This window comes from Pinus tabuliformis, chromosome 5_2, assembly GCF_031772625.1.
Source record: "Pinus tabuliformis cultivar Carrire ecotype Pingquan chromosome 5_2, CPIR1, whole genome shotgun sequence".
NCBI classification, from domain to species: Eukaryota; Viridiplantae; Streptophyta; class Pinopsida; order Pinales; family Pinaceae; genus Pinus; species Pinus tabuliformis.
In genome coordinates this window covers 296,322,514-296,394,602 of record NC_142306.1, presented here as the reverse complement: position 1 = coordinate 296,394,602, position 72,089 = coordinate 296,322,514, and the positions used below count along the sequence as shown (strand labels likewise).

Sequence of the window (72,089 nt, the reverse complement as noted above, 5' to 3'; positions counted from 1 at the left end):
ATGTGTCCGGATTATAGGGAGCTCAACAAGCTCACTATTAAAGATAAGTTTCCCATTCCTGTCATTGATGAATTACTGGATGAATTGCATGGATCAATTTACTTCACCAAGTTGGATCTTCGTTCGGGATATCATCAAATCAGAATGAAGATTGAAGACATTCCGAAAACAACATTTAGAACTCATGAGGGTCATTATGAATTTTTGGTCATGCCTTTTGGCCTTACCAATGCACCTTCAACATTTCAAGGTTTGATGAATTCAATTTTCAAACCATTCCTTAGAAAATTTGTGTTAGTATTTTTTGATGATATACTAATCTACAGCAAGTCTTGGAAGGATCATGTTGAACATGTTGACAGGGTGTTACAACTATTGGAGGAGAAACAATTATATGCAAAAAGATCCAAATGTTTCTTTGGAGTACAAGAGGTGGAATATCTGGGTCATATTGTATCTCATGAAGGAGTTAAGGTAGACCCTAGCAAAATTAAAGCCATTAAGGAATGGAAAATTCCCACATCCATAAAGCATTTGCGAGGATTTCTCGGGTTGACAGGGTATTATCGCAAGTTTGTTAAGAATTATGGGAGAATAGCAGCACCTCTAACAACATTATTGAAGAAAGATGCATTTTCATGGACCCCAGAAGCAACAAAGGCCTTCGAACATCTTAAAGAGGCAATGTGCCAAGCACCGGTCTTAGCTACACCGGACTTCACAAAAACCTTTATTGTGGAATGTGATGCTTCAGGAAATGGAATTGGTGCTGTTTTAATGCAAGATGAAAGACCCATTGCTTTTGAAAGTCATCCAATCAAGGGAAAGTTTTTACACAAAGCTATTTATGAGAAGAAATGTTGGCAATACTCCATGCACTTAAGAAATGGCGACCCTACCTAATGGGAAGACACTTCAAGGTAAAAACGGATCATGATAGCCTTAAATACTTTTTAGAACAAAGATTATCCTCTGAAGAGCAACAAAAGTGGGTCAAAAAGATGTTGGGTTATGACTTTGAAATCATCTACAAAAAAGGGAAGCAAAATTTGGTGGCAGATGCACTCTCAAGAAAGGATGAGGATGTGGAAGCATTGTTGTGCACCATTTCTATTATCCAACCAGATTGGATAAACGAAGCAAGGGAGGAATGGAAGAATGACGAAGAAGTGTTGGCACTTATTCAAAAGTTACAACAAGATTCCAATATGTCTGATACATTTAGCTGGCAAAATGATTCGTTATGGTACAAAGATCGCTTATACCTCTGTAAGAATTCCTAGCTAAAACAAAAGATTCTTATGGAATTGCACACTTCTCCCTTAGGAGGGCACTCAGGATTTTTAAAAACTTACCACAGGGTTAAGAAGGAATTTTTTTGGGATGGCCTTAAATCAGATATTCAAAAGTTTGTGGCAGAATGTTTGGTTTGCCAACAAAATAAAGTTGAAACAATTAAGACACCAGGTCTATTACAACCTTTATCCATTCCAAGCCAATGTTGGGAGGAGGTTTCAATGGATTTTATCACAGGTTTACCAAAGTCTGAGGGAAAGAGTGTCATCATGGTGGTAGTTGACAGACTTACCAAGTATGCACACTTTTGTGCATTATCACATCCATTTAAAGCCAGTACAGTTTCTACTGCATTTATGGAAACAATTCAAAAGCTACATGGAAACCCAAAGATTATTGTAAGTGACAGAGATCCCATTTTCACTGGAAATTTTTGGACAGAATTATTTTCTTGTCTTGGTACTCAGTTAGCTCATAGCTCATCTTATCATCCTCAATCTGATGGGCAAACTAAGATAGTAAACAAATGTTTGGAAGGATATCTTCGTTGCTTTGTATCTGATAAACAGACACAATGGGTCAAATGGTTGCCTTTGGCTGAATGGTGGTATAACACTTCCTTCCATACAACAACAAAAATGACCCCATTTATGGCACTTTATGGGTATCAACCACCATCCATCACATCATATTTAAGAGAAAATTCTAAGGTTCAGGCAGTGGAACATCACATCGAACATCAACAACAAGTCCTCCAACTCTTAAAGGATAACCTCGTGTTGGCACAAAATAGAATGAGACAACAGGCAGATCAACATTGCAGTGAAAGAAGTTTTGATGTAGGTGATTGGGTATTCCTACGGCTACAACCATATAAGAAAATGTCCCTCAAGCAAGCTAAGAAGGATAATAAATTATCACCAAAGTATTATGGTCCGTACAAGGTGTTGCAAAAGATTGGTACTATGGCATACAAATTGGAGCTTCCTGCAGCTTCTCGATTACACCCAGTTTTCCATGTTTCATGTTTAAAGAAGGTTATAGGCGACAAGCTCCCAGTTCAAACAATATTGCCAGAACTTGACGAGGAAGGAAAAATTATATTGGAACCGGAAGCAGTCACAGAAACAAGAACTCGATAGCTACGAAATCGATCAATTTCAGAGTATCTTATCAAGTGGAAGAACTTATCCGCTGAAGATTCCACATTGGAGGATGAGAATTTTATGCAGAAGTATCCAGAACTACTCAAGCGTTGAGGAAAACACTTTTTTGAAGGACAGGGGCATGTTGGGTCCCTATAATACTAGTGATTACCCCATTACTATTGTAGTTATACCCCTTATTAATATTGTTGTGCCCCTATTGCCCCCATATTGTTATTACTGTGCCCCATAGAATCCCTCTATTGTTATTTTTGTGGCTTTATATTATTATTATTAGGTCGGCTAGATTATATTGTGACTCCTTAGACTCCTATATATAGAAAGGAGGTTTTGTCATTTGTATCATCCAAGAATTGTTCATTTATGTAATGTAAAGGAGGTTGCCCCCTCGAAGAGGCTGAATTCTAAGACGTTGATCTATCTTTTCTATCTTTTCTTGAGCTGGTTTCATAACATATATACACAACTATAAATGATTTCTTTGAAGACATGGCTCCTATAAATATTTACACCCGATCCCATCCAGATCTTAATCCTCCCAAAGTTGTAAATAATCTTGAGAGGTTAATTACAAAAAAGAGCTTTACAAAAAGTCGAACAAGAAATAATCCTTTGCTGAGATCTAATTCAATCCCAAAAAGTTTTATAACAGCTGAGGATATTGAGTTTGATTTACCCTTTGAGCATAGTCTTTTCAGAAACAAATTAGAAAGCTTTGTCCCTGAGACAGTGTTGATGAATCCATTTTTAAACCTCATATCTTAGCACAAAAGCCTGACACTTTAGATTCTGATAAAGATGTTGTACAACAGTTTGAAAAGCTTGAAGATCGGGTAATCCAATTGAATCAATATGCTCATATACCATTTATAGTTCAACAAACATTTCTTCTTCTACCCCGTCATTGACCTCCCCAGTGGTTTCCCTTTTTTCTACTATCCCTATTTCATCTCTCATCTAGACCACTTTTATACCAACTCAACAAGTCACATTTCCACCTCCTTTACCACCCCTAACATCAAGCACAACTACAACTTCTTCCTCCTCTCATATTCTAATCATGGTAGCTCATTATGCCCCTTTGGCTTTACAAGGCCCATTGAATGCTATGCCACAAAATTATGGACAACTGATCTAGATGGATGTTGGTGGCCACCTTCCTATCCCATTTGGACCCCCACAACTGTCTCTTTCAGTTTTTTTGTTTCCTTATTTGTAGCACAATTTACTATTTTTGGAAATTTTTTCGGGTCCTGAACTTCCGGAGCCATTTTGAGGCCCTAAACGATGTTTTTTGGGAAAACTGGGGGGAGGTTAAGTCCTCTGAGCCCCCAACCATTGCGGAACTCATCGTTAAATATAACCCTTCACCCATACATGTTAAGAAACAACTTGCAGGTTCAATGGTAAGTCATTGCATTTGTGAGTGGGAGGTCGTGGGGTCGAACCTCGCCTCTGCCCTGTCTGCCATACAAAATTTTAAAGTGTCATTAGGAGGACACGTGGCAGCCTCAGGCTTAGCCACATGTCACCTCCACATTGGCCCAAAAAAAACACATGGACCAATAGGAAAATGCCAACAAAACAAAATATTCCAATAATATTCCCCTTGCCACCTAGGTGGTATGGATGCCCAGTCAGCATCCCTATCAACCACCTGCAAATTTTTTACCTATTTGACAAAGTGAACAGAACGCGTTTCTGGGAGCATACGGTGTTTGTTTCGCACGAAATGAGTTGCACCAGATTTAGGATGACGAGGGCTATACATTCATTTATGTTCCACATTATTCTTATGACTTTGATTTTTAAGCATAATTTTGAGCACCTGATCACTCCTTTCCATTGGAAGTCTTTTGGATCCCAAAATATCACTTTCAATTGTCCAGCAGGTGAGGGTACAACTCCCTCACCTTTCCAATCTCTATCCATTTGTCTTTTTAAGGATTTGTACCCTTGATCCCCACTTGAAGATAATCAACACTTCCCCTTTTCGATGTCCTTGTTCTTCTGTCAAGTATAGTGCCTTGTTGAAGCTCATCAAGGAATTCTAGAGAAAAGTATTCAATAGATAGAATTTGAACATTCTCTCCTTGATATTCAATCAAAGGAGGCTCATACAACCTTAAATTCTCAACACTAACAACCTAAATTTGCATATATGAAGGCAAATCCAACCTGAAGGCATTGTTACCAATTTTTTCCAAAATTCTGAATGGACCATATGTAATTGGTTTTAGCTTTTTACCTTCTCCTTGGAGCCTCTCTTTGCTAATGTGAAGCCAAACTTCATCACTGAATTGGAACTTGTGATCTTCAGGATGCTTGTCATGCCTTGCTTTGTACATTCCTTGGCTCTTTTCAAGCTGTTATTGAACTTTTTGGTGCACCAATTGGATTTGTTCAATGAACTTTCTTGCTTTGTCTATGTCACTATGACCATCAATAGCAACATTTTTGCCAAAAAAGAAATCCAAAGGAGATTCAAGAAAGTATCCCAAACATGCCTCAAATGGCGATGTTTGAGTTGAAGAGTGCTTGGCCCAGTTGTAAGCATGTTGAATATAGTGCAAATGTTCATCCCACAACTTAGGATGCTTGTTGCAATACCCACGAAGAAGATGTATCATTGTTTTGTTCACCACCTCTGTTTGACCAACTATTTGTGGATGAAAAGATGTACTCTTTTCAATTTTGTGTCCATGAATCCCCACAAGCTTGACCAAAAATTCCCAACAAAGTGAGAATCCCAATCACTAACAATAGATGTGGGCAATCCAAAATGCACCCATACAGTCTGAAAGAATAACTGAGTAGTTTGTTCAGATGAAACTTGCTTTTTACATGGCATCAAAATACACATTTTCCCGAACTTATCCACAACTACATACAAATAATCATGACCACTTTTTGACAATGGAAGATCTCCTACAAAATCCATAGAAACAATATCCCACGGTCATGAAGGAACCAGAAGTGGCATGTAGAATCCTAACTTCCTATTGCTAGGCTTATTGATTTCACATAATGAACATCCTTTAATAAAACAAGACACACTTTACGAGGCCAATAACAATACCTTTGTAGATGTTCCACTGTCTTACTTACACCAAAATGACCAGCAATAAGAGAAGTATGTGCCTCTCTTATGATGTTAACTCTTTCTCCTTGTGGAATACAAAGCTTGCCAAGAAGGTACAACAACTTACCATGCAAATGATAATCCAATTCCTCTACTTGGATACCTTGACTCAAATTTGCATAAACATCTTGAAATTCATTATCTAATGCATATTTCTCAATATACTTTTCATGTAAAATAGAATTATGCTTGAGTAAAGTAGCTGCACTAAAAATAGGCCTAGAAAGCATATCAGCAACTTTATTGTAGATACCTTTCTTATACTTGATTACCATGTGGAATTGTTGAAGGAAACCCATCCATCGGAAGTGCCTTGATTGTTGCAACTTTGATTGAGATTGTAAGTATTGCAATGGTTGATGATCCGTGTGAATGATTGTTTCCTTACTCATCAAGTAGTGTTTCCACTTTTTCACACTTTGCACCAATTCATACAATTCCTTGTCATATGTAGGATAGTTAATCACTGCACCATTAAAAGTTTTTTAATGAAAACATATAGGCTTACCATGTTGCATGAGGACTGCACCCATGGCATAGTCACTAGCATCAGTCTGAATCTCAAATGACTGTCTCAAGTCTAGAAGTGCAAGTACTGGAGTTGAACTGATCTTTTCCTTTAATGCATCAAAGGAATTTTGTTGTTTGCCTCCCCACTGGAAAACTTTTTTCACACTTGTCAATGCATGTAAAGGAGCTGTTATAAGAGAAAAGTTAGCAATGAATTTCCTCCAATATTGGGCTCCTCCCAAAAAAACTTCTTACCTCAATAATTGTCTTGGGCCTTGGCCAATTCAAAATGATGCCAACCTTGGAGGGATCTATTTTCAACTCACCTCCTCTGAAATATGACCCAAGTAAACTAAAGAATTTTTTCCAAACTCACACTTTGACATCTTAACATACAACTGTTGTTTTTTCAAGACATCAAGTACTCTTATTACATGCACGACATGTTCATCACGAGATTTACTGAAAATTAAGATGTCATCTAAGTAGACTATAATAAAATCATCAAGAAATGGCCTCAACACATCATTCATCACATGCATGAATGTAGCAGGAACATTACATAAACCAAAAGGCATAACTAGCCATTCAAACAAACCTTGTTTTGTTTTGAATGTTGTCTTCCAAATGTCTCCTTCAGTAATTCTAATTTGATGGTAGCCACTCCTTAAGTCTAACTTAGTAAAATACTTTGCATCTTTCAATTGATCAAGTAAATCATCTACTCTAGGCAGTGGGTAATGGTTCTTTACTGTAATTTTGTTCAATGCACAGAAGTCCACACACATGCACCATGTTCCATCATTTTTGGGCACCAAGACAATTGATCTGATAATCACCCTATGAGTGACCTCAGTTGAAGATTTGTTAAACAAAAGGTATTACAGACCCATGTGCTGGTGTGTGTATTTTGTGTTATTGGAACAACAGATCGATCAGATTGCCAATACATAGAAAATAAATGGAAAGACAACAGAGAAATACAGTAAGCAACACAAAGACACAAGCAATTTTTAATAAGGAGTTCACCCTATTCTCCAGGGCTGCGTCTCCGGTCCAACTTTAGTGGTGGCCTTGTTTTATTGTGTCTTTCAGCAGAGAAATTACAATACAGGGACTCAATATGAGTTCTCCTGAAGCAGATTTTGCTTGGCAGGGTGGTTCTTGGATTCCCCAAGCCACTCAGAGTACACAGACTCTCGTTCTTCCTACCAGCTCTATGACCCTTGGTCTACAGTGGAAAGAGCCAACTATGGTGCCCAATCCAGACAGATTCCTCTATGGGAAGGCTTGATTCTTCAAGCTTTCTGGTGCTCGATGTTGCCTGTGGTCAGCTCGGCCCTCTGTCTCCTCTACTTGGCTTTACTACTCTCTGTGCTCAGTCCTCCTCTCAGGGTTCACTATTCACTGTCTCTCTTGGTCGCTTGGACTCTTCTCTCTCTCTGAATCTCTATTCCTCTTCTCAATTCATTGTTTTAGCCATGCGATCTCCATGCCTGTTCGGTTCCTCTCCCGCCTACGTCGATTCACCTACCACCTGCATGCTTGGAGTTCCCTATTCGGCGTCAGCATGAACGCTCGGGAAGTAGCCACGCGTCCCCATCGAAACAGCGCCAGCCTGTTCGTCGATTCGTTTCTTTCTCCATCGTGGTGGTAAACGGATTCCAAATCCCAATAAATCGTGTCTTAATTCCCTGTCGATTCCACTTCTATCTATCGGGCGCAATCTCAGCTGTCTGATCTGGGCTCCTCAAGATCCGACGTCATTCGCATGTCGAGCGCGGTTGACTTGCTCGACTGATAACGCGTGATCATGGTGGTTTTTCTCTCACCTCCGCTGCCACGCGTCGATCGCTAAGTGGGATCGCTCCGCTCTCCTCCAAAACCTCTTACCATTCAAGGGTGCCCCGATCAAACCGCCGGTTTCCAGGTCGTGGGTCCCACCATCATACTTTGGCACTTTTCGTTTCTCCGTCCACGGTCCTCTGGCTCCCAACATGACCAAGTGCTTAAGGCTCTTCCATTTCGGCCCTGTTCGCCCAGCGATGCGCTAATCGCACATTGAAAATCAGCTCCTTTTCCCGTTTCGGGGCTCCTAGGGGCTACATCAACCTCCTGCACAGTCTCCATGGGCCTCAGTCAGCGCGCTTTGACCGAGGTCCTCGTTGTTTCGCGCTGGCTACCATGGCCATTGGTTCAGGGTGTTTTCTATTGTTGTTTTGGATTCTTCAAGGATTTGTTTCATCCTTGATACATTCAAGGTTCTTTGATAGTCGTTTATGGATCTGATTTGGATCACGGCCTCCTTACTGAAAAGCTTTTGGACCACCAAAATTTGGTTTTCTTCAAGCATCAACTAAGTGAGGAAACGGTTGTCTCACTTGTCCAATCTCAATCCACTTCACACTACTCGGCTTCGTACCTTTAAGCCCAATCCTGAGGTATTCCACCTGTCCACTTCTTTTCTTCCTTACCTTCCTGTCCAGCACTGTATCTTCTTACAACTCATTAAGATATTCAGGTAGTAGGTCATCAACAGAAGGTAATTGACTCTGCTCTTCAGGGTCCTCAATCATTGAAGGTTCAAACAACCTTAAGCAATCTGCGTTCACGACTGAGTAGATGTGCATGTAAGCTGGAAGATCAAGGCGAAAATCATTTTCACCAATCTTCTCAAGTATCCTGAAGGGTCCATACCTGATAGGTTTTACTTCTTACCTTCACCTTGCATCCTATCCTTGCTGATATACAACCAGACTTGGTCTCCAACTTGAAAATTATGCTCCATATGATGCTTATCATGCCTAGCCTTGTACTTGGCATGGCTCTTTTCGAGTTGTTCCTGTACTGCCTGGTGGATCTCCTGGATCTGTTCAATGAACCTAGTTGCCCTCCACATCACTGTGTCCATCAACCATGGTATCTTTACCAAAGACAAAATCCAAGGGAGACCTTGGTATGAAACCAAAGCAGGTCTCAGAAGGGGATCTCTGGGTAGAAGAGTGTTTGGCTCTATTGTAAGCATGCTGCACATAACACAAGTGTTCATCCCAAAGCTTAGGGTGTTTGCTGCAATATCCTCTCAGTAACTAGATCACAGTCCTGTTAACTACTTCTGTCTGGCCATTTGTTTGTGGATGAAAAGTTGTGCTTTTCTTTAATTTGGTGTCCATTAGTTCCCACAGACTAGACCAAACTTTCCCACAAATCGGGTGTCTCGATCAGATATAATAGAAGTGGGTAACCCAAAATGAACCCATACATGTTCAAAGAATAATTTTGCAGTTTGTTCAGTTGTAATCTGTTTACTACAGGGTATCAAAATACACATTTTGCTAAACCTATCCACAACAACATATATATAATCATGACCTTTCCTAGATTTAGGCAGTCCTCCAACAAAATCCATGGAAATGTTTTCCCAAGGGTGAGAAGGAACTGACAATGGAGTGTACAAGCCTAGTTTTCTGTTGTTGGGCTTGCTTTTAGCACACATAGCACACCCCTTTACATATCTAGAAACTATCTCACTCATTTTTGGCTAATAGCAGAACCTTTGCAGCTGTGCAACTGTTTTACTTACCCTAAAGTGACCTGATATCAGAGAAGTGTGTGCTTCCCTAATTATCTTTGCTCTCTCAGTTTGTGGAATGCAGAGTTTCCCACAATGATATAAGAGTCGGTCTAATAGTCCAATTCTTCTACTCTTTTGCCTTGACTCAAAGTTGCATATACATCTTTAAAGTCCATGTCCTAAGCATATTGTTCTATGTAGATTTCATGCAGCAGAGAATTATGCTTAAGTATGGTAGATGCATTTATAATGGGTCTAGATAACATGTATGCAACCTTGTTATGTATGCCCTTTTTATATATGATGACTAAATGAAACTGTTGTAGAAAACCCATCCATCTGTAATGTCTTGACTGTTGCAACTTAGTTTGGGAGTGTAGATATTGAAGTGGCTGATGATCAGTATGTATTACTGTTTATTTGCCCATTAAGTAATGTTTCCACTTTTTCACACTCTGAACTAATGCATACAATTCTTTATCATAGGTAGGATAGTTAACTACTATAGGATTAAAACTCTCAGAATGATAACATATGGTTTTACCGTGCTGTGTCAACACTGCTCCCATGGCATAGTCACTGGCGTCAGTTTGGATCTCAAATGGTCTTTGTAGATCTGGCAGTGCTAGTACAGGTGCTGTACTAATTTTTTCTTTCAAGGTGTCGAAGGCTTTCTGCTGTTTGCCTCCCCACAGAAACACCTTGTTTAATCCTGTCAGAGCATGTAAGGGAGCTGCAATTAAGGAAAAATTTGAAATGAACTTCCTCCAATACTATGCTGCTCCTAAGAAGCTTCTCACTTCTATAGCAGACTTGGGTTTAGGCCAGTTTACAATGACTGCCACTTTAGAGGGATCTATTTTCAATTCACCTCCCCCTACTATATGACCCAAATAATTTAGAGGTTTTTCCAAATTCACATTTGGAGAGTTTAACATAAAGTTTTTCTCTTCTCAAAACATCTAATGTCTGCTTAACATGCTTTAAATGTTCTTCCCACGTTTTACTAAAAATCAGAATGTCATCCAGATACACAATAACAAAATCATCAAGAAAAGGTCTGAGTACATCATTCATTAATCTCATGAAGTAGCAGGGGCATTGGTAAAGCCATTCATACAATCCCTGCTTTGTTTTGAAAGCAATCTTCCATGCATCTTGCTCTACAACTCTAACCTGATGGTATCCACTATGCAAATCCAGCTTGGTGAAATAAACAGCTTCCTTCAGTTGATCTAAAAGGTCATCTATGCGAGGAAGGGGATAACGATTTTTTATCGTTATCTTATTTATTGCTCAGTAGTCAATGCACATTCTCCATGAGCCATCTTGCTTTCTCACCAAAATGATTGGTGACCCACATGGTGATGTGCTAGGCCTGATGAACACTTTCTCGAGCAACTCCTACATCTGTTTCTTAATTTCAGCATTCTCTAAAGCAGATAACCTGTACATCCCAAAGTTAGGCAAAGGAACATCTTGCTGTAAAACAATATCATGTACCATTCCCTTTTTGGGTGGCAGACTTTGAGGTTCTTGAAACAAGACATCATACTCTGAAACAATCTTTTCTATATCAGCTTGCTGATCAGAATTACAGCCCTCAAATACATTGGTTTTATTAGTTTTCTTTTCCTTTACAACCATTAGTAAGAAATGTTTGCATGAATTTATCATTCTTTTCATCTGTCCTGAGTTTATGAGAGTATAATTATTCTTGAGCTTATGAGCTCTCACAAAGTATTCGATTCCATCTTTAACAAGTAGATACTTGTTCTCAGCTCTATAGAAAATAGCCTTTCTATCATACAAGTAAGGACTTCCTAAAACAATTCCACATATATCCAAAGGAATTACATCTAACTCAATGTCATCTACAAATGCTGACCCAAAAGAAAACTTGAGTTTGCACTGTCTAGTCACTTGTAGTTGTGCTTTATCATTCAACCATCCTAATGGGTATGGATTCTTATGAGGTGTAGTTGCTAATCCCAATTTCTTTACAATTGCTTCAGAAATCAGATTTACTTGTGAGCCACTATCAAACAAAGTATCAATCTTTTGATTTTTGGAAACAACTCGAATATGGAAAAGCTCATGCCTTTTTCTCTCATGTTCTTCATCAATAATAGATTGAGAAAAATTACTAGTAGATGCTTCAGAATTCTTACCTTTTATACCTATGGCTGTAATGATTGTTTCATCTCCCGAGTCTAACCCCAAATCTTTTTGAATAGCTGCAGCAGTCTTCTTCTTCTTGCCCTCGGACTTCTTAGGTCTCAGCTCTGGATGCAGAATCCAACAGTGCTCATCATCATGCCCCTCCTTTTTATAGTGAGTGCATGAAGCTTTGCCTTTCTGTGCAGTGTTAGCCTTCCTTGCTTTCCACTTTTGCTTTCTTTTCTCCTTGCTCTTGCTTACAGTGGGTTGGGATGGTCCCCCAACTTCTGGATTTCCATTCTTTCCTCTAGCTTCTAGATGAGTAGCTTGTACAGATACCTCATCTATACTAGTGGGATTAAACATGAGGATGGTATGCCTCATGTAGCTGTGTAGACCACCAATGTACTTCAAAAGAGTTTCTGGTGAGTCTAATGAAATACCCAACATCAATGCTCTCTTTCTGAACTCTTGAGTATACCCTTGTACACTTTTCCCTTTCAACTGCTGAAGAGTTTGCCAACTCATCATGGCTTGTTGCATGTAGGCCAATGGATAGAACTACTTTTTGATTGCAGTAACAAATTCACTCCAGACAGAGATGGTCTTACCATGCTTCCTCATATCAGCTTGGGTTATGCCTCCCCACCAAACCAAGGCAGTGCCCCCTAGGCGAAGGCTTGCCAGCTGAATCTTGCTCTTGTCTGAGTCTATATTTTGTACTCTGCAATACACATCAATTTGTCTAATCCAATTGTCCAACTTTTCAACATTTAGCTCTCCATCATATATAGGCAAATCAAATTTAACATCTAACTTAATCAAAGATGCCTTCTTGTTATGCACAGGGCTACTAGGAGGTGTAGGGAAGCTTTCTTCTTTTCCCTTTCCTTTGGAGTGGTCATGGAAATGAGATTCATCTTCTTCTTTATCTTGCTTAGAGCCTGATGAATCTTCACCCTTATGCTTTCTAAAGTCCCTATACATTTCTTCTACCATAGACTTTATATCTAGGAAACTTTCTATGAATTAAGGGTCTGGCCCTATAGAACCTTCCTCTGACATTGTCTTCTGAGAATAGACTCTCCCAATTTCAGGGTTAGTTTCCACCAACTCTCCTTCTCCTAATTTGAGCTTTGATCTAGTGAGCATTCACAGCTAACCAACACAAGCTTGTCTAACCTTACAGCCTAGAGCTCTGATACCACTTGATCTGATAATCACCCTATGAGTGACCTCAGTTGAAGATTTCTTAAACAAAAGGTATTACAGACCCATGTGCTGGTGTGTGTATTCTGTGTTATTGGAACAATGGATCGATCATATTGCCAATACGTAGAAAATAAATGGAAATACAACAGAGAAATAAAGTAAGCAACACAAAGACACAAGCAATTTTTAATAAGGAGTTCACCCTATCCTCCAGGGCTACGTCTCCGGTCAAGCTTCAGTGGTGGCCTTGTTTTATTGTGTCTTTCAGTAGAGAAATTACAATACAGGGACTCAATATGATTTCTCCTGAAGCAGATTTTGCTTGGCAGGGTGGTTCTTGGATTCCCCAAGCCACTCGGAGTACACAGACTCTCATTCTTCCTACCAGCTCTGTGACCCTTGGTCTACAGTGGAAAGAGCCAACTATGGTGCCCAATACGGACAGATTTCTCTATGGGAAGGCTTGATTCTTCAAGCTCTCTGGTGCTCGATGCTGCCTGTGGTCAGCTCGGCCCTCTGTCTCCTCTGCTTGGCTTTACTTCTCTCTGTGCTCAGTCCTCCTCTCAGGGTTCACTGTTCACTGTCTCTCTTGGTCGCTTGGACTCTTCTCTCTCTCTGAATCTCTATTCCTCTTCTCAGTTCATGGTTTTAGCCATGCGATCTCCATGCCTGTTTGGTTCCTCTCCCATCTATGTCGATTCGCCTACCGCCTGCGTGCTTGGAGTTCCCTGTTCGGCATCAGCATGAACACTCGGGAAGTAGCCACGCGTCCCCATCGAAACAACGCCAACCTGTTCATCGATTCGTTTCTTTCTCCACCGTGGCAGTCAACAGATTCCAAATCCCCTTAAATCGAGGCTTAATTCCCTGTCGATTTCGCTTCTATCTATCGGGTGCAATCTCAGCTGTCTGATCTGGGCTCCTCAAGATCCGACGTCATTCGCACGTCGAGCACGGTTGACTTGCTCGACTGATAATGCACGATCACGACGGTTTTTCTCTCACCTTCGATGCCATGCGTCAATCGCTGAGTGGGATCACTCTGCTCTCCTCCAAAACCTCTTACCATTCAAGGGCGCCCCGATTAAACCGCCAGTTTCCAGGTCGTGGGTCCCACCGTCATACATTGGCACTTTTCGTTTCTCCGCCCATGGTCCTCTGGCTCCCAACATGACCGAGTGCTTAAGGCTCTTCCATTTCGGCCCTGTTCGCCCAGCGATGCGCTAATCGCGCATCGAAAATCAGCGCCTTTTCCCGTTCCAGGGATCCTAGGGGCTACATTGACCTCCTACGCAGTCTCCATGGGCCTCGGTCAGGACGCTTTGACTGAGGTCCTCGTCATTTCGCGCTAGCTGCCATGGCCACTGGTTCAGGGTGTTTTCAATTGCTGTTTTGGATTCTTCAAGGATTTGTTTTGACCCGATACGGTCAGGGTTCTTTGATAGTTGTTTATGGATCCGATTCGGATCAACAATAGGTGAACCACATGGTGAGGAAGATGGCTTGATGATCCCTTTATCCAACAACTCTTGAATTTTCTTCTTAATTTATGCACTTTCCGTCACTGATATCATGTGCATGCCAATGTTAGGAAGAGGACAATCTTGTTGCAACTGTATCTCATGTTGGATTCCTCTCTTGGGAGGTAATCCCTTTGGTTCCTGAAACATATCATCATATTGGTTAACTACATCAACCAATTCAGATTTCAATTTTGAATCACAACCTTTAAAGGCTTCATTATCAACATCATTCTTGGGTTTGATCATTAGAAGCACAAAATTCTTGCTTGAATTCACTAGTCTTTTCATCTACCCCGCATTAATAAGTGAAATATTTAGTTTCTCGTTTTGAGCTCTCACAATATATTCTAATCCATATTTGAACAAATTATATTTGTTTTCATGTCTATGGAAGATATCTTTTGTGTCATAAAGGTATGGGCTGCCCAAAACTATGCCACATATATCTAATGGCACAACATCAAGCTCCACTTCATCTATGAAATTTTCAGTAATGGCAAATTTTAGTTTACACTTTCTAGTAACTTGCAATTGTGCATTGTCACACACCCATCCAAGTGGATATGGTTTATGATGTGGAATGGTTTCCATGTTTAAACTTTTGACAATGTTTTTAGAGATAAGATTGGCTTGAGAGCCACTGTCGAAAAGTGTATCAATCTTGTTATGTTTTTAGATCACCCTTATATGAAAAAGTTATATTCTCCTCTTTTCATTTGGAGATTCATTTTGTGAATTTGACGAACTAGTGCTAGCAATGGGTTCTTTTCCTTTTTTACCCATGGCTATGATTTTAGTTTCATTGCCCGAATCGGATCCCAAATCCTGTTGAGTGGTCGCAGTTGTCTTTTGCTTTCCCTTGTTGTTGAATTTTTTTGGTTTCATTTCGAGATGAAGCTTCCAACAATGAGATTCACTGTGACCCTCTATGGAACAATGTTTACATGTTAATTTCTCTCCTTCTTTTTTGATAGATGCATTTTTCTTTCCCTTCCCTTTGAAACCCTTTTCTTTTCCTTTACTCTTAAATGGATCTTTACCACCTTCTTCTGGAGTGTTTTTCCCTCTTGCCTCAAGATGAGTGGCTTTCACACACACATCATCTATATTATTTGGATTAAACATTAAGATAATATGCCTAAGGTAACTGTGTAAACCCCCTATGTACTTCAACAATGTGTCCTATAACTACAAATCTACATCTAACATTAAAGACCTTTTTCTAAATTCTTGGGTGTAATCTTGCACATTTTGACCTTTAAGTTGTCTAAAGTTCTGCCAATTCATGATGGCTTTCTTCATATAAGCAAGAGGGTAGAATTTTTTTTTAATTCCAGCAATGAAATCAATCTAAGAAATTGAGATCTTGCCATGTTTTTTTATCTCCTATTGTGTCTTTGATTCACACCATAGTGTTGCACCCTCCATTCTCAAGGAAGCTAATTGAATCTTTATGTCATCCTCTTGAAGGTTTTGAATTCTGCAATAGACCTCCAACTGATGAATCCGATTATGAAGCTTCTCTGCATTCACTTCACCATTATACATGGACAGCTCAAATTTAACATCAAGTTTTAAAAAAGGTGATTTACCAATTCCTTTTGAAGTATGATGATGAGTATGAGTAAGGGTTGTGTTAGTGGAAGATGATGAAGATTCTTGTGAAGAATAAGATGAAGAAGATGGTGGAGAGGGTGGAGGTTTATCTCCATTTCCATTACCTCATTTTCCATTACCTCCTTCTAAAGAACCTTCTCCCTTGGGAGGTTTGGAACTTTCACCTTGCAACCTGGTATTCCTCTCTTCATAGACGACCTTCACCATCTCTGTCATATCAAAGAAAGCCTTCCTGAAGACCTTCTCATATTTTGTCATTTTTGTAGGTTCTCCTTCATGAGACATGCTCTTTGGAGTCTCAACTGCAACTTGAGGATGAACTGATGTTGGAGATTCTAGCAACCTTGCCCTCCTTCCCCTTTACCCAACTTCAGGGCTTCCAACCAGCATCCCTTATCCTTTTTTGAGTTTTAACCTTGTAAGCATGACATAAAATTGCAAACAGTTAAATCCTTCTTTCACAAAGCAAATCTATAGCTCTTATACCAAAATGATCTGATTTAGAATATTAAATTGTTGTGCTAAGATCCTCCTCAGGTTAGAAACAAAATACTTTCATTGTGCTTAAGGATTCATGAGTTTTGTAAGTATAAAATGAGTTTTTATGTTAATTTTATGAGAAAATTTAACATAAATAAGAGATTTAACAACAGCATAAAAATGTACAAAACATCACCAAAAACACATCACAATAGGAACATGATGAAGGATTTCACCCCTCTTGGGCTACGTCTCCTTGGTCCAACTTCTAATGGCTTAGGCCTCTCTATTATGCTCAAAAGTGTAAAAAGATGTGTTTACAATGCTCAAATGCTTTTGAAACCTGCTCCAATGAGTCCAGAATGTGCAAAAATGGCTACCCAACCTCTTTTTGCATCCAATTTGGTCGAAAACTGGAGAAGTTATGACCTCTCCTAGTTTCTCCACTATTCACTCTACAAATTGCACAAAATTCAGCATCATCCTACAAATTCGCCCCATTTTCCGCTAACGGAGCAATAAATTCCCTGGATTTTTGGTGGATTTGTAGGACCATTAATTTTTCCGCTAAGGCCTTAAAATCAAAAGCTTGGTCATATGGGGGTCCATGCACCCAAGGGATAGCCCCTGGCGCTTGCCCCCTCCCTTTAGTGGTCACAATAACCGTTTGCAGGACATGTTCACATGTGGATGCTTGGTCCGGCGATTAGGCGGTGGTAATGACCTTGGAGGTCACAACAAACAGTTAATCACTAGCAGTTTTCGGTGTTTACATGGGGGTAAGTTAAGTCCATCGACTCCCCAACCATTGTGGCACTCATTGTTAAATATAACCCTTCACCCATACATGTTAAGAAACAACTTGTAGGTTCAAAGGTAAGTCATTACGTTTGTGAATGGGAGCTCGTGGGGTTGAGCCTAACCTCTGCCCTATCTGCCATACAAAATTTTAAAGTTCCATTAGGAGGACACATGGCGGCCTCAGGCTTAGCCACGTGTCACCTCCTCATTGGCCCAAACAAAAACACATGGACCAATAGGACGATGCCAACGAAATGAAATATTCCAAGTATATTCCCCTTGCCACCTACATGGTACAGATGCCAAGTCAGCATCCCTATCATCCACCTGCAAATTTTTTACCTGTTTGACAAAGTGAAAAGATTGTATTTCTACGAGGATACGGTGTTCGTTTCGTGCAAAACGAGTTGTGTCGGATTCAAGATGACGAGCACTACGCGGTCATTCAAGTTCCACACCATTTTTATGACTTTGATATTTGAGCATAATTTTGAGCACCTAATCACAGATCTACGACAATTTCACCAAATCTTCCTTTCAAGAGGGGAAGTGAAAAAGAATCCCCTTTAGATCCTTGTATAATATGAAAATTTAACAAGAGATCTAGGTGAAATAGTTCAGGATTATTGCAATAGATTTAACAATATTTATAATTCTATTCCAGTGACAATAAAACCTCCACGAGGCACACGTGGAAGGGACTAGGCTGAAGGGTACCCAGTGTCGACTGCAGAATCAACGCGGCTAGGGTTTTTTACCATTCTCGCTCTGTTTTTACCATCGTGGTCACAGCTCGGGGTTTTACTGCTACAGCATCTCCATCGGATTCTCCACCAGTCGTTATCGGTCGCCGTTCAAGAGACAGTTATGGCTGACATGGAGATAGAGGCGGTGGACTACACGGAGGATCCTTCGCCGGACAAGGCTATTTTCGGGAACCCTAGCTTTGCATCTCGCTCACAGTTCGCGCCCTCATCATCTTCGACTGCTCTGGATCTGCCACAGCATTTGCCCTCCGTCTCGTTGGCCGTTCATCACCCTCCTCTGACCTCTGCGAGAACATGCCCTATCGATTCACCGCCATTTGAGGTCCCCCCACTCTCACCGGGCTCTCTGCATTTCTTGGCTACACATACGCCTCCTTTGCCCTCTTTTGATCCGCTGGCCCCTCCCCTCCTATCGGTGCCCTCCCCCTCTCCGCCGGTGCCCCCTGCATCTCATCCCTCTTCTTCGGGAGTTCGTCCCTCCGGCTGCTTCGAAACCCCTACAGTCAAAGTTAGGCCAGCAAAGCCCCCATCTCTGGATGGTATTACCAACCCTCTGGTCGACCATCTGTCGGCTCCCCGCACCTGCAAAAAGAAGATCAAGTGCATAAAGGCTACGACAAAGGACATTTCCATCAAGTTCGACGAATCGAAGCCTCTTGGAGACCTCATGGATATTGCCAACACTATGTTGGTAGGGCATGTTAGGGGAAGGACATACTCGGTGAAGTGGCTCACTCAATGGGTAAAGGAGATCTGGGGAGGTGTTCTATTCGACCTACCTGTGGTCCATGTCCTCCCCAGAGGATGGTTTTCCCTTCATTTCTCCAAGGAAAGTCACACAAATCTGGTCTTGGGCAGATACTGGCATATCGAAATGGCCCCGGTCCTCCTCAAGAGATGGAGCCCCCTCTTCGACCCAGAACGTGAACAGAACGGAGCCGGACCAATTTGGGTGCGCCTGCCAGGCCTACCACTGCTATTTTGGGCTGAAGAAGTATTCATTAGGATCGAAAATGCCCTGGGGACATACCTGGACTACGATCGAACATATGTCGAATCTGGGAACCGAACCCTAGCGCGGATATTGGTCCATCTTGACACTCGTGAAGGACTTGAGGAACAGATCACCCTATAATGGGGAAGGTGTATCAGAGTGCAGATATTGGACTATGAAGGAGTCCCCTTCCATTGCAGGCGATGTCACAAAGTGGGACACCTTGCGAAGGACTGCCCACTCAACAAGAAAGCAGAAGATACTCCGAGAGGTACCCCGGCTCCAACCAGGACGGCATCTCCCATTACCTCTCGCCCTACCTCTTCGGGACCGCCACCTCCGTCTACCTCTCCTGTGGCCGATCCGGGACTACGGAAACCCTCGCCGCCAAGGACCAGGGCTCGCTCGGCAGTAGAAGCTGGTATGGTCTCGGGTACCTTTTCCCCTCCCTTGCATTCTTCTCTTGATGTTATGCATGAGTTTAGATCCTCCTCTCAGACTTCCATGGTTCACTGTGCTTTATCATCTCCCCCACTTATCTGCACCACTGATCCCATCATATCCACCTCCTCCCCCGTGGCTAGCCCCTCCCTGTCCCCCTCAGATCCCTCCCCACCCCACTCATATTTTCTCCGGTCCAGCACTATAGCCAAAGAGCCTCCGATCAGACATTCGGGTCTGGGCATTGCGGTACCTGAGGGTGGTCCCATGAACACCAGAGGAAGAAAATCCCATCTCTCAAAGGCTATTAAACAAGCCGGGGCAGAGGTTGTATCGGGCCGGCAATCGACCATTGACGGGGTCCTTAGAGCAGGACACACCCCGAGAGGTGTTCCCCCATGAAGTGCCTTTCCTTTAACTACAGAGGATTGGCTAGTTCCTCCAAGAAACTAGCCATGAAGCGGCTCATTGAATCAGAGCCTATCGATATCATCATGCTCCAAGAGACCCTCTGTTCTGCAGATCAGATTACTCGAGCCATGCAAGCTTTGACCCCTGGCTGGATCTTCTCTGCCATTGATGTCGTAGGCCGATCTGGGGGTCTGGCCATTGGTATCAACCCTCGTTCCATTAAGGTGGACTCGACTTGGGGAGGATCGGGTTTTTTAGGGCTTGATATTTACTCTGCTGAACTTGGTATGAACCTTCGAATTGTCAATGTTTATGCCCCCTGCACCCAGAGAGAATCGTTCTGGCAGCATCTTCTACATCTCACTATGATAAATGAAGACCGGGTTGTTATTGGAGGAGACCTTAATTTCTCTCTGGGATTCAGGGAGTCATGGGGCTCGGCAGTTCAGTTTGACCCCATTACCGACTACATGACCAACCTACTTGAGCAAACAAATTTTATGGATATGCCCATGCAGAGAATTCTTCCCACATGGAGGAACAGGAGGGTAGGAGAGGTTGCACTTGCCCGCAGACTTGACAGATTCCTCATGAAGGAAACACTCCTTCAGCGTTTGCAACACTACAAACAATGGGTTGGCTCAGGGGGTTTGTCGGATCACTCTCCAATATACATGGAGATTCAGGGCCCATTCAGAAAGCCAAAGGCACCTTTCAAATTTAATCATACCTGGCTGAAGGATCCATCATACGTCAAGATGATTTCGGACTACTGGTCCTCACACCCTATCAATGACACAGAATCTCTTGCTAAAGGGTTCTGCAGGAATCTCTCCGAAATTAAACATATATCTATTGTATGGGCAAAGGAGAAACAGGCCCGAGACACTGCTCAGCTTACCCATATTGAAGCTGAATTATGCTCTCTCACCGACGAAAGGGGGCTGGGGTTCATAACAGCAGCAGACAAATGCAGGCTGATTGAATTGGAGAATCAAAAAGCAAAGATCCTCAAAGAGAGAGAGGAATCCATTAGACTGAGAAGTAGGGCATTATGGATTCAGGCTGGTGATGAAAACTCGAAGTTCTTTCATAGTTTTTCCAAGAGCAGGAAAGTATCAAATACTATCTGGAAGCTCCCTACCCCGGTTGGAGATATCGCAGATACTTTTAACAAGCTCGCTCATCTGGGCACCAATCACTTCAGGGAACTTTACAAGTGTCCCCGTGAAGTAAATCTGCCTGAAATCATTAATGTGGCAAATCACTTCCCGATATTTGTGGAGGAAGAAGATGTGGAGGCTCTAAATGACCCAGTCTCGACAGAGGAGCTGGAAGGAGTGCTGAAATGGTTCAAAAAAGACAAGAGCCCTGGCCCGGATGGATGGACCATTGAATTTTATTTAGCCTTCTATGAGGTCCTGGGACAGGATCTGCTGGGCGTGGTCGAGGAGAGCCGGACTTCAGGATCCATCTATCATGCCATCAATTCTACTTTCATTGCTCTTATACCTAAATCTGACTCCCCTGAATCCTTCGATGATTATAGGCCTATCTCCTTGTGCAATTGCCTCTATAAAATTATCTCTAAGACCATTGCAAATCGACTTAGACCTATCCTCTCCAGATCCATTGCCCCGCAACAATTCGCTTTCCTTGAATCTAGGCAGATACATGAGGCCATAGGTCTAGCCCAAGAAGCTATACACTCCATATGGTCTAGGCATCTTAAAGCCATCCTCCTCAAAATTGACCTCTCAAAAGCCTTCGACCAGGTCAGCTGGCTCTATATTAAAATGATCCTTATCCACCTGGGATTTCCTCATGCCTACATCTCATGGATCATGGCATGTATATCCTCCCCTACCTTCAGCATCCTCATTAATGGCTCGGCCTCCCCCTTTTTTCATTCTGAAAGAGGGCTGAGACAGGGCTGCCCCCTATCTCCCCTACTCTTCCTTCTGGTCATGGAAGGACTTAGCTGCCTCATGGACTCTGCAAAGAGAGCTGGAGATGTTCGAGGCCTCCGCATATCCGACCTATGCGCTCTCACTCATCTGCTTTTCATGGACGATGTTCTCATTCTACTTGATGGCAATGTTCGAGACACTCGGACTTTCTCAAAGATCCTACATCTTTTCTCTGCTGCTACAGGTATGTTACCAAATCAGTTGAAATCAACCATCACTTGCACTGGCACTTCGGTACAGGAATCCAGGCTAGCCCATCAGGTATTCCCCTACAATGCTTTCCCACTGGATAGAGGTCTCAAATATCTGGGGTTCAAACTGAAGCCTACTTGCCAAAGAATAGCTGATTGGGTCTGGTTGGTGGCCAAATTGGAAAAAAGACTCTTAGGCTGGAGCTTCAGATTCCTCTCTAGGGTTGGCAGATTGGTGCTCATTAAATCTGTTTTAGAGGCTACCCCGGTATTCTGGATGGCACTGGCATGGATACCGAGGAATATCCTTGGATGACTTCAGCAGCTGTGCAACCGATACCTCTGGAATGGGAATCAGGATAAAAGAATATTTGCTTGGATTAGCTGGAAGAAAATATCTTTGCCCAAAAAATGGGGTGGATGGGGTCTCAAAGACCTTCCTGACTTCGCTATGGCTCTTGCTGCTAAGATGGGATGGACCCTATTAACTAGTCAAAACCTATGGGCTCATGTATCCTATCACAAATACATCTGGCCCCAGAATATCATGGATTGGGCTAGATTACCATCCTAGTCATCGAAGGGCTGCTCATCAATCTGGAAGGCCCTGATTCATTCCCTTCCCCTCATCCGAGATAATCTTGCATGGAGAATAAATGATGGTTTGTCGGGCAGGATTGGCCTGGATCCGTGGAACAACAGTGGGGGCAGACACATACTCAATCGTGACCTCATTACTCACCTACATAATCGAGACATTCGGCATTTTGCCCAAATCGCCAATCCTCTGCGCACAGACATTTTTTCCCAAGCTTGGAAATCGGCCCAGCAACTCGATCTCCCCCCGCAATGGCATCAGGAATGGAGTGACTATATTATTGCATTAACTGAATCCCATATCCGCATCAAACAAGGACCTGACGAACTCATTTGGTGTAAGGCGGATCATGGTTTATACGCACCAAAGTTTGGATACAGAGCACTCATCACTCACAGAATACCTGATCCAATACCTTCGTGGTGGCATGTCATATGGAAGTTAAAGGCTCCACCTCGCTCCAGATTATTTTTTTGGTGTGCCCTCAAAGGCATCGTCCCCTCGGGCGAACATCTTACTCGCAGATCCATCTACGGCCCCTCCTGGTGTTCATTTTGCAAAGCGGCATCTGAGACCACGGATCACATCTTTCTCCATTGCCCGACTGTACACACACTATGGAACAACATATGCACACAATTGGGCATAGCGGGGAATTGGAAGGGGGATGATCTCTCGGGTGCATGGACTGCATGGACGCACAGCCACCCGGGCTCCAAACTCTTAAACCTTCCCCTCGTGGCAACATGGTATACTTGGCTAGCGCGGAATCGTGTCATATTCGAGGACCAAGCTGTATGTTGGCCCCGGACAGAAGCTACCATCATCGCTGCGTATCAAGAATTACCCGACCCTCCCCCCCCTCGAACCAGGTCGATACAGGCACTGCCCACTATTGACAAATCGACCCCGTGGGCCTTTTTCGATGGGGCAGCAAATCAAACGGGTTGTGGAGGTGGATTCGTACTGCATATAAATGAACACCACAGATACCTCGTAAAAATGGGATTCGGCAGAGGATCTAATAATTTTGCTGAGCTCTCTGCCATTCGAAATCTATTGCATTTCGCTTTAACACATCAGCATACAAATCTTAACATATTTGGGGATTCAATGTTGGTTGTAAACTGGATCAATAATGTCTCTACATGTCAAACACACACTCTCAGCAATATATTATATGATGCTCTCACTCTCAAAGCAGCATTTAATCATTTCTCTTGTTTACACATTTACAAAGAACATAACAACGAGGCTGACCAATTATCCAAAGAGGCCTCGATACTACCCAGAGGTGAATGGCTAATTGTGGAGCAGAATGGGACTGAAGAACACAGGTTTTATCATAGGCCATACATAGACCAGAGAGAACAGCGGGACAACAGTCCCGATAGCTGACAGTAATGATAGTATTTTTTTGTCATGATGGAATGTACATAACTATGGTTATATTTTGTGTGCAAATGGATCCTATGAGATCTCGAACAGGCTAAAACAACCAGAAATATGCATGTATCTAGCTCTTTTTTGTAATATGCTCTGATATAACACCCTGCGAGGTGAATTTTGTATGAACATCACAGCAATGCCAAAGGCATCTACTATATGTAATTTTCTAAACTTAATGAAAATTACTGATTTTTCCAGTGGAAAAAAAAAAAAAAAAAACCTCCACGAGGACTAGATTTAATTCAATTTCCAAATGGATTTGATGCTGATATGGCTTATCAATTGAGAGAAAGAAATCTAGATGCCTCAGAAGAAATGCAAATAAATTTTGTTAGTGTAGTGGAAAATTTGTTGGCCAAGAGAGCAAAGTTAAAAGCTAAAAGAAGAGTGACCATTAAAGAAGAACCTTCTTCTTCATCAAATGCAAAATTGGACACTTTAGTGAAAACTATGGAAAGGGTTTGTTCCTGTTATATATCCTCTTCTTTTGATGTTTCTTGTTCCTTTTCTTCCTTCTCTTCACAATCTATGTAAAATAACTTCTTCTCAACAAACTTTTGACCTTTAGTGTATTTTCTATCACAACTGTAACAAAGCCCTTTTTCTCTTTTCTATTCCAATTGTTGTGGTGTCAACCTTGTAGGTTGTGGAAGGCTAGGGGCAACAACACTTCCATCTTTATAATTGTGAGTGGTAGGCTTCCTTGTGGACATAATTTTGTTTTCCATTTTTCTTGCCAACCTGAATGTTTTCTCCAATGAATCGGGTTCCCAAAGGTGAACCTCATGTTGGATGTTATCCTTTAAAGTCCCTGTGAACACATCAATCCTATGCTCCTCTAGAATATCTTTACCCTTATATTCAATTTTTGGAAGTCCTCAATGTTCTCCATTATTCAAACCTTTTGTTTGATATTTATCAATTGGCTAAAAAAAAATTGTTTCTTTTTGTATCCTCATAATGTGCTACCATTTCTTCCTTAAAAATTGCCCAAGTGACAATTTGTTTACGAGATCAAAGCCATCGATACCATACAAACTGATTTGGTTCCAAATATAAAGTTGCAATACATACCTTTTGTGTCTTTTGCATATCATAGAGATCGAAATATTGCTCCATCTGTAGTATCCATGTTACGGGATCCTTCCCATCAAACTTCCTCATATCAATCTTTGGAACATGGTGGGTCTTCAATCCACCATTAGAGTCTATGAAATCATGATTAACATTTCTTTTTTTCTCCTCACGAGTTTCCATTACTACCCTTTGGCCATTAGTAAGAGTATCTTGTAGCAAATTTGCCAAATATGTCTTCAAAACTGTCTTCAAATCTTGCATGTTGTCTTTAAGTTTTTCTTCTATACCATCCACCTTAGCTTCCATGTCTGTCTTCAAATATTCCATGTTGCCTTTAAGTTTTTCTTTTATACCATCCATCTTAGCTTCCATTACTTTTTGTGAGAGTGAATTTTGTTGCACTTAGTATCGTAATTTTGATATATCATGTTGCATTTCTTCCTCTTCTTCATGAGTCATGCTAGAGATTTCTGGTTTCTTACTAGGCATTTCAATTTTATTTCTTCGAGGCATATTAATGATAATAATGCTTCACTATGCCCTTTGAATTCCTTTAAACTAATTTTTCAAACCAAACTTATGCAAAATTAAAAAAAAACTACACACATTTTTCACTTTGTAGGAGCTTGATATTGAATCTATTGTATCTCTGTAATTTCAAATCTTCAAGGTCTGAACTTTGCTTTCTTTGGTAGCCCTCTAATTCCCCTTTCCAACCCCACAATTATGATCAATATTGGATTCTCCAAGGAAGAATTATGCTAGTTTAGTAGAGAGAACTTGTACGAAGTGCCATGTGTCACTGTTTCGACCTTAGGACCTGAAACCAATACACATAAAACCAAAGGTCATCATATTTCTGTAACTTTTTATGAAATTCCAATATGATGCTCAGAAAGAAAGTTATTATTATTTTCCCCAGGTCACCTGTTTGAAATATAATTTGGGTTCTTGCAAAAACCCTAATTTCCTTGTATCATTTCTCCGAAAATATAGCAAGAAAAGATCTAAAATTTGGACCCGAGGTTTAGCGATATTTTGAATCAAATGGTTTTTTTTTGTTAGCTTTTGAAATATCGCAAAAAAAAAGTTATAGCGAAAATTCCACGATCACCTATTTGGAGCAGTGAAACCCTAGAATCGAAAGCTTTGGTACCAAATGTTATGCAACCAGCTCACAAAATAGAAGAAAATATAGATCAACACCTTCAAAAACAACCTCTTTGAGGGGGAAACCTCCTTTACATTACACAAATGAACAATTCTTGGATGATACAAATGACAAAGCCTCCTTTCTAAATATAGGAGTCTAAGGGGTCACCATATAATCAAAATCAACATAATAATAATAATATAAGGGTAGAACAATAACAATAAGGGCTACAATGAAAATAGTAATAGGGGGATCACTAATATTATAGGGACCTAACACAGCAAGTACATGTAAAATTCCTTTCCACCGAAACAAAAATTATGAGATTGAAGTGAAACATAGACCTGTTGTCCCAGATAACATAAGGTATTGGAAAGTGTTTGACAATGACAAACAGTTAGACATTTTTTTACAACTAAAGGGAGAGTTTGAAAATTTGCATATTGATATAGAAAATATTGTTAAAGATGATGGACAACAAATTGTTTTGGATCAAACCAGTGAGAATGTTGATATAGATGAAGCAAAACTTGAAGTCTTATAGTTAAAAGATAATGTAATACCAAGAGGTTTGGTACCACTTGAAGAATTATTTGATTTCAATGATGTGGCTCAAAAGCCCAAAATGCAACCTGTGGGAGTCGAAGTAGAGGATTGTAACATAGGGACTGAAGATAATCCAAAGATTGTGAAGCTTTCTAAGTATTTTCCTCAAGAAGAAAAATAGAAATACATTGATCTATTGAAAAAATACTCTGATGTTTTTGCATGGGGATACGAAGATTTAAAGGCCTATGATACCAATATTATTCAGCATATTATTCCTATCAAAGAGGACCAGAAACATTTCAAACATAAATTAAGAAGGGTGAATCATGTTATGTTACCTTTAATTGAAAAAATGGTAAAGAATCTTTTTGATGCCATGATTATTGTACCTTTGAGATTTTCTAAATGGCTATCAAATCTAGTACCAATGAGCAAAAAGACTGGAGAATTAATATTATGTGTGGATTTCTAAAACCTGAACAAATTCTCTCTCAAAGATAATTAACCTTTACCGAAGATGCAACATATTCTACAGAGGGTAGTTGGTTCTAGCATAATTTCATTGCTTTATGGTTTTTCTAGTTATAACCAAATTTTAGTGCATCTAGATGATCAAGAAAAAACAACCTTCACAACACCATAGGGAACTTTCATGTATGTGAATATGCTTTTTGGTCTTACGAATGCAGGAGCAAATTTTTAGAGAGAAATGGATATTGCTTTTGCAAATGAGAAGGATAGATTTATTGTGATATATCTAGATGACATCATTGTTTTTTCTAAAACTGGTGAAGATCATTTGTTTCATTTAAAAATAGTCTTTGAGAAATGTAGTAAATTTGGTATTTCCTTGAATCCTAAAAAGTATTTGTTTCGTCTGGAAGAAGGTAAAATGCAAGGTCATATAATTTCTGAAGATGGTATCTGAATTAACCTAAGTAGAATTGAAGCTATCATGAAAATTGATCCCCCAAGAAACAAAAATGAAGTATAGTCTTTCATTGGTAGAATTAATTTTCTAAGGGGGTTTATCCGAAACCTAGTTGAGATCTTAAGAGTTATCACCAACATGTTGAGAAAGGACAATGAAATAAAATGGAATATAGAAACAAAAAGATCATTCAGTGAGGTAAATTCAAGTTTGACTCATGCTCCTGTTTTAGCTAGTCCTGATTTCACTAAGGATTTCATTATTTTTTCTTTTGCTTCAGAACATACTATTGCAGCAGTACTAATGCAAAAAAATAAGGAAGGATATGAGCAGCCCATAGCCTTTTTCAATAAGGGTTTAATCGATGCTTCTTTAAAATACAATAATATGGAAAAGTGAGTATTTTCCTTGGTAAAAGCTTTGAAAGATTTCAGAGTGTATATCTTGCATTCTCACATAATTGCTTTTGTTCCCAATGTAGTAGTAAAGGACATCCTTACTCAAAATGATCTAGATGGAAGAAGGGGTAAGTGGATAGTTTTTATTTTAGAATATGATATTGAGATTAAGCCTACAAAGCTTATTAAAGGTCAAGGGTTAGCTAAATTAATGGTTGAATCAAATTTGCATGCATTGGACATAAATTTTATTGTTTCTCTAGATGGTGAAGAAGACTCTGTCCAACAGGTAGTAGAGATTTTTGTTACTTCCCCTTGGTACACAAACATTTTTTATGTTTTACAACATTTAAAAGATCCACCAGCTTTGATAAAGACTAAAGCAAGATTTCTGAAATTAAAAGTTGTTAAATTTTGCATTCTAGATCAAGTTGTATATTGGAAGGATGCTGGGGGGATTTTATTGAATTTTTTGTTATAGGATGAAGCAGATAAGATGATGGAAGAGTTTCATAAAGGTGATTGTGGAGGACACCTTTTCTGGAAGACTACAACAAATAAAATCTTGAGAGTTGGTTTCTATTGGCCTACTTTATTTGTTGATAGAACAAAAGGGTTTCTACTTGTCATCAGTATCAAATTTCTAAAGGAAAAAAAAGAAATTCTTACCTTTGCCTTTGAAGCCTATTTCAGTAGAAGTATCTTTTTACGAGTGGGGTTTAGATTTTATTAGGGAAATTCATCCTAGCTCTTTAGCCCAACACAAATGGATACTTACAGCTACATATTACTTCACCAAATGGATAGAAGCAATTCCAACTAGGCAGGCTATAGACTCTATAATTATCCAATTCATGGAAGGTAATATTCTTTCTAGGTTTGGTTGTCCTCACAAAATCATCATTGAAAATGTTGTTGCTTTCAAATATAAAAAGACGGTAGATTTTTGCAATAAATATCATATAGTGTTAGGACATTCTATTGCCTATTATCCTCAAGGAAATGGGCTAGCAGAATATTCAAATAAGAGCTTCATCAACATAATAAAGAAGTTGTTACAAGAAAACAAGAAGTCTTTGCGCAAAAAATTGATAAATGCTCTATGGGTTGATAGGGTAAGAACTAAGAAATCAATTGGAATGTCACATTTCCAGCTGGTTTATGGGGTTGATGCAGATTTCCCTATCTCATTGGGAATTCTAGTGATGAAAATATTGCAGGAATTAGAAGTTGAATCAATTGATGTACAGAGAAGGATAAATCAAATGGTGAAATTAGAGTAGACCAGAGAAGAAGTATACAATAACACACAGATAATTCAGGATAAGATTAAAAGGATTCATGTCAGAAGAGTGAAAGCAGATGATTTTCAGTTAATGATATTGTTTTAAAATGGGATACTAGAAATGAGGAAAAGGGGAAACATGGAAAGTTTGACATTTTATGGAGAGGCCCCTACAAGATTGGAGCTCTCTATGGAACCAATGCATTTCTATTAGAATATTTGATAGGAGAAACACTACCATGAGGGCATGTTAATGGCAGGTTGCTCAAGCACTACTTCACTTGAGTTCAATTGGGTCCAAAACAGCATTATTGTATATACCATTTTATGATTTCAAAGTACTGCAGGTGTGGGTGGTTGTCATTAGAAATTGAAGCCTGAAGTGAAGGCCCTAAGTTTCAAATGAATTTTCTACCATATGTACGATCTTTCAGTTAATCAGGTTTGTCTCAGTTGTTTGACAATTAAATAAATGCCCAATGGAGAAGGCTATTGATATAGGGTGTTCTTGACACCTCACAGGGAGGATGACATCCCCATTGGAGCCACTATTAGGGTCCTATAAATATAGTAGTCTAAGAATGGCTATTTAGCCATTTCTCCCATAGGGATATTGTAAATTATTTTTCATTTTAAATTTTTAGTCTTTAAAAAATAAAAATAGAAAAGAAAAGAAAATAAAAATAGAAAAAAAAGAAAAAAGAAAAAAAAGAGAAAAATTAAAAATTAAAGGGGAAAAGAAAAATAAATAAATAAAAATAATAAAAACCCTAAGGACGCGCTAGTTTAAATGCCGCCAAATGAAATAAAGTTTGTTAAAGTTTGTTTTAAAAGTTTCAAATAAAGTTGACACTACATTATGTCATTTTATATAAACAAATCACACTTTCCGATGGTTGTGATCATCCCCGCCCAGATCAATGGCAGGGGATGACGTTTGGACCCCCCCCCGAGCTTTCGGGACATAACGGAAGAGGGGGGGGGGGGGGGCGGCGCAGAAATATGGTTTTCAAATATACCGCCAGAGTTACGTGTCATCTCTGCAGTGTTTTCAAGGGGTCCCCTCACGATACCATTTACCACTCATGACCCCCCCCCTGAAAACCACCATCTCACACTTCCTTCCCCCATTCATTCCTACGTTATCTGCCCACGCCATTCGTCATTTATTCATCTATCCACATCACCTACTCTCCATATCATATGACTGTTACCATTCAAATTACCCGCCAACAGTCATGTTGACATTGGATAATAAATTTCTCTCGACATATGAATTTCCCATAAATGCCACGCTCCAAAAATAGTAACAATCTTGTTAAATGCCCTCAAACTCTATTATAAAAATCCTGCCTCAACCTACAAAATTCCCTTTCGACAATTGTTGATTTACACAGGTTCAACTTGAAGTGTTTCTAAAGCCTATCGACGCCCTCTACAAAACTATCTCCTTCTGCAAATCTCAATCAACGACAGCTTGATAACTCTATTTCCCCAACTTTCCAATTGAAATTAAGATGTATTTGCAAAAAGGAAAGGGAAAGATGCCTGATCAAAATCCTATGATTCCCGTTGTCCCTAATTTATATATGACTCCTTTAATTGATACTCAGTACAAAATAGCAGAAACACAGTGTGATTTTGATCTGTATGAGCTCCATAATTAGGAAAAATAGAAGTATTTAGACCAGATTGGTGATTTAAACATCTGGGAATCACTACTCCCTCAATTTACTTTTCCCCGTACTCATGTTTTCCTATAATTCTCTACCTGTTGTCATCTCAGGTACCTCCCTAGCCAGAAAGCAGTAATCACCCAAAACAATGAAGTCTTGTTTTCCATTTCCCTAGAAATCATTTGTCAATCTCTCTAGATAAATCCTTAGGCCTTTGTGCACCCATTTTCCATTGATGCACTCATGGAAATATATAAAAAACTTACTTTCCCTCAGCGAGCCCATATTTTCAAATGTTTTCCACCTGAGAATTCTAAATTACCTAGAACAAATCGACCATACTCTGATTCTATTTTCCCGAAGATGTCATGACAAGTCATTTCCATGGTTACTTGTTTATTGGGTTATCATACAAACCAGTGGGTAGATGAGGTATTGTTAGGTTTTTTATCATTATTTTCAGTTGGTCAAAAGCCTTCAATTATTTTCAATTACAGTGAGTTCTTATCAGATGTTATACATGAGCAGTTTCTCAAGTTTAAAGTTGAAGGTGTGTTAAAACACAAATTAGTTTTAGTATGTCTAATGTTATTTTACCAAGAAGACAGGTTCAAGTTCCAATTACAGAAGATGGATGATCAGGGTACTCCATTATCAGTCATTCATTGGACTTCTTTGGTTAGAAGAAACTCATAGGATTATTCATTCACTGATTTTGTGAATAAGTTTCTACATACCTCCTTGTGTCTACTTAGCATTAATTCAATACCAAGGATTTCACCATAGATCAATAAGGCTTTGCATCTTTCAGAGCAGTCAAAATTTGGAGACTAGTATTTATACCAGAATTATATAGAAATTAGAATCTACGGGTTTGAGCTTCCTCCTTATAGATTGCCATTGTTTGTGCCAGTGAAAGTATTTTCCCTTGAATATGCAATACAGATGTTAAATGTGGATGAATTTCACTTTGTATTAAATAAAAATAAGGCATAATTTAAATTAAAGGCAAATGGGTGGCCTTATATTGTAAATACTAGAGTAGTAGCAAAGGAAGTGGAAGAAATATTAAAGAAAATGAAATTTAAACCAAGATTCACATGGTATTATGATCCTTTAGGGATAATTTCAAAGATGAGAGTTGAGAAGAAGAGCACTCCATATGCACATACCCCTAGGTCAAAGATAGATTAGTATGCTAATCAAGAGCAGTGGACAGAAAACAAATTACAGGAGGTTAAAGAGAAAATAGTCAGTTAATCATCTCTATAAATTCCCATCCCAAAATACAAATAAATCAAGAAGCCAAGGGAAATGTTAGGTCCCTATAATACTAGTGATGCCCCCATTAATATTGTAGTTGTATCCCTTATTAATATTGTTGTGCCCCTATTGTCCCCATATTGTTATTACTGTGCCCCATAGAATCCCTCTATTGTTATTTTTGTGCCTTTATATTATTATTGTTAGGTCGGCTTGGTTATATTGTGACCCCTTAGACTCCTATATATAGAAAGGAGGTTTTGTCATTTGAATCATCCAAGAATTGTTCATTTGTGTAATGTAAAGGAGGTTGCCCCTCGAAGAGGCTTATTTCTAAGGCGTTCATCTATCTTTTTTATCTTTTTGTGAGCTGGTTTCATAACATTTGGTATCAAAGTTTTGGATTCCAAGGTTTCACTACTCCAAATAGGTCATCGTGGAATTTTCGCTATAACTTTTTTTCTATGATGTTTCAGAAGAGAAATAAAAAACCCATTTGAGATGAAATCACACTGAACCTCGGGTCCAAATTTCAGAGCTTTTCGCGCTATATTTGTGGAGATATGATCTAAGGAAGTTGGTATTTTTGCAGACTCCTGAATTACATTCCAAACAGGTGACCTGGGGAAAATCATCATAACCTTCTCTCTGAGCATCGGATTGAAATTTTGTAAGAAGGTATAGAAAGAAGATGGACTGTAGTTTCTTGTATATATTTTTCAGAGCCAAAGTCCGAAACAGTGACATGTGGAACTTCATACAAGTTCGCTCTTCTGGAAAGGTCTATAATCAGGTCATCTTGGGAGATTGTGCATAACTCTTCCTTGGAGAATCCAATTTGGATCAGACTAGTGGCATTGGAAAGAGGACACAGAGGGATACTACAGGTCAAAATTTCAAAACTAGATGATCTGAAATTACAGAGATACATCAGATTCAATATCAATCTCCTACAAAGTGAAAAAAGGTGTGTAGTTTTTTTAAATTTTTGCATAAGCTTGGTTTGAAAAATTAGTTTGAAGGAACTCAAAGGGCATAGTAAAGCATTATTATCAGTAATTGATGCCCCGAGGAAAGAAAATTCAAACACCTAGTAAGCAACCTAAAAGCTCTAGCATGACTCATGAAGAAGAGGAAGAAATGTAACATGATATATCAAAATTACGAGACCAACTGCAACAAGTGTCACTTGCACAAAAAGTAATAGAATCTAAGATGGATGGTTTAAAGAAAGATGTAGAAGCTAAGATGGATGGTTTAAAGAAAGGTGTAGAAGCTAATATGGATTGTTTAAAGAAAGGCGTAGAAGCTAAGATGGATGGAATGGAGGCTAAGATGAATGGAATGGACGCTAAAATGGATGCCATGGATGATAAGATGGAAGAATTGAAAATAAATATGAATAAGTTGCTACAAGAAATGGTCATTAATGGTGAAAGGGTAGTAAATGAAACTCTTGATGAGAACAAAAGAAATGTTAATCATGATTCCATAGACCCTAATGCTGGATCGAAGACCCACCATATTCCAAAAATTGATATGAGGAAGTTTGATGGCAAGGATCTCGCAACATGGATATTACAGATGGAGCAATTTTTCGATCTCAATAATGTGCAAAACACACAAAAGGTACGTATTGCAACTTTATATTTGGAACCAAATCAGTTTGTATGGTATCAATGGCTTTGCTCTCGTAAACAAATTATCGCTTGGGCAATTTTTACGAAAGAATTGACAACACATTATGAGGATACAAAAAGCAACACTTTTTTTAGCCAATTGATAAGTCTTAAACAAAAGGGTTCAATAATGGAGCACATTGAGGAGTTCCAAAAATTGAACATAAGGGCAAAAAATATTCCAGATGAGCATAGGATTGATGTGTTCATAGGGACTTTAAAGGATAATATCCAACATGATGTTCGCCTTTGGGGACCTGATTCATTAGAGAAGGCATTCAGGTTAGCATGAAAAATGGAAAGAAAAATTATGGCAACCAGGAAGCATACCACTGACAACTATAAAGATGGAAGTGTTGTTTCCCCTAGCCTTCCACAACCTATAAGGTTGACACCACAACAATTGGAAGAAAAAAGAGCAAAAGGGATTTGTTACAGTTATGATACCAAATACACTAAAGGTCATAAGTGTGCTGAGAAGAAATTATTCTACATAGATTGTGAAGAGGAAGAAGAAAAGGAGAAAGAAAGGTCAAAATAAGAGGATATACTCCAGGAACAAATCCTAGATGAAGAAATGAATCCGAACATATCTTGTAATGCATTGGCTAGAATTACCACTCCTCAAACCATTAAGATAGAGGGACAAATCAAGAAGAAAAAGGTAATAGTGTTGATTGATTCAAGAAGTAACCACAATTTTATTCATTATAGAATAGCAAAAGAATTGAATTGCTTCCTATATCCAGCACCAGAGTGTCAAGTGATGGTTGCAAATGGAGGAATGATAAATTGCTCTAGAAAGTGCCATAATATCAAGCTATCCATGGGAGAATATGTATTGAAAAGCCCAATGCTTTCCATTCCAATGGGAGGTGCTGATGTTGTTCTAGGAGTCTAATGGCTACAATCCTTGGGTACAATAGCTTTTAACTTTCAAGAACTTTCCATGAAATTTTATGCGGAAGGAAAGGAAGTTGAATTAAGGGTTATTGCAGGGACACTGGGAAAGATAATAAGCTCTAATGGTATGACAAAGCTTCTAAAAAAGGAACAACGAGGTGTAATTGCACAATTATGTTCGCTAGATGTTTCCACATCGAAATCATCTATTGCTCCAGATCTCCAAAAAGTCTCGGACAATCATTCCAAGGTATTTGAGACTCCCAAAGGTCTCCCACCTATTCGTGATCATGATCATGCTATTCATTTGATTCCAGGAATTGTTCCTCCAAACATCAGGCCGTACAAATATCCCTATGCCCAAAAGAGTGAAATTGAACGTATGGTTGCAGAAATGCTTGAGGCTGGTATAATTCAACCTAGCCAAAGTTCTTTCTCTGCTCCAGTAGTATTGGTGCACAAGAAGGATGGATCATGGCGCATGTGTACAGATTATAGGGAGCTCAAAAAGCTCACTATTAAAGATAAGTTTCCCATTCCTGTCGTGATGAATTATTGGATGAATTGCATGGATCAATTTACTTCACCAAGTTAGATCTTCGTTCAGGATATCATCAAATCAGAATGAAGACTCAAGACATTCCAAAAACAACATTTATAACTCATGAGGGTCACTATAATTTTTTGGTCATGCCTTTTGGCCTTACCAATGCACCTTCTACATTTCAAGGTTTGATGAATTCCATTTTCAAACCCTTCCTTAGAAAATTTGTGTTAGTATTTTTTGATGATATACTAATCTACAACAAGTCTTGGAAGGATCATGTTGAACACGTTGACAGGGTGCTACAACTATTGGAGGAGAAACAATTATATGCAAAAGGATCCAAATGTTCCTTTGGAGTACAAGAGGTGGAATATCTGGGTCATATTGTATCTCATGAAGGAGTTAAGGTAGACCCTAGAAAAAGTAAAGCCATTAAGGAATGGGAAATCCCCACATCCATAAAGCATTTGCAAGGATTTCTTGGGTTGACGGGGTATTATCGCAAGTTTGTTAAGAATTATGGGAAAATAACAACACCTCTAACAACATTGTTGAAGAAAGATGCATTTTCATGGACTCCAGAAGCAACAAAGGCCTTCGAAGATCTTAAAGAGGCAATGTGCCAAGCACTGGTCTTAGCTACACCAGACTTCACAAAAACCTTTATTGTGGAATGTGATGCTTCCGGAAATTGAATTGGTGCTGTTTTAATGCAAGATGAAAGACCCATTGCTTTCCAATCAAGGGAAAGTATTTACACAAAGCTATTTATGAGAAGGAAATGTTGGCAATACTACATGCACTTAAGAAATGGTGACCCTACCTAATGGGAAGACACTTCAAGGTAAAAACAGATCATGATAGCCTTAAATACTTCTTAGAACAAAGATTATCCTTTGAAGAACAACAAAAATGGGTCACAAAGATGTTGGGTTATGACTTTGAAATCATATACAAAAAAGGGAAGAAAAATGTTGTGGCAAATGCACTCTCAAGAAAGGATGAGGATGTGGAAACATTGTTGTGCGCCATTTCTATTATCCAACCAGATTGGATAAATGAAGCAAGGGAGGAATGGAAGAATGACGAAGAAGTGTGGGAACTTATTCGAAAGTTACAACAAGATTCCAGTACATTTGATACATTTAGCTGGAAAAATGATTCGTTGTGGTACAAAGATCACTTATACCTCTGTAAGAATTCCCAACTTAAACAAAAGATTCTTCTGGAATTGCACACTTCTCCCTTAGGAGGGCACTCGGGATTTTTAAAAACTTACTACAGGGTTAAGAAGGAATCTTTTTGGGATGGCCTTAAATCAGATATTCAAAAGTTTGTAGCGGAAGGTTTGGTGTGCCAACAAAATAATGCTGAAACAATTAAGACACCAGGTCTATTACAACCTTTATCCATTCCAAGCCAATGTTGGGAGGAGGTTTCAATGGATTTTATCACAGGTTTACCCAAGTCTGAGGGAAAGAGTGTCATCATGGTGGTAGTTGACAGACTTACCAAGTATGCACACTTTTGTGCATTATCACATCCATTTAAATCCAGTACAGTTTCTACGGCATTTATGGAAACAATTCAAAAGCTACATGGAAACCCAAAGATTATTGTAAGTGACAGAGATCCCATTTTTACAGGAAATTTTTGGACAAAATTATTTTCTTGTCTTGGTACTCAGTTAGCTTATAGCTCATCTTATCATCCTCAATCTGATGGGAAAACAAAGATAGTAAACAAATGTTTGGAAGGATATCTTTGTTGCTTTGTATCTGATAAACAAACACAATGGGTCAAATGGTTGCCTCTGGCTGAATGGTGGTATAACAATTCCTTCCATATTGCAACAAAAATGACCCCATTTATGGCACTTTATGGATATCAGCCACCATCCCTCACATCATATTTAAGAGAAAATTCTAAGGTTCAAGCAGTGTAACATCACATCAATTATCAACAACAAGTTCTCCAACTCTTAAAGGATAACCTCGTGTTGGCGCAGAATAGAATGAAACAACAGGTAGATCAACATCGCAGTGAAAGAAGTTTTTATGTAGGTGATTGGGTATTCCTATGGCTACAACCATATAAACAAATGTCCCTCAAGCAAGCTAATAAGGATAACAAATTGTCACCAAAGTATTATGGTCCGTACAAGGTGTTGCAAAAGATTGGTACTATGGCATACAAATTGGAGTTTCCTGCAGCTTCTTGAGTGCACCTAGTTTTCCATGTTTCATGTTTAAAGAAGGTTATAGGTGACAAGCTCCCAATTAAAACAATATTGCCAGAACTTGACGAGGAAGGAAAAATTATATTGGAACTGGAAGCAGTCATAGAAACAAGAACTCGACAACTACAAAATCGATCCATTTCAGAGTATCTCATCAAGTGGAAGAACTTATCCGTTGAAGATTCCACATGGGAGGATGAGAATTTTATACAGAAGCATCCAGAACTACTCAAGCATTGAGGACACCACTTTTTTGAAGGAGAGGGGCATGTTAGGTCGCTATAATACTAGTGATGCCCCCATTAATATTGTAGTTGTATCCCTTATTAATATTGTTGTGCCCCTATTGTCCCCATATTGTTATTAATGTGCCCCATAGAATCCCTCTATTGTTATTTTTGTGTCTTTATATTATTATTGTTAGGTCGGCTTGGTTATATTGTGACCCCTTAGACTCCTATATATAGAAAGGAGGTTTTGTCATTTGAATCATCCAAGAATTGTTCATTTGTGTAATGTAAAGGAGGTTTCCCCCTCGAAGAGGCTTATTTCTAAGGCATTCATCTATCTTTTCTATCTTTTTGTGAGCTAGTTTCATAACAGATTGCCATTGTTTGTGCCAGTGAAAGTATTTTCCCTTGAATATGCAATACAGATGTTAAATATGGATGAATTGCACTTTGTATTAAATAAAAATAAGGCATAATTTAAATTGAAGGCAAATGGGTGGCCTTATATTGTAAATACTAGAGAAGCAGCAAAGGAAGTGGAGGAAATATTAAAGCAAATGAAATTTAAACTAAGATTCACATGGTACTATGATCCTTTAGGGATAATTTCAAAGATGAGAGTTGAAAAGAAGAGCACTCCATATGCACATACCCCTAGGTCAGAGATAGATTAGTATGCTAATCAAGAGCAGTGGATAGAAAACAAATTACAAGAGGCTAAAGAGAAAATAGTCAGTCAATCATCTCTATAAATTCCTATCCCAAAATACAAATAAATCAAGAAGCCAAGGGAAAGTATGTCCCCTACAGATTCAGAATCTCAAGCTGCAGATTTTTGTGTCTTTAAGAGGAAGAACAAGGATCCAAAGACTACTACTAAGATGGATCCTCAAGTAATAAATATCCAAGAAGAATCCTGAGAAGAAAAGGATTCATAGGAGAAAAGTACAATGGTTTTGACATGTACTCCTTATAGATTGCCATTGTTTGTGCCAGTGAAAGCATTTTCCCTTGAATATGCAATACAAATGTTAAATATGGATGAATTGCACTTCGTATTAAATAAAAATAAGGCATAATTTAGATTGAAGGCAAATGGGTGTCCTTATATTGTAAATACTAGAGAAACAATAAAGGAAGTGGAGGAAATATTAAAGCAAATGAAATTTAAACCAAGATTCACATGGTATTATGATCCTTTAGGGATAATTTCAAAGATGAGAGTTGAGAAGAAGAGCACTCCATATGCACATACCCCTAGGTCAGAGATAGATTAGTATGCTAATCAAGAGCAGTGAACATAAAACAAATTACAAGAGGCTAAAGAGAAAATAGTCAGTCAATCATCTCTATAAATTCCTATCCCAAAATACAAATAAATCAAGAAGCCAAGGGAAAGTATGTCCCCTACAGATTCAGAATCTCAAGCTACAGATTTTTGTGTCTTCAAGAGGAAGAATAAGGATCCAAAGACTACTACTAAGACGGATCCTCAAGTAATAAATATTCAAGAAGAATCCTTAGAAGAAAAGGATTCACAGGAGAAAAGTACAATGGTTTTGACATGTACTCCTACCACTTCCTTCCCATATATAGAGAAGAAAATTGAGTCTCATATCTTTTCTACATCTCAGATTCCAACACAACAGAGTATTTTTGCAAGGTACAGGGACATCAAATTAAAGAATGAAACTTTGAAGGCTTCAACATATTCAGAGTTTTGGAAGAAAACTGTCACCACCCAACACAGATTTCTATCTGCATTTGACATAGAAAAGGGGCAGTTCCAAATGGCCTTTTTGGAACCTACAGTGCAAGCCCCCAAAATTGCATAAGGTTAGAAGGCTTCAATATTTTTTTTTGATACCAAAAAAGTTCATGCAATCGATCAAATTGATTTTCATAAGCAAGCACGTGAAATGATTTACTCAACACTGACCAGTTCAGCCATGGCTGCCTCCAAGTTACAAACATATTTGAATAATATGCACTCATAGTTGAAGATAGAAAGAATGTCTTCTCTAGCTAAAGACACCAGAATTAAAACTTTAGAATATTTAATTATCAAACTAGGATATGATCCTAGTGATGTCAACGCAACCGAGGAGATTATTAAAAACAAGAATGCATATATTCAAGCCCTCGAGAAATAGCTTAAGCTTCCAACAACAGATCACCCTCGGCCCAAAGAAGTAACCAGTCTAGAAATGGAAAAAGAAAAATTGTTCAAAATAATAGTTAAACGGAATGTTAAAATCCAGAAGACAGAACAGGACATGGAAGCACTGTTGAAGGAAAAGGAACAATTGGAAGCAGTATGTACATCAACAAAATAGGAAGCACAAGCATCAACTTCAAATTCTTCTGTGAAGCTAGCCCAAGATTTAGGAGAATTATCATTAACAAATAAGGAAAAGGATGAGTTAATAACAACACTCACAAAGATGGAGGAAAGAAATATCAAAGAAGACAATACATACCTAGCAAATGTACAAAATAATTTTAAATTAATTCAGCAAATTCAAAAATATGAAGATCAGTCCCTTACAACTCAAATGTTAGCAAAAGCCAAGCACAACATTTGGCACAATATTAATGCAAATATTACAGAATTGTGGCCATCTATTCAGATCATTTTTGAACAAGAAGAGCTGGTGCAGAATGTTAAGGCAATAATTGAGCAGAAAAAAGTTGAAATTGAGCACAGACTATAGAACAGATGCACACGTGATTATAAAAATGTCAAATTCCAAAACTAAATATGAGATTGAAGATCTCAACATTCATGATAGAACAGATGCAATAATGGAAGTCAAAAGATTGTTGACAAAGAAATTTTTTATGGTGCAATTAGAAAATAAGTGCGAAGAATTGGAGTTACAGGTAAAAGGTTTCAACATAAAATTTAATGTATTGCAGGATAAAGAGATCCCAACCTTAAGAGCTTCTAATGTAAAATTGATTCCATAAGAAAAATATCAAGATCAATCATGTAATGTTGCTACAGATGCATCTAAATTTTCTAATTTCAAAGGAACCATAAGTGGAGAAGCTTTCATGGAAGGTCTAAAACATTCAGGAACATGGTAAATTTTGTCATTCCAAGTGAAGAGCGATGGGATAAGTTACTAGAGCTGGTTGAGTAAAGATAAACATAAATCCTACAGTTTTGGAAACACACAAACAGAAGAAGAGAAAAAGTAGCTACAGTCAGCAATAGTTCACTTCAAAGTTTGAACAGAAAATTAGAAATAGTCTAGATTTCCTATTACTTAGTTCTATTTTGGAAATATCTACATATTTTTAGTAGATATTATTTTGTAATAATTTTTATTTGAAGTCAAAGTTTATTCGAGACAATGTCTATAAATACTTTTTAAAAAGACTTAGTAAGGGTTGGATTATGCAAGAAGAAAATATTTTTCTGTGATTATAAGCAGTCAAATATATTTTTGAAGTAATCAATTCAGTAATACAAAGGCAGTTTGGTTTTAGGATTCTTGTGTCAAGCAAGTGGTGACTTTTTCCTCTTTGTAAATTTGTTTCTTTTCAAGTTTCACATGAATGTTTTCCTTCTTAAATTGTTTACAAGAAGACTAAGGGTCGAATTTACTTTCAGTACTCTGCTCTGGCTTGTTAAACAATATCAATGTTTTCTTTCTGATATTAAGTATAGAATTCATCTGTGTATGCTCTATATTTAATTGAACTTACTTCTCATTCATCTTATTCACACCACAATAGCTCTACAAGATCTAGGAGTTACTTACCTCGCCCTGTTTTCTTCTCCTATGTTTATTTAAATTGATTACTGAAGACCCTATGACTCCATGCCCAATGGACTTCTCTTCTATTTTACAACAACAACAAAAAACATCTATCTTGTCCTTTCATACCTAGCCTCAAATCCAAACACTAGGATTAAAAATCATATGGAGATAGCCCTCTCTGAAGCTGGAAGGGCTAGATCCCAGCTTTGAAAGTTGTTTGTGGTTACCTCTGCAGTTTGTTTTTCAACCTAGGAAAACTACGAAGTGCTAACACGGTGTACAGGTAAGAAGAAGATTGTTAAATGCCCCTACGCAAGTGCATGTAACTCTATTATCAATGATGGAACCATAGGGATTTTCTGAATCAAGGCAATATGATAATTGGTTAAAAGCCATGCATGAAGAGCTTGATCATATTGAGAAAAATCATACATGGGAACTTGTTCCTAGACCAACAAACAAGAATGTTATTGGCATGAAGTGGGTCTTCAGGAACAAATTGAATGAGCATGGTGAAGTGGTAAGAAACAAGGAAAGGTTAGTTTGCAAAGGCTATGCACAAATTTAAGGGTTAGACTTTGATGAAACATTTTCTCTTGTTTCTCAATTAGAGGCAATTCATATGTTCTTGCCCTTTTCCAGTTTCAATAAATTCAAGATATATCGTATGGATGTCAAATTTTCTTTCTTGAATGGATAGTTGCAAGAAAAATTCTAAATTGAGCAGGCAAATGGTTTTCAATTGTCAAATAAGTTTGATTATGTTTGCAAGATGACAAATACATTTTGTGGTCTTAAGAAAAGCCCATGAGCTTGGTATGCCAAATTGGATAGTTACTTGATCAAGTGTGGTTTTAAAAAAGTCATAGTTGATAGTAATTTGTATGTTAAATGCAATGATTGAAAAATGTTAGTGATGGTTGTCTATGTTAATGATATTATTTTTGTCAGTGGCTCAGATCAGCTAACTTGTCAATTTACAACTGATATTAAGGCCAAAATTTGAGATGGCTATGCTTGGATAACTTTCTTATTTCCTTGATTTCATATTGCATAGCCTTCCAAAGGAATTTTTATCTTAAGGAAGTTATGAAGAAGTTTAACATGGAGGAACGTTCTTTGGTAAGCACTCTAATTGTTTCTAGATGCAAGCTTAGCAAGGTTGATGAATCACTAGAGGTGGATCAGACTATACAAATTTATTATTGGAAGCCTCCTACACTTGATAGCCTTCATACTAGACATCATGCAGGTAGTTGGTATTGCTATAATTCCAAGAAACCCCAGACAAAGACATCTCCTCATAGCCAAGAGGATTCTTATCTTAGGGCCATGCTAGACTATGGACTTCGGTACCCTAGAGGTAAATTATTTTCACTAACTATTTTCACTGATGTTGATTGGACAGGTGATGTAGGTGATTGAAATAGAACTAGTGGTGGTGTTGTATTTCTTTGTGAATGTCTTGTATCATGGTTGAGCATGAAGAAAACCTCAATTTCTCTTTCTACTCCTGAAGAAAATTAACAGTAGCATCTTCTTGTTGCACTCATATCTTATGGATGAAGCAGACTTTACAGGATGTACAAGTATTATATGATTATCCTATTCCCATCATCGGTGATAATAAAAGTGCCATTAGTATGTCCAAAAACCCTGTTTTCCATTCAAATACAAAGCATATTCGAATTAAGTACCATTTCCTCAAAGAATAGGTTGCAAATCAGATTGTCAAGTTCGAGTATGTGCCTACAAATGAGAAGATCATTGATATATTCACCAAACTTCTCCCAAGAGATCAGTTTGAGTAATAAAGGAAAAGATTAGGAGTAGTTCCTATTTCCTCCCTCCACTAGATCTTCCTCAAGAGGAAGAAAGACAGTTAGCAAGCACTCAGCATATCAAATGAAATTTTTCAGGTCCGCAATATCAACAAGACAAGGGGAGATCATTTTCAGGGGGAGCATGTTAGTTTCTTTTCCATTGATGTCAAATGGGGAGAAGTACCTCCAATTAAAAGTACACCAAACAAAGAGTAGACTAAAGGTGAAGTACACCAAAGAAAGAGTATACTAAGGAAGAAGTCCACCAAAGGAGAAAAAATAGTAGTAAGAAGTAGGAGAAGCAAGAGAAGTACACTTTGCAATTATTCTTGTGTTTTTGGTGTTCAAAATGTTTGTTTTCTTATGGTGTTAGCTTAGATGTTGCCATCAATGCTAAAGGGGCGGATGTTAGAAATATGTTTTTATTGATGACAAAGGAAAATAATATGATTGCAAAGGCATAGGTGGTTGCAAGAAGAATGCTAAAGGTGTAGAGACTTTGGAGCCATTTCTGGTGTAGTAGGACATCTCAAGTACTATTGGAAACTGCTCAAATGGACAAAACTTAGAAAGAGATTTCTAATGGTATATTAAGTCTGAAAACACCTCTCAGATTGAAAGGTATTGTGAGTTAAAGTTATGAAGGTAAAATTCAAACCTTAAGGGCCCCAAAGCACAGTTAGCAACCAAGTAGCGTGCATGTGGACCACATGAGGACGTGGCAGACAGCTCACCCCATACCTCATATCCTCGGAAGGCAGGGACCTTGCAAGAAATGGAGTATGTGGATACAAGTTTTTCTACGAGCTCAGATCCCAGACCTCGAAAGCCCATTGATATCTAAAGAAGCAACTCAGAGATTTCTCCGAGATACACCTTGAATTATCCTTGAGATTTACAGCCTGAAATTTGTAGCAGTTAACAAAGGAAAGTAACAAAAAGAAGGGCAACAATTCTTGAATCATTTTATGAAAAACTAAGGCCCAAAAACCCTCCTTTTGTCATACCAGTGACGTGGATCGAATAGCCTAGACGAACTAGAAGAATTCACATGGAAAGCTCAAAAATATGACATAAAGACATAGGTGGATGATGATGTCAGCATGGCATCAACAGTGACATGGAACCTATGAGGGTGTGACATGTGGCATGTAGATTCAACATTTTCAAGTACCTAAATGGACTAAAAATGAGTGACACATGGCACCATTCAGTGGGTGACACATGGAACCCTTATAGAGGTCCTATATAGATAGTAGCGACAAATCATCACTAGATGTCGTCCCGAGAAGAAACTCAAAGGCAGACATGCATGACCCCCTAGGCCGACGAGGCTACAAGATATGTTGGATCATACATGGAAAGACAACTCATCTCAATAGATATATGATTCGATAGCATGTCAAGCAAGTGAAATTGCATGGTGGCAGGATGACGTAATCTCAGAAGAAAATTAGACCCTAAAAGAAACAAAAGGGTGAACAGGAACTAAATTCTAAGAAATAGCTCTAGGACACTATGGCGTGTGACATGGTGGACTAAAAATCTCATAAATTTTTTGATTGGCCAGTGTGGATAGGTAATCTCAGCAGTTATGTGATTGTCCCGTGTGAACAGGTCATCTTGGTGGTTATTTGATTGGTTGCAGTGGAAGCAAGGTAGGCCCACAGAACACCACCATGGAGGAAATGATATCGACCATAATGTAAGGGTGTCCACTGATATTTTTTTGAGAAAGTTTTTCTTGAGAAATAAGAGTTGGGAGCTAAAGTTCACACACAAACACGTGGTACTATGTGTACCTGAAGACTGAGGCCACGAAAAGTGTTGAATTATGAATAAGCCCTCGGGGCTTAGAACAAAGGGACCCAATGGAGGCTTATATATTGTGGTTCTTTGTGTTAAGCGCTCAGACTCGATATAGATCTATAGTTTTTATTTAGCACCTCGAGCCTATACTATGAGCCTAATGCATGCACGGGTCAGTGGCTGATAAATTTAGCATAATATGCCAAAAATTGAAGGCTTAATACCAAACTAGTAGAGCACTAAAGTTAAACTAGTAGTGGATAAATCAGTTAGCATCTCGACCAGAAGAGTGGACATATTTGGAGGTAAATTTTAGCAATATGGATAAATTTGGAGGTCAACCAAATTTAGAAAACCTCTACTAAATCTTGTAAAATTACTAGAATTACATATTTGAGTAGTTTAAATCAAGTTTTCTTGCAGAGACAGGGGAGAAGAGTTAGGAGAATTGTTGTGCAAATCAAGAGGGAATTACAGAAATAGAAAAACAAGAAGTTAATGAAATCAAAACTTATAATAAGTGAAATTTAAAATGTAAGATAACTAAAGCTCAAGAACTAAAAATATCAATCCTAATTCTATATAATCATAATCACTTTTTAGTTGTGTGTTGTATTGGTTGTTGATTGTTCAAAAGTGGATGGTGGATTGACCAATGATCAAAGATTGTTGAATTTGATTTAATGGTAGTTGTGGTGAGTTTTTGAAGTGATAAATTTAATTGTTTATGAAAGGAAGTGGCATTCATTATTTAAGTTTGAAAATGTTATGAAAGATGAATAATTGGGGTCAAGCAACTGGTAGTAATCATTGAGGTAGCAATTGGTAGGTGTCCTAGTAATATTTAGTAGTGAATGAAATTTTTAAAAGTCCTACAATATTTATTCACTCTCCATCTCATTATTGTCCTAGTTTCTAACATAAAGACACTAAAACAAGGAGGCTCTGATGGTGAAGCGAGAGAATATGCCTCAGCCTCTCTATGGGGTTTTGAACTCGCGATCCCCGACCAAGTTCAGATAACCATTTACCTGCATCTTGTAGTCTTTTCACACTAGGTATTTTTGTCATCATTGCTCATTTTGGAAGCTAACAAGTCAAACGTTGGAGTGGGGTTTATCTTCCGGGTATCGAGGTGTTTTCTGATGGATACTGGTCAACACTCGCATGCTGACATGGACGAAGAGCTTGTGGATTACTTTGCTGACCTGTATGAAGTCGTCCTAATTTGGATGGGAACGACACCTCAGCTGCCCACGATGGATCTACCAGTAGTTAGAGGGATACCAGTCTCATAGGTAGCAGACATTAGGGTTTTTTTAGAAGGGGGCTTTGAAAACCCTAGTTTAGAGGCATATGATAATACCTATCTTGATGGTCATCCATCACTAGGGTTTCAAAACTTCAGGGTATCTATGGATCCTCTTTCTCAGTCACATGTCATACTTCTGGTCCTATGGTGTTCATCATTACAATTCCTAGCATATTGCCTCAATCCCTGTTCGTCTTTGGCTCTCTCTTAATGAATTTTTTTATCAAGGAGGTATATTGGATCAATCATCCTTCGTCTCATATCCAGGCCCTTCTAGAGCTCCCTCTCACTCTATTACAACATAGATCCACCCCACTGAAGCAACGAACATCTTTCAGGGTATCCATATCTCCGCTTCGGTACAGACATTAGGATTTTTTGAAGGTCCTCCGGTCAATCTTCTAGACCGATTGTAGCTAAAAGCTAGGGCTAGCACTTCATTGAACCTTCCCTCTCAAGATCCTACAACAATGGAAGTTGCACCTCAGAGGAAACATGAAAAGAAAACCAAAAGTACCAAAATCAAAGAAAAAGCTAGGTTTCTCATGTTAGGAGAGTGTATTCGGCTCGATGAGGTTATGGACACTATAGAAAATTTCTTAGTTGGAAAGGTCATCGACAGAGAATACACCACAGCACATCTAAAAAAATGGGTGGTCGAAATCTGGGGGCAAATTCTTGATTCCTTACCGTTAGTTATGACCATGACTAGGGGTTGGTTCACCCTACGTTTCCATAGATCCAAACATGTGACTTCGGTCCTATCAAAATACTCGCACATCAAAATGATGTCAGTCTTACTGAAGCAGTGGTCATCGTTATTTGATATAGAACATGAACAATTGGGAGCAGGACCAATTTGGGTCAAACTACCTGGACTCCCTCTTCAATTCTGGACTAAAGATGTGTTCAAATGTGTTGGGAATTACATGGGCGTCTTCTTGGAATATGAAAAATCTTTCCAAGAATCAGGCAAGATAGCTTATGCTCACATTCTGGTACACCTAGGCACTCATGAAGGATTGGTCGAAAGCCTAAGATTGCAATGGCGGGGTATTATTCGTCCGCAGAAATTGGACTATGAGGGTGTCTCTTCCCTATTTCGTGGATTCCATGAGGTTGGACATACTTATAAGGATTTCCCCTCGCTTGCCAAAAATAAACTGGGTAGAGAATCGGCAACTGGGGATGTTGGACAGGGCACAAAAACTACCTTGATGAACCAGACGCCTCACAAGCCATCACCTTGCAAATACAAAGGTACTGAATCAGAAAAGTGAAGTACATCTCTAATACTCGTCCTCCAATCCTATCATCACCAGAGCCCATGCAGTTGCTGCAACATCCTCTTCGGGTATTGTTTCTTCCCTTCCTCCCTTTGAACCTTTTAGTATGCATGTATCGGATGTTACTAATATTTATCATCATACTAGGTTCATTTCTTTTAGGATTTTTTATGGTTCTATCTCATGTGCTCTGCCCTCTATGCTTGATTTTTTTCGGTCCCTTCCCCATCCATCCCTTGTCCCTATGGGGCCTCCGATCCTAGTGGATGGGATGCCTCTTTCGAATCCAACTCCAGCCACAGATATTTTCTGAGGTCATTAACCAAACAACCTGTTTCCATGGCATGTGGACTTGGATAGTTGTCCCCTCCCAAATTGAACAAACCTCACCGAGAAGACAATCACACATTTCAAAGGCCATTCAAGGGCCAACATGGATGTCATTGAAGGTAAGCAGTTATCACTAGATAGGGTTCTTAGAGCAAAAGGAAACCATGAGATGGTTTCCCGATGAAGTGTATCTCATTCAATTGTAGGGGACTAGCTAGCCTCGCCACGAAACTAGTCTTTAGGAGACTTTTAGATTTAGAAAAGGTTGATGTAATTTTTTTACAAGAAAAACTTGGGAGCAGTGATCAAATTTACTCCTTGTTGGAAGGACTTAAACTTGGATGGACCTTCCATGCATTGGATGTTCAAGGCAAATCTGGAGGTATAGTTGTAGGGTTTGATGGAAGAACCATGAAGTTATTAAATGTTTGGGGAAGGAATGGAGTTATAATGGCAGATATTTTCTTTGAAGAGTTAGGAATGGAACTTTGATACGTGAATATATATGGACCTTGTCACAGGTGTGCGGAATTCTAGGAAAATCTCATGAGATCCTCGTTTTTGCAAGCGGACAACGTCATCATTGGAGGGGATCTCAATTTCTCCATTGGTCATGTTGAATCATGGGTTAATCATTCCCAAATCGATGCCCTACCAAACTTCTTTACACAATTTTTGGAGGATCACCATTTGATTGACATACCTATGGCGCATTCGACATGGAGAAATAGGAGAACATGGGACACTATGCTCGCAAGGCACCTTGATAGATTCCTCATCAAGGATGCCCTTATGGACAAATTTGTGAAGATTAGACAATGGGTTGCCTCTGGTGGGATTTTGGATCACTCTCCCATTTACCTTGAGATCGTTGATGCCTCTCCTAAGCCAAAATCTCCTTTTAAATTCAATTCGACATGGTTGAGAGATGAGGGTTATCAGCTTATGGTTAAAAATACTTGGCAGGAAACTACTCTATCTAATTGACAGTCGGTGGCATAATATTTTGCAAAGAATCTTAACCTTCTTAAGAAGAATATGATCACCTAGGCAAAAGAAAAGAAAAAGAAGGATGAAGAAGCCCTCAAAAACATTGAAGATACTTTGGCCAGATTAGAAAACCATGTGGGAGGAGGTTTTGAATCTGTTGAAACAGAAGAACAATTCATTAAACTCGAAGTTGATCGTCTCAAACTCTTAAAAGATAGGGAGGAAAGTTGGTGACTCAAGAGCAGAGCCATCTGGCTTCAAGCAGGAGACGAGAATATGAAATTATTTTAGCAATTTTCCAAAGGGTGAAAAGCCAACAACACTATTTGGTCATTGGAAGACGAATATGGATATGTTATTCAATCTTTCAATGATCTTGCCAACCTGGGTATTTCACATTTTGAACACTTATTTGGAGCCCCATAGGAGGAAACTTTGGCTAAAACCAAGAGGATTGTTGGCCTTTTCCCCATATTTGTGGATGAGGAGGCAACAGATGCTCTCAATGCACTTGTGACCATGGGGAAACTTGAAGTTGTACTTAAATGGTTTAAAAAATACAAGAGTCCTGGCCCAGATGGCTGGCCTGTAGAATTTTACGTGACATTTTTTGAACTGCTTGGGCATGATCTCCTTAAGCTTATTGAGGAATGTTGTCAAAGTGGTAGGATGTATGATGCCTTCAATGCCACTTTTATAACCTTGATTCCTAAATCTGATAACCCTTATACTTTTGATGACTTCCAGCCCATTTCACTCTACAATTATATTTATAAGATCATTGCCAAAATCATCGCCAATCATATTAAGCCTATGTTATCCCTGCATATCTCACCTGGAAAATTTTATTTTCTTAATAATCAACAGATCTATGAGGCAATTGGGACTACTCAGGAAGGCCTTCGCTCTCTTAAAATCCACAAACTAAAAGGCATGATATTAAAATTGATCTTTCCAAGGCCTTCAACTGAACCAGCTGGTTGTATCTTAGGATGTTGGTAACTCATATTGGTTTTCCACATGATTTCATTATGTGGATTATGTGCTACCTTTCATTAGTTTCCTACAATATTCTCATTAATGGTTCAACCTCTAATTTCTTTCATGTTGAGTGTGGCTTGTGGCAGGGATGTCCATTATCCCCCCTTCTTTTTTTCCTGGTCATGGAAGGTCTAAGTAGATTAATCACTGAGGAGAAGTCTCATGGTAGAATCAAAGGAATCAAAATTGCAGAAAATGTCATTTTATCTCACTTTCTATTTGTGGATGATGTATTTATATTTCTAAATGGATCTCTCAGTGACTCCACCTCCTTTAATGTCATTCTTAACCTCTTCTACAAGGCTACTAGAATGGCTATCAATCAAGAGAAGTCCTCCATGACCACATTAGGATGTTCACAATATGAAATTGATTATGCTAATTAGAGATTTCCTTTCAAGGTCTTGGCCTTTGATGAAGGTCTCAAGTACCTGGGATTCTGCCTTAAACCCAATACATATAATATTGTTGACTGGTCATGGCTAGTGGCCAAGATAGAAAAGAGAATTAACATATGGCATCATCATTGGCTCTCTCGTGTTGGGTGACTCATCCTTATCAAATCAGTATTGGAAGCCACTCTGGTATATTGGATGTCACTGGCATGGATCCCCAAAGGTATTTTATCCATAATACAACAATTATGTTGCAGGTTTCTTTGGCGTGGAAGTAGGAAAGGCTGAACTTTCGCATGGATTGCATGGGAACATATAGCATTACCCAAAAAGTGGGGTTGATTGGGGATGAAGAACCTTGAATGTTTTTCCAAGGCCCTAACTACAAAACTGGGATGGAAGATGCTCACCTCAACTAGTCTTTTAATTGAAGTTGTCATTCAAAAATACATTAGCCCATGGAACCTACTTGATTGGAGTCGGCGTCCAAATTGGAATAGAAAGGATATATCAACCATTTGGAGAGTTGTTTTTAACTATATCCCATATATTCGTTTAGGACTTGCCTGGAAGGTGGGATCTGGAGATAAGGTATGAATTGGTTTGGATGCCTAGCCAGGGTGTGGGAATTCTCACCTACTCTTGCATGAACTTATCCACATTCTAGAGGCATCTGATATAAGGACCCTGAATCAAGTAGCAGATCTTGACATCACGACTATCTTTTCACAGGCCTGGAAGTCTGCTCATGATCTACATATCCTAGAACCATGGAATTAGGAGTGGAATGACTTCATCAATGCATTATCTAAAGCTCATATTAGAATTCAGGACCGGGTTGATGATCTTGCTTGGGTCTTCTGCAAATCAGGTATCTACTCCCCAAATTAAGGTTACCCTTACATATATATTGACCATGAGCCTCAAAATTTTATTTGGTGGTGGCATATGCTCTGGAAATCAAAAGCCTCGCCAAAGACAAAGTTACTTCTATGGTGTTTACTTCGCAATAAGGCCCCACATGAGACAACTTGCAAAGCGATCCTTTCAGGGTCCCATTTGGTACATCCTATGTAAGAATGACATGGGATCCATTGATCATCTTTTTCTTCACTGTCTCACAGTTATAGATCTATGGAACCAAGTATATCAATCATTGAATATTCCTTTGAGATGGGCAGGTGCATCGCTCCATGTTGCCTGGGAAGACTTGTGGAACAATTCTAATCCATCTAAACTCTGCAATCTTCTTTTACTAGTATGTTGGACCCTAGTGTATTTGGATTGGTCGGAACAAATATATATTTCAAGACTATGTCCCCAACTAGACGTTGTTCATTCCACATATCAAAGCCCTTTATAATTTTTTGTCGAATGAAGATCCTCGACATCAACACAGGACCATTGTGGCCAAAATTATAGACAAATTCATACCTTGGGCCTTCTTCAATGGATCGGTACAACAAAATGGTTGTGGGGAAGCTGTCATATTATATTTACATGATGAGTACTATTACAAAAGGTATATTGGCTTAGGATGAGGCACAAATAACTTTTCTAAACTTAATAGTCTCCACCATCTTTTGATTTTTGCACTTGAGAAAGGCATCTCTCGTATCAAGATTTTTGTAGATTCAAAGTTAGTCATAAAATGGCTCAATGTTCAAGGTAATTTCCATGTTCACACACTCATGAATTTATTGGATGAAGTCCTTTCACTAAAATCTCACTTTGATTTTATCTGTGCTCGTCATATTTATAGGGAAAGGAATTAGCCTTCCAACATCCTTTCCAAGGAGGCAACATAGCAACCTCGTGGTTATTGGATGATCCATGAGTACAATAGGCATGAATTGATTAACATCTTTGTCGATGGAGAAGCGGGAAGATGGCTCTCGACGCGAAGGAGAATAAGGATGACTCGACATGGTTGCAATACTGTGCAGCAGATGGTAGTCCAGGACAGACCCACGTAGCCCGCATGGCTTGAGGCTACTGTTTCACCCTAATCTGGCATTAGCACTCCAATTTTGAGTTTTTACCTTGTTACTGTGCCGTTTCTACCATCTCTACTTCGCACCCTCCGTCTAGTTTTGGATCTCTTTCGCTTTCACCCTGCAGTTTCTTGGCGGCTACAGGCAGCTGGCATTTCCAAGTCCCCGACAGCTATGGACCTCAATCTTGTTGATTACTCGGAGGACCCACTGCCAGAGGGAGCTATCTGGTCATCCCCACATACCACTAAGGAGGATTGTGTTCCATTTAGCAGCAAACTGAATGAGGCCATTGGCGACCTTCCTCCAATCTCTAGGCCTTTCATCCACCTGGTTATCCTACCGGATGACCTCCTGACCTGGCCGTCCCTCTCCATTCCGCCATCGTCACCTTCCTCATGAGGGTTTGTTACCGGCTACCTAAACCCTAACCCCCCACAGTCCTGGGCTGGTCCTCCTCACATCCCCTCTTCATGTGGACCCTCATCTGTTGTGCTCAGCTCGTCAGCTCCTTCAGCCTCAATGACTCTGTCCTCATCTCATCTTCCCCTCCCACCTTCTGGATGTTTCACTAACATTCCACCCCTATCGTACGCCCTCCCATCTGCACCCTCCCCTTGCCACGAGGTCCCCCCTGTCTCTGGGCTAAGTTCTAATCCAAATTAGACCTTATCTGTGGAAGTGAGGCCTCGTAAGAAGGCTTAGTGCTTTAGATCTAAAATTGACGACATCTTTTTGCAGCTTGAGGAAGATATTCAACTGGCGGACTCCATGGACATTGCCGACAGAGTCCTGGTCGGAAGGATTCATGGACAAAACCATTCTGCGAAGCGTTTAAAAGCTTGGGCTTCTGAGGTCTGGGGGCATCACCTAGCAGACCTTCCTACTATCCAGACCTTTGTGAGGGGCTGGTCCGCATTCAAGTTTGCTAGGCCGGATCATACCAACTGGGTATTATCATCTTATTGGCACTTCGAACATGCGCCCATTCTCTTGAAGCGTCGGTCACCCTCTTTGATCTAGAATCAAAGCAGATAGGGTCAGCCCAATTTGGATTAGATTGCGAGGGCTCCCCCCTCACTTTTTGTCGGAGGAAATCTTCAAGTGCATTGGTAATTCCCTCGGCACATATATGGGTTATGACAGATACTACCTCTCTACTGGTAAGATGGCTTATACCAGAGTCTTGGTGCATATGGACACAAGAGGGGGATTGCAGGAGCACATCACCATCCAATGGCAGACCTATACAAGGGAGCAAATGCTGGATTATGAAGGAGTGCCCTACAGATGCCGACGCTGCCACAAGGTCAGCCATGTGTTTAGGGACTACCCGCTGAATGCCAAAGGGGGGATAGAGGTCTCATGAAATTTCTCAGAATACCGACACCTCTCAGGATCTCTCCCAGCATGCAAAGGAATTCAAGGAGCAGCCACCGCAAGCTACAGCTGAGGAAAGTAGGGAGACGAATCAAGGTCCCAAGAAGAATCGGGGAAAAGCTCCACTTCGGCCACCCTCTCCTCCACTGACGAGAGCTCGGGTGGCTTCAGGGGACACTTTCACCACGGGTATGGAATTCACTTCTCCCCCTTTTTCTTTCTCTGTATCTGATATACTTTCATCTACATTCTCGCATTCACATGTTAGTGTCCCTCCCCCTATGAATGTCCCACCCCACTCATCTTCATTCTCCCCGGTCTCCCTTCCCCTCTTCGAACCCTCCCGGCAAACCCTCATCAATAAACATTGTTCCATTGCGCCATCTCCCCCTGTTTACCCCTCACCTCAGCCTTCCTTTCTAGTGGCCCCTTCTTCCCTGCATCCCACTTCCCCCCCCCCGCACCGACCATCGCTATCCTATGCGCTCTAAGTTCCGAACACCTGGCCACGATGCAGTAGGGTTTGGGGTGGTTTCTTTTCCCTATCTTCCCAAGCTCCCCCGAGGCTGACCCTCCTCTCTAACCAGGGCTAAAAATCAAGCTGGGGAGGAGATTGCTACGGGTAAATAGAAAACTCTTTCTTGGGGTCTTAGAGTAGAGAAAACCCTATCTGCCCCCCCATGAGGCTACTCTCCTACAACTGTCGTGGGATGGCTAGTCCGTGGAAAAAACTAGCCCTGAGGTGCTTATTCTCTTCAAAAGTTGTTGACATCATTTTTCTCCAAGAAACCCTTGGTCTAGCTTGCTCTATCTCCTCTCTCCTTGAATCCTGGCTCCCGAGCTAGACTTTTCACTCGCTTGATGCTATGGGTCGATCTGGAGGGGTTACCCTGGGCATATGTACTCGCTCCATCAAACTGACTAATGTCTGGGGTGGCAATGGCTACCTGGGAGCGGATATCTTCTCATCTTCCCTAAAAGCCAGCTACAGGGTCCTTAACATATATGGCCCCTGTCAAGATAGGGCTGACTTCTGGAGGAAGCTGCTATCTTCATCTATCATGCAATGCGACAATCTAATCCTTGGAGGGGACCTGAATTTCTCTATGTGGTTTGCGGGATCATGGGGACAACAGGCATAAGTGGACTCTCTGTCTATATTTTTTGAGAATTTGCTGGAAGATCACAACCTTATAGACATCCCTTCAGCTAAAATACAGCCCACCTGGAGAAACAATAGAATAGGGAAGGCCAGCATGGCCAGAAGGCTAGATAGATTCCTCATCAAAGAAGCTCTGGCTAGTAGTGGCATCCACATCAGACAATGGGTTGGCTCGAGATGGTTATCATACCACAGGCCCATCTACCTAGAAAGACAAGATGTGATCAAAAAACCCAAGGCTCCCTTTAAATTTAACTCCACCTGGTTAAAGGATGCTGGTTACATGAAGGTAGTGGGTGACTTCCGGAAGGCTCACCCAGTGGACACAGAGGGCAACATAGTAGAAGGGTTTGCTCACAACATCCAGGCATTGAAATCCCTCTCAAAAAAATGGGCTCAAAGGAAAAGGGAACAAGAAGAACAACTGCTCAAAACAACAGAGGAGGCTATTGCTACCTTGGAAGAGGGTACTGGAGGAATTATAGACTCCTAGGAACAAAAGGAAAAGATGGCCTCTCTTCTACATAAAAGGATACAAATTCTAAAGGACAGAGAAGAGAGTTGGAGACTCCGTAGTCGTGCTATATGGCTCAAGGAAGGAGATGAAAACACCAAATTCTTTCACAAGCATGCAAATGGGAGAAAGGCGATCAACACAATCTAGGAACTCAAAAATGGTCAAGGGCTCCCAGTGAAATCCTTCAGTGAATTGGCAGGTCTGGCGAATACACACTTTAGGGGCATCTACAAGGAACCTCCCATTGCCACCCTGGCCGAAGTCATACACATTGCATAGTCTTTTCCCAGGTTCGTGGATCAGGAGGCAGAGCAAGACCTTACAAAGGAGGTAACCCTTGGAGAGCTAGAAGCAACCCTTAAATGGCTAAAGAAGGACAAGGGTCCAGGACCGGACGGATGGACAATAGAATTCTACACTGCTTTCTTCGACATTCTAGGGTTGGATCTCTTAAGACTGATAGAAGAATGTCGTAGGAAGGGAAGGATGTGGGAATGCCTCAATTCCAAATTCATAGCACTTATTCCTAAATCTGATAACCCCTCAACCTATGATGACTTCAGGCCTATATCCTTGTGCAATTGCATATACAAGATTATTGCAAAAATCATCGCCAACCACCTTAATCATATCCTGTTTGCGCACATTTTCCCTGAGCAATTTTCTTTTTTACAGAACAGAAAAATCCATGAGGCTGTAGGCATAGGTCAGGAACTCCTTCACTCTGTTCAGACCAAAAGTCTCAAAGGAATGGTTTTGAAAATCGACCTTTCCAAAGCCTTTGACAGAGTCAACTGGCTTTACATCCGCATCCTGTTAACCCATCTAGGCTTTCCCTACTCTTTCATCAAGTGGATCATGTGTTGCATTACAAACATTTCTTACAGTGTACTAATTAATGGCTCTACATCTCCCTTCTTCCATGCAGAAAGAGGGATGAGGCAATGTTGCCCTCTTTCTCCTCTACTCTTTTTACTCATTATGGAGGGCCTTAGCAGAACTATTGGAGCTGAACACAGACAAGGGTGAATAAGGGGAATCAAAATCACAAAAGAATGTATTTTAACCCATTTATTATTTGTGGACGATGTGCTTGTCTTCCTTAATGGAGGTATTGGAGACATCACATCCTTCCATCGTACCCTGGGCATTTTCCTAAAAGCTACGGGTGTGGTCTTAAATGAGGAAAAGTCCACTATCATTGCCACATGTTGCTCTCAACACGAATTACAGTTTTCTCTCCGGAGATTTGCCTTTGCAGAAGCATCACTCGAAGAAGGACTAAGGTATCTTAGATACAGGCTATAACCACATGGCTACAAAATCACAGATTGGACTTGGCTCATTACAAAAGTTGAGAAGAGACTAAATATCTAGTATCACAAATACATGTCCAGAGCAGGGAGGCTAGTCCTCCTTAAAGTCCTTCTGGAAGCAACATCGGTATATTGGATGTCATTGTCATGGATCCCTCAAGGCATTCTGGCCCGTCTACAAAACATTTGTTGTCGTTTCATATGGAAAGGGAAACAGTCTGGGAGAATCTTTGCATGGGCAAAATGGGAGTCTTTGGCTCTACCAAAGCAATGGGGAGGATAGGGGATCAAGTGGCTAGATATATTCTCAAAATAATTGGTAGCAAAGTTAGGATGGCAATTACTCAAGAACCACAGTTTATGGACAAAGGTGGTCGTCTCTAAGTATATATCCCCCTCTAATACCATTGACTGGATTAGACAAGACCACAGGAATACTGCCAACATATCCGTTATCTGGAAGGCAGTCATAAACACTAAGGAGCTCATCCAAAATGGATTGACATGGAGGATCTGGTCAGGAGCACAGGTGTGGTTAGGCATAGACCCCTAGGTGGGGTGCGGCAATGTACACAGGCTATTCGAGGAGCTGAGAACACACCTTTTGGAACAAGGCATTTTGCACATCACTCATATTGTTGATGATGTACACTCCTCTCTGTTTCAGTAGGCCTAGAAATTAGTGCACAATCTAAATTTACTTCAATGTTGGCAACAGGAGTGGCAGGATTACTCAAGAGCATTAACCGAGGCCCATATACGAATATCAAAGGGGGATGATGAACTTATTTGGGTGTTTGCCAAATAAGGAGTATACTCCCCCAAGATAGGATATCAGGTGCTGATAGAACCTTATAAGCCACCAACCTCGGAGCATTGGTGGAAACATTGGTGGAAGAATTTGTGGAAGCTGAAGGCAGCACCCCGAACGAGACTCCTTATGTGGTCCATTCTCCGGAAAAAGGTTCCAACTGGTGCCAACCTGATGAAACGATCCTTCTTAGGCCCCTTCTGGTGTAACCTTTGCAGGAGCGGAAGTGAAGACACAAACCATCTTTTCCTATTCTATTCGAGCACACAAGAGCTTTGGAACAACCTCCTTACTTCACTCTCCTACTCACACAGATGGCAGGGTACAAATTTTGCAGACACATGGAATCGTTGGTGGACTTTAGCATCTGATAAAGAAAATAACATCCCTCTCCTCATATGTTGGGCCATCTGGATATCCAGAAACCAAATTATCTTCCAGCAAAAGGACCCCCATTAGCCCTCCATAACTACCAGAATCATAGCCGACTACAGCTTTATTCCTTATGAGGGTACCCAACCATCTCATAGATTATAATTCCGGAAGCCATCAACACCTCCCAGCCATGGGCTTACTTTGATGGGTCGGCTCAGGAGATTGAATGTGGAGGGGGTGCAATTCTACACCTATATGAAACGCACTCCTACCAAATACAAATGGGATTGGGCAGAGGGACCAATAACTATGTTGAGCTTCTTGCAACCAAAAACCTCATTCATTATGCATTGATCAAAAACTGTCTGCATTTACAGCTATTTGGTGACTCTAAAATAATATGCAACTAGATAAACAAAAAATCACAATGCAATGCATATTCTCTAAAACATATTCTGGAGGAAACTCATAGACTCATAACAAATTTTGACTCTTTCTCTTGCCTCCACATCTATAGGGAACGCAACTCAGCTGCTGACCACCCATCCAAGGAAGCAACGCTCAGGGATGATGCTACTTGGTTGATTCAAGAGGAACGCAACGACAACTCTTATCAGTATTATCACAGGCCGTTTATAGACCCCAGAGCATAAACAGACTTTTTGGATCTGACTCTAAATTTAAATGATCATATGTAAATATTCATATAGTTTTTATGTTTTTTACTTCAGTACTGGTCTCTCTGTGAAGAGCACATCAGCATTTACAAATGCTTATTTTTATAACGGCTCCACCTCTGAGGTGGTACTCCAGCTTTAAAATTTTGGATCGATAGGTATGGCTTACCATATGAATATGCTCTGCATCTACAAAGTGTAATTTTCTTATTAATAAAGGAAATTACGACTTTTTCCACAGGAAAAAAAATGGGCATGAATTTTTCCAATTTTTCAATGGACCATTTACTAAGCAGCATCAACAAGGGGCAGCATTGACCTGATTATTACATTTTTGATCTTGGACCTTTTTTTATGTTCATATGTATCTTTCTATATCAATTTTAGACTCTATACTTATCTTTTTTTGTATTAGCTACTCTGTAAGAATTTCATCTACAACATTGTACAGACCATCATAGACTTTTTCAATATGTGGCAAGGCCACCAATTTTCGCATATGCTTCACTGAAGCATCTAAAATATGTAATTTTCAATATTTCATATAATGAAAGTTACGATTTTTCCTTGGCAAAAAAAAAGACACTAGAACAAAGTAGTAATGTAATAATAAATAGAATAGAAACATACCTTTTATCTCTACCATCATTATCTTTAACTATATCTCTTTTATTTCGCTCCATTTTCCTTGATTTCACGATATGAATTAGATATTATACATAGAAATAATTTTTAAAAATAGTCAATTAGGGTTATCTTGGGTAATTGGGCATAATGGTTGTTATCGCCCCCACCAAGGTTCAAATTCCTGAGTGACATGATGATGAAAATTATTTTTGTAATGGCTACATACCTATTAATATTGTTGTATTGACCCCCACTCTCATCTTGGGGATAATTAATTAAAAAAAAAAAAAAAACTAGAAAATGCAAAGAAACCATATGCATAGCACATGATTTTGAAACTATTTGCCCCCCCCGCCCCACCCCTTCCTGAATAGAATTTGCAAGGAAAAAACCTTGGTAGCAGGTTTGGTAAGATTATATAAACTGAAAAATTTAGAACAACAAGTATTATTGACAAGATGATTCATTGGCCTCATTCGTGTCAACTCACAAAATCAAATTGTTGACAATTAACAATGGAATTTTTGTCAAAGGCCATAGTTCCACGTAACAAATGGAACTATGATTACAGATCAGTCATTGAATTAACGCGTGATCATGACAATTAAATCAATGGGGATCCACAAGTATATGGAATATCCACCGAACACATACACACACACACTCACACATTATCGTTCAAGATAATTAATCGCAATTAACTAGAGCCACTAAATTTCATTAGAACTCCATTTTAAAACGATGTGCTATGAATAAACCATTCAATCCAAAACCCATATGCCTATAGATGTGGAAGTAACTCCACTGCAATAAAATATAGAAAGTGAACCCAGCTCGTTGTGCTCACTCAGTAACACAGTCACATAATTTAAAACCAAAACCTGCAACAAGTAATAAATGTGGCATGGACTGAAAAATTACTATCAAATATTCAAGATAAATAAACTTATTAGGTTATAATTCTTGTTATTATGCATTTTTTTGCTTCTTATTAAGTTTTTATGGTTAGAGGAATTACTTCTTCATTTTGAGTTTGAGTTTAGAGCTCCCTAGCAAATAGGAAAGCCTTCCAAAGACTTAGTGTAGAACATTAATAGTAACCAATAAATTTTAGCACTCTAAAAAAAATGCATAGCTTATGAACAATTAGAATCACATGAAATGTAATCAAACATGAATTGCATCATGACCACTCCAGTATGAATGTGAAATATCAGCATGACATTGTTCAACGGCAAAATTTGTCCAGATGTGATTAATTATGGTTGTTTTTTTAAATAAACTTTTTATTTATTTTAATCATTCTGATTGCATATATTCTAATAATTGTTTAATCATTTTTCTATTTGATTTGAAGTCAATATTGAAATCTCCAATAATTATAAAAATATAAACATTATGCATTAATTGTGCTCTTGCCATTGCAATTGTTTCAATTATCATTGAAACAATTGCAAGTTGTAGGAATTTACAGAGTAAGTTCCTCAAACAGAACACCAAAGGACACCGCTCACAAATAGATCACAGATCAATACACCAGTATTCTTAACGTGGTTAAAACCCTCAAAGAGGGAAACAGTCCATGGCCAAAGCCAACACAACCACTTCAGGCAATTTATTAATAAAAGAATGAAAATTTACATAAGCTTCTCTCATGAATGGTTCATTGATTCTGGAGCTTCTTATCACATGGCCAAAAACAAAGCCATGTTTTCTTCTTCAAATGATTGTAACACCAAAAATATATATGTTGGTGATGATATATCTCTCAGTGTTGTAGGGACTAGAACTGTTCATATAGACAATGGTCAATTTAATGATGTATTATGTGTTCCAACCTTATCCTGCAACCTTCTATCTGTATATCAGATAACTCATTCAAGTGAAGGTAAAATCGTTGAATTTTCACCTCACGATGTTGTAATTAAGGACCTAAGAGATCCTAGATAGATTTTAGCTACTGGAATTGTTGATGATTCTACAAGGTTGTATAAGTTTAACAACTTTGGGTCATCAAATCTTCCCTCGGTATTTGTTGCTCATAATGATGAAGTGAGAAAACTTTGGCATGAGCGATTTGGTCACTTAAACTATCGCTCCCTTCAGAATCTATGTAAAGAAAATCTGGTGAGAGGTTTTCCAATGGTATCTTGCAGAGATGGTGCTTATTTCGAATGTGTACTCAGAAAACATCATTGGGATAGTTTTGAAAAACGTGCCTCTTGGCACGCCTCAACCCCTTTATAGCTTGTGCATAGTGATTTATGTGGTCCACTTCCAGTTGTTTTATTTTCTGGCTACAAGTATTTCTTAACTTTCATTGATGATTTCTCCAGACGCACTTTGGTATACTTCTTAAAACTCAAGAGTGAAGTATTTAACATGTTCTTGGCCTTTAAAGCCTTTGTTGAAAAAAAATCTAGACATAAATTCTTAAGCTAAGATTTGACAATGGCAGAGAATATGTTAACAACAAATCCATCAAGTTTTGCAGTGAGAATGGAATTCAAATGCAACATACTGTTCCATATGCTCCACAACAAAATGGTGTAGTTGAAAGGAAGAATCACACCTTAAAGCAAATGGCTAATTATATGCTTCAATCTAAAGGACTTAGTCTTAATTTTTGGGCAGAAGCAATTAAATGTGCAAATTACATAGTAAATTTTACTCCCACTAAGGTTTTAAATAATATCACTCGAGAAGAAGCATGGAGCTCAATTAAACTAGATGTAAGTCACTTTCGTGTTTTTGGAAGTGAAGCATGGGCCCATATTCCAGATGAGAAACACAAAGCTTTATAACCTAAGAGTGAAAAATGTATTTTTGTTGGATATTCTGAAGATGTCAAAGGATATAGACTTATTACACTTAAGTCCAAAAATTTTATCATTAGAAGAGATGAAAGTTAGCTGAAAATATATTGGCCTACAAACCTAATTCGGTGGATGTGCCACCTCTCTCTATCCCTTCTACTTCTGAAAATATTTCTTCTTCAGATGATGATAGCGAGGATGACAATCCTCCCCCACCTTCTTAGGATCCTCCTTCAACTCCTCAGCTTCCAAAATGGGTCTGTGCTACTCAGGAGGCAGCAGGTGCTCTTGCCAGTGATCCTATAGATCAGCGATGTACATGTTCTCGGTTCGATAGAGCCTCTTCTTTATTGGCTCAAGCTTCAGTGAATTATGATCCTGACACCTTTGCAGAAGCTTCAGGCCATCCAGATTGGGACGTAGCTATGAATGAAGAATATCATTCATTATTGGCAAATGATACATGGGATCTTTTTCCTCTACCAAAGGAACGAAAACTTGTTAGATGCAAATGGGTTTACAGAACCAAGTATGGACCAGATGGAAAAGTTGATAAACATAAAGCTCGTCTTGTTGCTAAGGGTTTTTCACAAGTAGAAGGCATTGACTATACTGAAAGCTTCTCCCCTGTTGCCAAAATGAACTCTATCCGCCTTGTTCTTTCCCTTGCTGCCTCTTTCAAATGGGAAGTCCATCAGATGGATGTTAAATCTGCTTTCTTGCATGGGACTTGCATGAAGAAATCTATATGAAACAACCTACTGGCTTTATACAAACAAACTCCAGCCTTGTATGTCAGCTTAAGAAATCCCTTTATGGTCTCAACCAAGCCCCTCGGGATTGGTATACCAAAATGGATAGCTTTCTTTTAGAAACTGGCTTTTCTAGGTGTCATTCTGACAATACTGTCTACACCAAGAAAGTGGGCAAGTCCCTTATCATTTTTGTTCTTTATGTTGATGATATTATCCTTACTGGTAGTGATCCCAACCTTATAAACCATGTGAAGTCCAGCCTTAAAAAGAAGTTTGAAATGACAGACTTAGGACACTTGCATTATTTTCTTGGTCTTCAAGTCTTGCAATCCAAAAAAGGTATATCCCTTTCCCATTCCAAGTATGTCTGTGATCTTCTACACCATTTTCACATGGAAGACTGTAATCCAGCCCCTTCTCCCTTTCAGTCTGGAGCCAAACTTTCAGTCACTTCTACTTCGCCTGAAGTTGATGCTACCTTAGACCATCAACTTGTAGGAAAACTTTTGTATCTAACCCATACTCATCCTGACCTTTCCTTTTCGGTTGGCCTTATTGCTAGGTTTATGCAAAACCCACATGAAAGTCATTGGAAAGAAACTAAAAGAATACTTTGTTATGTTCGATGTACAGTTCCGTTTGGGATTCATTGCAGTGCAGAAGCATCTCCTCTGTTAGTTGGTTTCATTGATTCCGATTGGGCTGGTGACCCTGATGATCAGAAGTATACTACAGGTTATGTGTTCACTCTTGGTTCAGGACCTATTACATGGGCTTGCAAGAAACAAAGTGCCATTTCTCTTTCTTCAGCAAAATCAGAGTATCATGGTGTCATAGAAGCTAGTAAGGAAGCCTTGTGGCTTCATCAGATCCTGTCAAAGTTTGGCTTTCAGCAGCAGCATCCTGCTACACTTTGGTGTGATAATCAAAGTGTCATTCAACTATGCAAAGATCCAATCCAACATCAGTGCAACAAACACATTGAACTGCACATGCACTTCATTAGAAATCTCATTCATGACCATGTTCTTGAAGTGCAATATTGTTCAACAAATGATCAAGTTGCAGACATCTTTATAAAGGCTCTCACAGAGGTGAAGTTTACTAAACTTCAATTTATGGTTGGAGTTCAGGAAGTTGTCACTAAGGGGGGATAGGCTTTAATGCCTCCTTCCTTCTCCTATTGTGTCATATTTGTACATCCTTCAATCCTATCCCAAGTTGTTCTTAAGGGGGGATGTTAGGATATTCCGACACATAGGAAATAGTTAAGTATAACTTGGTCTAGTGTAGAGTTAGGTAAAGTGTGTTTCTTTACTATGTACTTTTGTAACTTACAATCTGACGGTCACGATATGTAGTGATCTGATGGTTCATTCTCTCCTCGGTATTACCGACACTTGATCCATGGCTTAACACCCGATTGGTCCATGATCTCTATTTAAAGAGCATGGAGGGTCATTTGTAGGGTAACTGTTCATGAGAGAAGCTTATGTAAATTTTTCATTCTTTTATTAATAAATTGTAACACATAATACATCATTAAATTGACCATTGTCTATATGAACAGCTCCAGTTCCTACAACACTAAGATATCTATCATCACCAACATATATATTTTTGGTGTTATAATCATTTAAAGAAGAAAACATGGCTTTTTTTTTTGCCATGCGATAAGAAGCTCCAGAATCAATGAGACACTCATAAGAATGAGAAGAAAAATATACATTTATTGCATATCCAGACTGGGATGCTTGACAACCACATGCAGAAAGTGTTATTTCTGAAGATGAAGTTGAAGTTGAAGAGTGCTCCAAATGGATGTTATGCTTCTTCATTGTTGCTTCCAAGGCTTCCATCTTCTTAAACCATTTGGATTCTAAGTGGCCATCTCGATTACAAAACTAGCAATGTCTATCAGTCTTCTTCCCTTTGTTTTTATTTGCCTTATCATTTTATTGAAATGGTTTTTCATTTTGAGACTGAAATTTCTTAGGACCCTTGTTTGGTTTAGGACCATTCTTTTTGGGATACAACTTCTTAGGATTCGCTGCTGAGCAGCTATGGCTTTCTTATAAGAGTTTCCAAGATTAAGAAGACCAAGATGTAAGAGTTTTTCTTGTTCTCTTATTAAAGAATCACAAAAGGCACCAAAGGAAGGGGACTTGTAGTCTTGTCCTTGAGAAATGAAGGCTTCTCTTGTAGAATTAAATGTGGAAACAAACACAGAGTAGGCAGGTCCCAACTTAGTAAGAATGGAATAGATAAGGCTACCATCTTCTTTCTTAACCTTAACACCTTCCAAGAGAAGTATAAGGGTATTGAACTTGGAAAAAAAATCTTCAATGGAAGAAACATTATTGGGGTCCAACGTAAGCAACTCATTTTCAAGTTGATGGGCTCCAATTTCATTTTTAATTCCAAAAACTTTAGTGAGTTGTTTCATTGCTTCATTGGAGGTATCAAGTTCTACGATATGGAATCTAAGGTCTGGATAAATAGACATCCCTATCAACCCACATGCTTGATCTTGCCTATTTTCCCATTTGGCTGCCTTATATTCATCTTTAGGTTTGGTTTCTTGGCCTAAGGCTATTTTGTAAAGACCTTTACTTCTAAGTAAATCCACAATGTAGGACCACCATTGGAAGTAGTTGGTGCTGTGAAGAATAACTTGGCATGGACTTTCCATTTTAACAGAAACTGAAGTTGTAGATGCTGAAAATAATTTTTCCAATGGAAAGATATCGAAAAAATAGGTTGATTAAAAAAAAGGCTCTGAAAACGGCTTCTGGATGAAGAAGTTATGGCTTTTTGAATAAAAGTTGTTGAAAATGCCGACGAAGTGTGTGAATGTGAGGAAATGAATGATACTGTTATATTTAAAAAAAAAAAACTCCCCCCTTTCCAAACATAAATCTAATTAGCTCACTTTTAAAAAAAATTATGCGACTCACTTTTATAAATAAGTGAAAGTCACTTTTACAATGGTACTTTATGAGCTACCCACTAAATTGTAACTTAAATAAAAGATAAAGAGACTTTAGAATTATAAGTGACTCACTTTTTATAATGGGTGAGAACACTTTTACATAAAGTAATTTTAAAACATAGCTACATGTGCTTTTTGAAAAAGTCACTCAATAAAATGAAAGACTTGAATCCAAGACCTTTATTCTCATAAAGTAACTTTGGACCATAGTCACTGAAGCTTTGGGGTGTGTGCTTACTTGAGAAAGCTTTTTTTTGCCTACAAAAAAAAAACACAAAACCCAACACGAACATACAAAGAAAAAACAAACCTTATGGCTTGAAGTTAGCTTTACCTGGAAACTAAATATTTTCCTTATGTTTCTGATTTTCCGAGATCACACTAAGGCGTTGCAGAAAAGAACATACGCATGAGAAAAAAGCTTCGTTTCTTATTTTCCCAGATCACATAGAGTTGCAGGGCAAAGAGCATATGCACAAATGAAAGGTATAGATCCGATAATACAAAAACAGAGAGCAAAATAAACTGAAATAAACAGAGAGAAAATAATTAAAAACTGCAAATAAACATTGTATACCTCCAAATCTTAAAAATGACATAGTTAGGGCTACCGGAAACCTTTTCGCATCAAACGAAAGGACTTTCTCACTGGAACAGATGCTCCTAACACAATAGGGCATTCCTCTCGGCTTGAAAGTAGTCACAAATAGTAGATCTAGGAAACGACTATCGGATGCAGTTCTGTCGGCTTCAAATTTGGATCACCAACAGATGCAGCCCTCAAATAGCTCTGATACCATGTAGGAATTTACAGGGTAAGTTCTTTAGACAGAACACCAAAGGACACCGCTCACAAACAGATCACAGATCAATACACCAGTATTCTTGACGTGGTTAAAACCCTCAAAGAGGGAAATAGTCCACGACCTGAACCAACACGGCCACTTCAGGCAATTTATTAATAAAAGAATGAAAATTTACATAAGCTTCTCTCATGAATGGTTACCCTACAAATGACCCTCCATGCTCTTTAAATAGAGATCATGGACCAATCGAGTGTTAATCCACGAATCAAGTGTCAGTAATACCGAGGAGAGAATGAACCGTTGAATTGTAAGTTACAAAAGTACATAGTAAAGAAACACATTTTACCTAACTCTACACTAGACCAAGTTATACTTAACTATTTCCTATGTGTCGGAATATCCTAACACAAGTGGAACAACATATACATTTAGTATGCATATTCAACATTGGAAATAGAGATCTCATAAAAAAACTTCAATTCTATTATTGCAAATGTTCTTTGTTGATATGACCACTATGGTTTTTTCTATGCAAGTATGCCATGAAGACAATTTGATATGTTGAATTTGAGTTTGTAAAATTCATAACTTAATGGTGGATGGTTTACAAGTGTTTCTTGCATACAAAGAATCATAGTACTAATGAGATCTTCATCATGTGTAATGGCATCAGCATGATTATATAGACTTTGTGTATTCAAGCTTGCAATTGATAAAGTAATTGCATTTGCTATTGGATTTTGTATGTATTCTGGTTTCTACGATGCATGAGTTGTTAACCATTTTGTTTCTTCTAATATTTTCTTATTCAAATGAAAGTTCTTTTGTGTTAGTTTCTCATGAAGATAAAATGACTACATTTTTTTAACACATGATAATGTTGTGTACACTAGTCCATGTGATGATATACTGCTTGGATCAAATGCAATCCCATCTAACGTTAAGCCATGTGATTGATGTATTATTCTAACACAAGCTAATTGTATCGGAAATTGTTTCTGTACTATAATTTTAGATATTTTTCTATGAGATGCCAATCGTTTTGAAATACATAGTATTGGGGTCCAATTTAGTGAGATGTCTTTGTCATATAGTTCATTGGGTTCCAATTTAGTGAGATTTCTTTGTCATATAGTTCATGATACTTGCTTCTTTGCAACTTAGCAATCTTTGTATTTATAAAATCTATCCAAATTGCGCCAATATTTTTCCTATCTTTTGTATACCTTTTGCATATTCCATTAGTTCCATTAGCAAGTTCATCCTCTATATTATAGTTTCCTACACATAGCTCAATGACGACATTGAATTTGATTAGAATTTTTGGTGGAAACCTCATTGTTTTCTCAAATGGCACATCACCTATTTCTTTGCTTTCATCTTCGTCAATTGCATCAAGAACTATTAGTTCTTCCTTTACATGTAACAAAAAATTTTCATTGTGCTTTTTTACATCCTTATTCCTATAAAATAGGTAAGGAAAGAATGGATCTATTGGAGTAGGTTTATGGAAATTAGCGTTTATGTATTCTATGTCTTTATCATATTGTTGATTCACTCACATTCAGTTAAGGATTTCATTGAATTTTGTGTCTTTTTGGTGTATTTTCGTATGCAATTCATAAAATATTATTTTTCTTTCCAAAAATCATATGGTGTTTTATCTCTTTCCAGGATTTGATATTCAAAATTAGAGAATCTTTAATGGGTTTCCCTTGAAATAAGTCACCTAAATATATCATATCAATATTTCTAAAATAAGCCAATATGCTATGATTTATTTCTAGTAAATGTTTATCAAATTGGTACAAGAAGGTTGCACCTATCAAGGATGCCTCATCAATAAGCAATACTCAAAGTTATTTACAATGTTTTGTTAATGCGTCTAATTTTTCACTTTTAAGCAGAAAATATTCTGATTTGTTGAATAGAAAATAGAATGCAAAATGTAATGTTATACCACTTGGATTGAATGTTTCCTTCCATATATACATTGTTACAATTCCTTTTAGTGAAGTTGGGTCATATTCCAACATGTTGTTGTACATGCAGATTAGAGATTGGAAAATTGCTTAAATTGTAGTAAACATTTTTCCAATACCCATACTATCTATCAAAAATACATGTATTTTTTTATCTAGATTTGTTTTTTTTATTTGTCAATATTTATTTCACTATTTTTACTTATATGTATTCAATTGTCTCATTGTTTTATATTATTTCACATCTTCTAATATTTTTGGTTGTTTAACGATTTGGTAAGGTCTCTCAACTATGATTTTGCATTTATGGCCTTTTGAAAATATTCAAAATCAGATTTTATGCTATATTCTTGCTAACGTGTTTTGATATCTATTTCTTGAGGTATATCTCTATCAAACACCTTGCTATTTTTGTTTTCAATTTTAGTTGTTGTGTTGTCAAAATCAGTTGATATTTTTATAATTTTGTTTGTTAACTTTTGTTCATTGCATTTTATCACTTCTTTAAATGATAGATATGCATTTTTCCAAGTTGAATGTTGTTGCTTAAAAATGTTATCGTCAATACGATACGAGACATACAACATCAATCATTCTCTGTAATATTTATCGGAGTTAGTATGCTTATTATATTTCACATATCTCATAACATATGGTTTCTCAAAATTTATTCTCTTCTTGCCTTGTATTGTACAACATGTTGCAAATTCCACTAAACATATATGTTCAATATTTTATGGTCGTTATACATAGTGATCGATGATTGAAAAAGATGTTGTGTTTTCTTAATCATATGGTTCATGTTCCAGTTCTTTTGGTCTCTTTAGTACAAATGCTCAATCATTAGTTGTTGAAGTATTAATGAATATAAATTTTATTGAGCTAACATTCAATGGTAATAACAATACTATATATACAACTTATTCTGTAGACATTTGTTGTAAGTTCAAAAAATATGTCCCAAGTATTGCAATTGATCTATGACATCACCATCATTTTTTTGAAAATCATTTCATATACATGTAAAAATTGATGTCATTGTTCTATCTAGTTTTGTCATGTATGAACTACAATAAGTGGTTGTAGCATAAGAGTCAAGCACAAATTGGGCATCAGTGTTTGCACCCTAGATTAATGGAATATGTCGAGCAAAGTTGTTAGTCCATATGTCTATTGGATCTCTTTTAAATAAAATTGTTCTTTGCTTCATTCTACATTGAATACATGGATGTACTCATTTTTTGTTATACCTAATTTGTCAAGAAAACCATTGAATGTATATATTTCATCATGTTTCAAATTTTCTAGTCCATCGAATATCAACTTTTCATTTTTTTTTGTAGTTGCATTGTCAAATTCCATAGGCTCAAGCACTTGTGTTTTCACAATGGTGGAATCGGAACTTGAACTTGCAATGCATCTATTTTTTTCTACAAGTTTTTGTATGACAATGGTATTGAATACTTTTGATATTCGCAGGAGGTATTCTTGAATCGCAACACGAGTACCTGTCAAAGAATTTTCCAATTTTAGTGTTTATATTTGTTCCATAGATAGGGGCACATTTTATCCATAGCAACACATATTCATGTTGGCTTCCTTATTTTGAAATTATATGACAAAGAAATAGTCAATGACTTCACCAAAGTACTTGATTTCGTTTAAAATTAATTAGCGTAAAGCATTCAAATTTTTTTGTAATATAGCACAAAAGTAATATAGTCATTTCTAATCAAGGAATCAATATGATTTTTGTCTACTTTGTTTTCAGTTGAGAATTTTTTCTCTCTATTTATTTGTTGCAATTCCTTTATTAAATGCTCCCAGAGATGCTCACACTACTGAATGAGACAAATAAATTCGATGGACCTAATTGCTAAATCATTACAAATATGTTCTTATGTAGATGCAAATAATAGTCTAGCGATGTTCATATTCTTTTAAGATCCATATAGCCAATGTTTGATTTTAGAATACAATCCAAATTCATTTTTCCCCTAACATATTTGGTTGTTAGTTTTTTCCTTTTAATCATGCTTTCCTTATTCGAATCCAAATACAATTAAAGAATTGGTTAGGGATAAGTTTCACTGCTTTGTAAAATAGATTCATTATATGATACACAAAATCATGATCTTGATGCAAAACTTCCCATTGAAAAATATCATGATATGTAAAGTTATTTGTAACTTTGTCTGGTCATTTTTCTCCATAGAACAATGTTGTGAAACTCATCTCCTCTAAATATTTATTTATGAATATGCCAAATGGCCTATAGCCTTCATGAGGAGAAATTTTTATTTGATTATTATGAATATCATAAATACTATATGAGTCAATAAATCTACGTAATAGTGTTTTTGTCACTAGTTCCTCGTCATAGTCGTCATTGTCATCATTGCTTTTTGTATATGTCTCGGATGCATATGCATCTTTGTTTTTATTAAAGATTTATTTCTACTTTTCATTTATTGTCACATTTTCCATTTTATAAAATGGAGTTTTACAAAATCGCTTCATTGCCTTCAGCATGTTATGACAATGATTTTAACCAGCAACATATACACTCTTAAACACCAAGCAATTTTTTATTGTTACAACCATTGTGCTAGATTCATTTATGCTACGAGGAAGTGCAAATTGAATTTGAAATGTGTCAATAGGTACATTTATTAGCCCACCATTCAATGTTATTTGTGGTTTCTAAAATGCTACCCAAGTTGTAATATCTTTAAAAATGGTATCTTGGTGTTATCATTCTTTCTTCCAATTCATATAGCTCTTTCACTATGCATATTTTTTTATTTCGCCTAATCATAATATTAAGATTCTTCCATAGATATCCTGATGATGGGTTGTGATACTTAGTCCAAAACGTCAATATAAATTTT

At 38.5% G+C, this 72,089-nt stretch overlaps 1 protein-coding gene across 1 annotated transcript; it reads left to right on the top strand.

Moving 5' to 3' along the window:
• Window positions 1-20,138: 20,138 nt before the first annotated feature.
• LOC149158725 (uncharacterized) lies at window positions 20,139-54,257 on the top strand. The gene is made up of 3 exons (XM_089434078.1): window positions 20,139-21,434; window positions 53,724-53,837; window positions 54,165-54,257. The coding sequence occupies exons 1-3, from the start codon at window positions 20,139-20,141 to the stop codon at window positions 54,255-54,257; spliced, it is 1,503 nt and encodes a 500-aa protein (XP_089290204.1).
• Window positions 54,258-72,089: the final 17,832 nt, after the last annotated feature.

Excerpts from the sequence above, each read along its gene's own strand:
- LOC149158725 (XM_089434078.1), top strand. The coding sequence starts at position 20,139 with ATGAAGCGGCTCATTGAATCAGAGCCTATCGATATCATCATGCTCCAA. Across the intron at positions 21,435-53,723 it reads CGACAGAGGAGCTGGAAGGA|CTTGAGGAAGATATTCAACT; the intron begins GTGCTGAAATGG and ends ATCTTTTTGCAG. Across the intron at positions 53,838-54,164 it reads TAAAAGCTTGGGCTTCTGAG|AGTCTTGGTGCATATGGACA; the intron begins GTCTGGGGGCAT and ends GGCTTATACCAG.